The 72,089-nt window shown below is 38.9% G+C and overlaps 1 protein-coding gene across 4 annotated transcripts; it reads left to right on the forward strand.

Moving 5' to 3' along the window:
- The first annotated feature begins 6,045 nt into the window (after positions 1–6,045).
- SLC71A2 (solute carrier family 71 member 2) lies at positions 6,046–40,496 on the forward strand. Of its 4 annotated transcripts, XM_075078450.1 has the most exons (13): positions 6,233–6,305; positions 7,873–7,976; positions 18,470–18,565; positions 22,241–22,303; positions 24,620–24,747; positions 25,635–25,749; positions 27,640–27,858; positions 29,006–29,119; positions 29,691–29,762; positions 31,749–31,861; positions 32,774–32,871; positions 34,668–34,825; positions 38,854–40,496. In XM_075078450.1, the coding sequence occupies exons 3-13, from the start codon at positions 18,557–18,559 to the stop codon at positions 39,055–39,057; spliced, it is 1,293 nt and encodes a 430-aa protein (XP_074934551.1). In that variant the 5' UTR covers positions 6,233–6,305; positions 7,873–7,976; positions 18,470–18,556; the 3' UTR covers positions 39,058–40,496. The 4 variants fall into 4 exon arrangements, with proteins under 4 accessions (XP_074934549.1, XP_074934550.1, XP_074934552.1 ...); XM_075078448.1 differs by lacking the exon at positions 7,873–7,976 and having other exon boundaries at positions 6,046–6,305; XM_075078449.1 differs by lacking the exon at positions 7,873–7,976 and having other exon boundaries at positions 6,071–6,275.
- The last annotated feature ends 31,593 nt before the right edge of the window (positions 40,497–72,089 follow it).

The following is a 72,089-nucleotide window of genomic DNA, read 5'->3' on the forward strand; positions in this document are numbered from 1 at the left end:
GGAAGGTCTCCAGGGCTGTGGCAAAAGAATCTCTGCAGCACCCACCTTTTTTTGTGTGAAATTTGTTACAAAATGAAAAAAGTTTATAAATACCAATTTTCTGATTCAGTAACTTATTTCTCCTGAACCAATTTTCCTGAAGGCTAGTAAAGCTACTCTGGTACAACCCCTACAGGAAAATAATATGTGGCTATGGGATTCTTAATTCAGTATGGACCCAAACCACTGTGCAAACAGTTTATATATTTATGACTATTCTAGGCATGTACATGTCCATTATTTCACTATGTAAATTCTGAGTAGTGGTAACAGAGGTAAATTTTAGGAAACAAAACCAGATTTTGATCAACACATGATGATAAACTCCTTAATTTTCAATAACTCTACTAAATGCATGATCTAAAAAATAACTGCAAAAGACCAAAATCCCAGTGTATTCCAATATATGAGGGCCAAGTAATTTTTAGCTAATGCTAAGCTTCAAGCACAGAGAAGAAATAAAAATGGGAAGTATAAGCAGAAGCTGAATTTCTTATTCACGTGTCAAGGAACTGTAGCAACACAAACAAAAGTCCCATCAAAGGTGAATTATAGTGTAATGCAGATGTGCAGTTGGAAAACATCTAGCAAGCAGCAGGAAATTAACATAATATAACTTGGGATTGGATGATCTCCAGTGACCTCTTCTGTAATCTAGGTTCCACTTGCAAACGCTGTCTTTGAACAATGGGGGGAAAAACATATTCTGAACAAGTTCAGCAAGAATGTTTAGATATGAATTAATGAGCTCAATTACTTCACTTAAAGAATGTGGAAGAAAACAAATAGCCATGTATATTTATTATACCTGTTCTTATTGTTTCATACAGTAAATGACAGTACTTCTGAGAGGTCCCAAGCTAGAAATCTCTTTTGTTGAAAAACACTTAAAATATTAAGGATCAGTGAGCCAAAAGTGAAGTGAAAAACCCCTCTTCTGTTATTTTTCTCTTTTCCTTTATCCCATATACTACTCAGCTGTTGTATCTGTTGTTTTTAATTATACTGTAGTGACTACCTCTAAGTTCCATGTATTGTCAGAAATTGTAAATTTAGAGTTCTAAATTAGAACTCATACTATGGCTAGGGAAGGGAGATGGTAAATCACTTTTGAAAACAGAGTTTTGGTAAGTTTTAGATAATTTTTAAAAAGTTGCTTGATTTTCCAATACCTCTTACTGCTACTCACAACATTTGTTATCACTAGATTACTTTTAATTTCCCTGTGTTCCTGTCCCTGTCCAGATCCGCCTTTTTTTTTTCAGTTATTTTAAAAGCTATATTTAATTTCTTATCTTTTGTATTAAAAGTCATAGATAGAAGTGTTTTAGTACCAATCAAATTCAATTAACTTTATTAGAATGGGGATGACACTTGAGATTTCTATCATCATGCTTAAAGAGTAAAATTCAAAGGCATTATTAGAATTATTAATTAAACTGATACAGGAATGAAAGTGTGCTAAGCATAATAAAAAATATGGTACCAGAATATTAATATAAGTTTTTAAATAATCACAAATGAGGCAATGTCAAAAATTAATTTTGCCTATTGATCTCTAATTGTTTTCACTAGATTCATGTGTATGCAGTCTTCCTTTTAGTTATTTCTATGTTCACTTCATTCTCATTTGAGAAACTTTTTTTAAAACTGAGCAGTAAGAAGGACTAAGAACATAATTATTGCTTACATTCAATGTGACTATTTAGCATTTGCCTTCAGGAGAGTTTGAACCCAGGTATAGGGCATCCCTATGCCAACCAGTCTCCCTTTGCAAAAATGAATAACCAAATAAAACCTCTGTTCCAAACGGTTCATAGGTTACGGCACCAACAATAGTACTAATTCCAAATTAAGATGATTTGTGCCAGAGTTTTCTTCTGTAATTGCTATATGATAGCATATGAAATGGTACTGCAGTAGTGCTAGGGTCAGAGAAGAAAAAACAAACAAAAATGTAACAGATTTTCAGCCACTGAAATCTACAAACGGTGGCAACAGTGCCCCAAACACACCAATAATTTACTCAGATAAAGCCACAATAGCTTTTCTGAATGTAAAAATGGCCAAAAAATTTGCTGGTGAACTGAAGAGATAGAGTATATTCTAATTACATAGAATTATGTAATAAGAAGGAAATAAGAAGGAAAATATGCTTGTAGAAAATACTCTTCGTTTGAAATTATAACCCCATCTAGTGGGGCTACTTTTTAATAGCTGATAGGATTTGATCTGTTCCTTACTCTGACTTTAAGTACTTTGTGTTACTAAGGACCATTAAATAGAAGTCGGAGATTCCGATGTTTTGCCTACACCAGATTTCTCCTTAAAGTATACTATCTTTGGTACCATTATGATTACTTTATCAGTAACAAAGGGTTGATGTATGCAAGGAACTATCTACTGTATCATCTGGATGAGCTCTGAAAAAGCTTAGAGTAAGACTGTGCAAAAAACCCAAGCATCGAGTTTTATGAAATATAAGTGATTTTAGGTAGAAAAGTACAACATACAAGTAGTGTCTGCCAATGGTCCCTGGAGTACCCAGGCTGCATGGATTTCCTTCAAAGTTGTCTGTGCTCATAGGAAATTAATGAATTGCAACGGAGCCCAAGAGCATAAAAGGAAGTAATCTTGCTGCATTGAATGTTGGGGACAAGGCTATAATGAATTTGAGGAAACCAGTAATGAATTCTGGCAGTGTACACAGCTGAACTGCAGTAAGAGCACATTCTGCTGGTTTTGTTCCTCTTGCCTTTAATAACACAAAGAAATAGAAAAGATGGCTTGTCAGTTCTAAACTATTCTCACCAGGACTGTGATGTATGGAGTAAAGAGAGGGCGGAGGGTGTTTCTGGTCCATAATACCTATAGCCTACATCACTTCAACACACACCTAGACTGAATGGAGAAACTAGTGCAGAAACTAGGGCAACTGTCTACCCTGCAGAATGAGCTGGCCCACCTCTTGCACACACTATTGCTTAATTGACTGGAGCCTTCAAGTTGGTTTTATTGACAACACACCAAGTAAGAGCACCTTCATCAGCACCCTGCCAGGCAGAGCACTCTCACAAGCTGGAGGGATCACTTTCTCAAGCTCCGTGTACCTAGGCCCAATCAACACTACCTCCCGCATTCAAATGATTCTGTGTCTTTGGTATCGCTTTGATCAGTAATAATGGTTATTGGCATTGACATCCAAACTGCCATCAATTTTCTAGAGAGGATACACCCTGTGACCGAAATCGGGTGTTATACTTCCGTCAGACTGGCTGCTGGGTACGTGCAAAGTTGGTCAGGCAGCGCTATTGTGGATTATGTTTCAAACAGCTCAAGCAAAAAAAAAAACTTGTAAGACTGCCAAGACTTGAGCCTTAAAATAAAGGAGCAGATATGCAGAGCTACACCAAACTTCCACCTATCCTGATTCTGAGATGTTAGTGCATGCTTACGGCAAGAGTGGAAAACACAAGCAACAGCAGAGGGATCTTCCAATAAACCCACCCACCTTTGTGCAGCCAGCAGCTTAGGGACTTCCTATTGCCTAATGGCCCTTGAAGTAATTTTATTCCACAGATTTGTGTAAATGCCTCTTAAACCACTTGTACTTTTTAACCAAAATATCCTGTGGAAATGACTTCCATGATTTAATGACAATTTCCCTAGAAAAATGTGTCTTGTTGTTTTAAACTTGTTACTTGATCATTCAGTGGCCCCTCCCCCTGCATTATAAGAGAATATCCAGTAGCAGTAACAGACACCTTCTCCAGGCCAGCTGGGATTTTATAACTGCTGTCGTATCACTCCCTTCCCTCAGTTCTCTCACACACTGAAGCCACTCCGTGACTCTGCTCATCCTGGTCTCCATGTTCTACTTTTTTTTTTCTTAATTACTTCCTTTTTGAGACGGGGATGAGAACAGCATAGAGACTTCATGGATTCATGATATGTTGATGTAGTATTTTCAACTTTTTTCTCACCCAGTTATTTCCAAATATTTAAAAAAATTCTGTTTTCCCTTTTAACCACTTCTGAGCATTCAGAAAACTACCTATACAGTTTCTACTATCTTTTATAAGTGGAAATAGCCAATTCATTGACCTGTAAACCCAATGACTAACTAGAGTTTTCTTCCCCTAGACGACCTATCTTCATTCATCAACACTTTCAGCTGACATTTTAGCATTCACTCAAGTTCATTATGTTTTTTTACAACTCTTTATTGTTTTGGTCATGCTGAATAGCAATCTATAATAAACTTCATATCTTCATTATTAATCCCCCCTCCAGATAGTTTAAAAATATTGCTTAGGAGTATTTTAAAAAGTGTAGGGTACAGAATTGAAGGGAACCATACTGGTAACATCTCTTCATAAACTGAGTATTCATTCCTTCTTTTTGTTTCCAGTTATTTGGTTAACCAGTTCTTGGTAAACATTATATACCTAGCTCAGCACGTGAACAAAACTTCAAATTCTCTACAGGACAAGGAATGAACATCATAAAATTACTAGTAGCTCTCTAGTGAGCCTGAATCAACAGCCATTAAAGTTGATGCAAGACTTTATATCGGTTTATATATAGATTGGATTAAATACTTAAGTGGCACATGTAAATGTTTTAATGCTGAAAATTTCAAAATGCAATGATGATTTCAGGCAATACTTTTGACACAAACTTGACGTGGTAGCCAGAAACCTGCCTACCTACAAATGCTGATACATTAAGCTTATAAATGCATACCTTTCTAACTGAGGAAGCTGTTAGAATCAAAAAAATTCTCAGTATTTTGAAGCCTGTTAAAACACCCAAAACTGTAAAGGATGAAGTCCCTTGGTTTTCAAGTCAATGGAAAAATGGTGACATCTTCAAAAGAGCAAAAATATTACTGCATTTCATAGTGGTGACTACTTTTGAAGAAATGAAAGGTTTTGTAAGCACCACCGGATCAAAAAAGCTGAAAGAAAGCACAAAATTCTACACACAATTGACTTGGGCTGGCTCAGAAAAGTAACTTTAAAGAATATGTATTGATTTACTAGTCCCTAGATACTAAGAAAGATAATTTTGCTTATCTATTTAGTTCATGGTATGCAATGTTCCTTTTAAAATGGCAAAATATCTACTTTAAACAAAACAGCTTCTGAGAAAAGGTCGTACTGAGGAACGCTTTGAAGACAACACACACTACTTTGCTAAAAGAGAACACTTGTTAAACTGCTGTGGAACGTACCACAGAAGATCAGTTTCACAATTTGCTGTATTGAATAAGTATAGAGCTTGTTAGCTTGTTATACACTGACAAAAGAGATAGAGAAAACAGAAAATGCCATTTTAAATTACCGTTTATTATTCCAGCAAACTGAAAAGTTCTGATCCTGTCAACAGCTTGGCACTTAGTGGTGAACACCTGAGGTACCAGGAATAATTACTTGATCCCAGTAAGGTATCAAGACAGAAGGAAGCACCCACAGGATGAAAGCCTCTCAGTGCTGGCCACGCACATTTTGTGCTCTCTGGTGAAGAGCCTTCCCTCGAGGGGCAACTGGCCTGCTGAATTGATTTGTCATGGTCTCCAGGTAGCCCTCAACTCTTCTGTCAGCACTACGTTATCTCCAAATACTCTGTTTGTATATATGTGGTGAATGTGGAGGTAAGCAGTTCTACTTGTGATGATTTGCGATACTTATAGTAACCAGCCAGCGTCGTAGTGCCCGGGGGAGGGGAAACCGCGCTCGCCACCGCATCCCTCCGGCGACCAAGGGCCAGGGTGCTCGTCAAGGCTTCACGAAGCCGCACAGGTTTGCAAGAGACCGGCCCCCCTTCCCGGAGGGACGCTGGGAGCCGTCACCAGGCGCTCCCTCGCCCGTCAGCGGCCGTTAATAGCCGTTACCTTCCTCTCCGCGCGCTCCCCCTCCGAAAGGCGGCAGTGCCTCCGCCGAGGAGGAGGGGGCGGGCTCGCGCGGCCACGTGAGCCCGGCGGCGGCGCTCCGCCCAGGCGGCGCGGCGGGGGCGGGGACGGGGGCAGAGGCGGCGGGCCGCCCCCAGCCCCCTCCGCACCCGCGGCTGCTGCGGCCTGGCGTCTCCGGGAGGATGGTGGGACCGCGATGAGCCCCGAGCCGGAGCCGCCTCCAGCCCCGGCCCGGGAGGAGGCGGCGGCGGCGGCGGCGGCAGCGCCGCCGAGGGAGGGCGGCGGCGGCAGGCGGGGCGGCTGCATCATGCTGGTGAAGAGGGTCGGTCTAAAGGCGGGCGGCGGCGGCGCGGTGAGTGCGGGGCGGGGCTGGGGGCCGCGGGGCTGGGGGCCGCGGGGCGGCGGGCGGACGCCGCCGGCACCGGCGCCGCCGCCGTGCCGGCCGGGCCTGTGGCGGCCGGCGCCCGCCCCGCCTCGCCGCCCGTGAGGGGCCGGGTGACCCCTCCGCCACTCCGACTCTGGAAACTTAGTGGAAGTTGGGGTGCGGAGGGGTGCTGGACCGGCCCCGGGCCTCCCGCCGCCCGTCCCGGCCAGCCCCGGCTCTCTGGCAACCACGGGGCATTCGCTAGCTTATCCCGGGCAGAGGCGACACCTGTAAGCAGTTGGTTATAAATAAGTTTTCTTCTAAACGATATAAATCCAAGGTGCTTGAAAGTAAAGCTTAGTTTTCCTTCGGAGTTCTAGGAGGTGCCTGTCAGTGAATCGAAACCGTAGACTAGTCATGCAGTTTTAGTAACCTACTGCTCTTTCTCGCTTCCTACTACATGAAGCGTTAAGATGCCTTTGTGCAAATACAGTGAGTTGGAAAGGAGTGGTCTAAGTGCTCGTTTGAAACCAGCTCTCGTAAAGGTGTTAGTGTGGCAGTGGCGTGTAATTGCTTCCAAGCAGAAGCGCTTTTCGGGTGGCTTCAGCCTTTCCCTTTGTACATGCGTGCTCACAAGCAGCTGTAAAAACAGATCTGAGATGACACCTCCTGAGCTTTCTGCAGTGGGGGGGGACAGGTGACTTGTCGTCGGGCTGAGGTGTTATAACCCATCCTGTTCGGCTGGCAGTGAGCCCAGAGCATTAAGTGGGAGTAGAGGAACCCAGGGGAACCCGCAAGGTAACAAAACAGGTGATCCTGTCACTGGAAGGGGCACAGATACAAAACTAGGCAAAGTCTTGTCCTGATAAATGTCTTCTGACAAGTTGAAATCACATAAATTTTATTCGCCACCTGGCTTACTAGCTTATTAATACTTCTTTAGACTATATTAGTGTTTGGATGTTCCTGAATAACGTATTTAATATTAGTTTACTCACAAGATTATAAATGCTGAAAGCATTGCTTATACCAAAAGTTTTAAAACAATGTTAAGTTTGGGTTAGGGAGCCAACATATGCTATGTGTGTCACCTGCCTTCCCACAGATAAGCACCTCTGTATTGGAGAGAGGATAGTTCACTGTTCTATGTTAATGTGAAGTGAATGAACTTGGAATATCTTCAGCTGAGCATTAGTAGTGTAGTGTTAATGTGATATCATGGATAAAGCTCAAGAATGTAAAATAATCTTGAAACCATCTGTTTGATACCAGTGGGTTCTTTGTCTGTTACTTATACCTGGTGGAGGTGTTAAGGTACTTCTAATACGTGATTAACCCAGATTAAAAAACGTTTTTCTCTGGAATTAATCAGTCAAATAAGTTATTTTATGTAAGTTGATTCAGAAGCGACTGCTTCACGCTTCTTGTAATCGATCACTTCTATATTTGAGTCTCTCAGTTCTGTTTTAGAAGTGGTTATGCCTTCCAAAACACAGGTTGGGCTCCTTCAAGAAGTGCAACTGATATCTGTTCTGTGGTATATTTGCTGTTCCAGGTTTGCACACAGCAACTTCCATTTAGGACTTGCAGTAACACAGTCTGAAGTCAGAATAGGAAAGTAACTCCAGAAGAGGCCCATTACCTTTTTAGTTAAGAAATGTAAGTGTTCAATTTTATTAGCATGGATCGTGTCATTATATAGAAGAAAAGATTAATTTATTTAAATATAAGCAGAGGGTAGGAAATGGAGCGTATAGGTAACGCAATTTAAAAAAGAGCAAAAAACTTTCTCTAACTTTGAAGAAGAGTAAAACTCAAATGGAAGATAAATCCATAACTGACAAAGGTGCTAACCTGTTTTTTGTTAATGGATGGCATGTTTATTAAAGTTAGATTAAGGATTAAAATAATGCTTTTGATTACGTAAAATACGCTCTTTTATGAGTTTGAAAATTTGGCTTCTAAATGACATACATTTTTAATTTGTAAAATGATCTCAGGTTTTCCTGCCTTGGTGATTTTTTGCCCTCTCCCTCCCGGCTGTGTCCTTACGGGATTTTGTGTTCCTGTAGTGCATCTCCTACAAGACAGAAAGACATGGGGCTCTAGCCTTATCTTCTGTACATTAGTATAGCAGTAGTACAATTACACTTACATCAGCTTAGGGTCCACTTTACAATTCCTGACTGAACAGTCTGTTTCCTACTTTGTTATTGCAGCCTCTGCACCTCCCTGTGATTCTCATGTGCCTGTCATATTGCTAGAACTCTCTCTGCCTAGACTTTATTGAAAGAGCTTATTCAGACTAAAATATGAGGGGCCACATCACGGCTTTAGATGTAATTGCAGAGATCTCTTTGATATCAGTGTGAGTGCATCCCTGACATTTGAAAGTAGAAGCTTGCCCTTTGGGCTGCTGGCAAAGAAGTAAATACAGAAATGAAATTTTGGTGAGCTGCTTCTTTGGTCTGTGAAGGATATTTTAATTTTTATTCTGGTTCTCTTGTCACATCAGATCAGTAGACAAAGTGAAAAAGTACAACTAAGGCTGTCAGGTTGTGCAAGGCTTTCTCCCCTCGCCCATCTAGCTTGGGAGTAATAAGCTTCTGTTATTTTTAATTTATCTGTAACTAACTTCACCCTGTTGAACACATTGGCTTCACTAAATTGAAGGACTAAAATATAAATGCTGAAGAAATTACTTTTTACGAATTGAGTTACTGGCTCAAAACTAATAAGAACAATAGTATGTTTCAGTAAATTCCACTGGAATGAAATCAGTTTCCGTTGGCTTTATTACCCCGATTTCAGTGAGGTTCAGAAATTGAAGTAAATGGTGCCATGGACATTTTGTTATTGGTTATGCAATCTTGTTCCATCTGCATTATGAACACTGGTAATATAAAACTTAGCATGATGTTCAGAATATTCATACCACGTACTTCATTTCTATGAAATCTATTGTGAGTAAAATAATGTCATACTAAGGAAGATTTTTAGGAAAATATACTACTGTACTTTCTAAATGAAGTGCTCTTATGGGAGAAGTTCCCAAAAGGGGTATCTCAGGAGAAAACACACCAATGTACCACTTTGAGAATTAATTGTATGTTAATTTCCTGTTCTTGGACACTATAAAATGCCTCAGATATTCTGAAGCCGAAGACTTCTGTGTTTTTTTACAGACATAATAAAAGCATTCTGAAGGTTGAAACTGTACATCTTGGAAGTTTGTCAGCCTTTTTTCATGCAACTGTTTTACACAGCGAAGCACAACTAGTATATACCCAAAGAATTACAGGATTTTACCCTTACTGCTAGCATTTTTCTTTTTAGTTCTTCGTAAAAAATAACAGCATGGTGAAACTGAGGCAGCATGAAATGTTACGAGAATTTACTGAAACACCTTTCAGTCCAGTAAGCTGGTTTCTTAAATTTCTTGCTTGTAGGATTTAAATTGAGTAGCTAGCAATAAGCGTATTGTTCAAATTGGCAGTTTGGGTATTCAGTCCTTTGTGGAGCACTATTTTCTCCCCCACAAAAATTATTTTTCCTGTTAAATCTGGATAATTAGAGATAAACTGTGTTGTCTTCTCAAGGTTGCCCGTGTCACTCAATCTTCCCATCATGTTAAAATAACACTCAGTCTGAACTCTGAACCATTAGCAGGAGCGATTAGCTTCTGTCTTTAAAAACAAACTGCTTTTGCTTATATTCATGCTGAGAGGGCACTTTTGCTGTTCTCAGTTTGCTCTTACTGATCCTCCAGGTTCTGGCAATCTGGAAGGTTTTGTATCCAGGGAGATGCTAAGCTAGAGCAATAGAAACTGAATTGTATAAGATGACTTAATATTTTAGTACTGAAGATCCAAACTGAACCAGTCGGCAATGAGCTTGAGTAATACGCAACTATTTTTTTTTTATATATATGTATAAGGTATAGGCTATAACTATACTTATTAAAAAATTCTATACCTATGGGATATAACTACCCCACGGAGAAGCGTGTGACTTAGCTAAGCAGTCTGTGCCTTTTAGAGGAATTTCTGTGTGTCGTACATCTTTCTACATTTTAGGAAGAAAACATCAATATATAAATGAGCTTGCAAATTTGGTGTAGTGTAATATGCTGGTTATATATTATTTCTGTAAGAAGTAGTTTAATTAGATGATGTGGTACTGTCTAAGGCTGAGCTTTCAGAATGTGCAGGACATATGGTGATTGTTCTCTTTGATTCTCTTTCTACCCTTGATGGCCTCAGCCTCAAAGACTGAACCAGAAATGGTTTTCTCATGTCTTAGGCTCCTCAGAAGATTCCTGCTTCATAAGCTTGTCCAGTCTAAACTTAAACAGGAGTGGGTTTCAAGCAGGAAAAATGTGGCAAGAAATTTAGGACCCTGAGAGTAACTTGTGTGAAGAGCTATGCAATTTAAACTTGCTGCTTGGGTTCCACTTTTCTTATACTAAAATACAAGAAAATAAGTAGGCAGAGACAGTTGTTTTCTCCTCACACCCTTCATGTCACTCACAATTCAGTAAATCCCAGTTGTGTCCTTCTGCAGATGTTTTGACTACAGCTTGGAGGAACCTACTTCAGCATTCCTCCATTCCTTTGGCAGTGTTCTTTGTCCTTCTGTGGGCCTCTTTCACTTGTGTTTCTGTAAAATAGACTATTCAACAATGTGCATTGCTTAAAGCTTCTGAACAAAACAAGCAGTCATGGGATACGAGGGAGAATCTTTACGTACATCTAATAAAAATGGTAAGAACATCAGAAGCAGAGGGTTAGCAAGGCAGGCACATCACATGTTTATGCAGTAATATAATTATAATCTTTTTCCTAACATAGCATATCTTTGAATATGCTTTTGTAAACCACTGCTGAATGCACCTGTTTTCTCCAAGACCACATTCCTAAGTAGTAGTCATCCTGTACACTGAACTAAAATAGGGGTTTTCTTGGGTTTGCATTGGTTAAATTTATCTACATTAATTTTAATCTGCCATTTAATTTGTTTTACTGATTCCATCAACTTCTGACGTTCTTCACCATTGCCTTCTAAGTTTTCTAATCTGAATTGTGTTTTGTCATCAGTCACCTTTGTCACTTTGCTTTCACCTTTTTTTTACAACTCAGTTATGAATATATTGAAGTCACGGGCTCTAGGACAGCACTGGAATTTGGTAGCTCCCTTTGCTGTGAAAACAGATTGTTGGTTTTTTTTAATATTTATCCTGTTTCTTTTCTTTTTTACTTTTTAATTCCTGTGGAGAGTTTGCACCTTTTTCTCCTTGCTTTTGGAGCCTTTGCTGAGGGTCTTTGAGTACATTTACTTGAATTTTCAGAAGGCTTATTAACGTGATCTCCCTTATCCATACGTGTTCCTTTGAGAACTACAGCAGTTTTTTTAAGGCACAATTTCTCTTTACAAAAGTCTGTGCAGGTTTGTCCATTTTGAACAAATTTTGGTTCTGATACTCTCGACTTGTGGAATATGATTTAACCTAGCTTTTTCTTGAGAGAGTACATTGCGATCTTACTGACCAGATACAGATTTGCTTAAGGTATTCCTTCTGCAACTGAAATAGAGGCTTGGACAACGTATAAGCTGAATTAGTTATGATTTATATTCCAGGTCACAAGGCACATCTAAAATGCTAAGGGCTGTGCTGGTTGGAAAGTACTCTCACTTGTGTTTGGTGTATTTTTGCACTGCATAGAGGTTAGATGTCTTAGACTGGGTTCTGTACGCATAATCACTTGGTGGTTGCTTCATGTGACAAAGGCAGTCAAGGTCTTCAGGGTGCTGTTTGGCACTTGAGTGAATTCTTGCCAGTTCCAACAAATGGGGCATTTCTGGGGAACGTTTGGAATTAAGGTGGTTCCTAAATACTTCTGTTTGAAAATTAAAGGCACTAGAAAGAGGAAAGCAAGGTAAACATATAATATGCCTAGAGAGCTGCCTGGGCAATACCTGCAGAGAAAAGAGCACTCATACTGTAGTGAGATAGGTTGGTAGCATACTCTTTGTGCTAGAACAAGCTCAAATGATTTAATGGTGATATAGTGAAGCATACCACGAAGAGTTTGCACTTGAAATGGTTGAATGTTTGTGGGAAACTAAGAAAATAGCAGTGAAGATAAATGCGGAAAGGGAATGTGCTTTGTAATTTGGTATGAACTTCAAAGTTTGAATGATTCATACACGAAAGCACATTTCTCAAAGTGTTTTACTGATTTTGTTAAGTTCTTTGTTTTCTTGAAAACATGACAGCTGACAAAGTGGACTGCAGTGCAGGTAGTTGTGTAAAAAAATGTAGTAGTAAGTTTTTGTAGGGGAGAATGTTTCAGTAGATGCTTTTTTTAAAAGAAAGAATACTCTTCAAAGTAATGCGCTCGAATGTTGATTTACATGCTGTACAAGGACAGTGAGTGTTGTTTGCAAAGTTGCCTCTGTACTGAAGTGGAACAAGTAACTAGCAGGCTCTCCTGGTGGGAAAAAATTTCCTAGAGAAGTATGTGGAGGGAGAAAGGAAAGTTCCTGTGATTGCCTGTTCAGAAGTTCAGCTTGAGTTTTGTTATTATCTGCCTGAGAGATAACAGGATTATTTGACTGGAAAGGAACATCAGGGAGATCTCTTCCTCCTCATGGCAGGATCAGCTGTGAGGTCAGAGCAGGTTGCTCAGGGCTTTTCCAGTTGAGTATTGAAACCCTTCGAGGTCAGAGAACACGTGCCCGCTCTGTGGGCAATGAATGGGTTCTTTTGCTTCACCCTCATGGGGTGAAAAAAGCATGCTGTATTTATCCAATTGAGTTTTTCTTAGTCTGCCTAGCAGGACTATATGACCCTCATCCAAATGTGAAAAGTTTGAAGAGGCAACCTGGAGGTCTTCAGGATTTGAACAGCGAGAAGTGGTTTTGTTCTGAAATAAGCACATTAAGAGAAACAAAGTTAAGCATGTTTGAAAATGGATGTTAAGGTGTTTTTGCAGGCATTTGAACAATTTTAATCATTAAATTACAGATTTGAATTAAAAGATAAGTAGTTACCTAAAAATTGTGTTAATAAATGAATGCTGTCAATTTCAGCTTTGCTCTGAAGATCTGGTACTGCCTGTAAAATTGCGTCTTGCTGTGGAGTTATTTGAGGGTGAATTGCATTAGCGCTCTTTCAGAATGTCGGAGATAAGGTATTCCTTACTTACACTGTATTGCAGTTTTTCCCCTTTTCAATGAGCAATTCCTTGCCAGCTGGATTTATGATCTTGACATCTTCTCATGGATTTATTAATGTTCAACAGCTGTGTTCTGCTTTAAAAAAAAAAGTTAGTATTGCATCACAGTAGTTCTCCCTGTTGTCTTCAGATTAACTTTTGGGTTTATTCTTCCTCCAATAAAGGCAGCAGAAAATACGGTTATTTTAGAATTGGTATGGGCAAAAAGAAGCACAGAAGGAACAGAAGTGTAAAACTGGAGAAATAGTAGATATTTTGTTAGAACTTCTAGGACTTTAGATTCTATGAGGGCCTTAAACTTTTTAATTAAGCATTTGAGATTATGTAATGCTTTGCTTATTATTGATTATGCAAGTATAATAGCTTGACCAGCAGCTGCATTTGAAAGCAATCATAATGTTCATACATAGTTTCTCAGCCCACACACTGGGCTGTCATATAAAGAAGATCGGTGTGGATAGAAAATAAGCCCATAACAGATTTTAAGACTTTCCTGAGGGCACATAATTTTTGAAATTAACACTTTAAAATTTGGGGGTGGCAGATGATGAAAGCAACTTGTATGTTGACTGTATCTGGGCTATTTCTGAAATCCTATTTAAATCTTCTTAGCCTGAAAAAATTCAGTGGGTTGTCCCCATGTTGTCTAGTTCAAGAAGCCTAAAGGTCTTTGTGCTTCAAACTTATAATAATTTTTTGCATCTTCATCCCAGTTTCATTCCTTATGTAAATCGTATGCAGCTGCATTCTGTTACAAAGTATTTTCTCAATATAGAAGGGAGCCATGGCCAATACTTTTGGGGTAGCTTCATCTCAAAAGCAAATGTGAAGTGTTTTTAGAAAGCTCTCTGTTTTCAAAATGAGTAAAGAATTTTTGTTGCTTTTTTGTACAGGCTGTGTACATGATCAATCATAAACTGTCTTCTTTTCTTGAAAAAAAAATTGATGCATGACTAAAAATTGAAAGCTTTTGTGATAAGAGTTTTTAGGACATACAGAAAAGATGAGCATCTAGAAGTAACTATCTGCATTGGCACATTTGACAATGTCAGTGAATTTTCCTGTTAGAAGTGATTTTAGCTTCCCTGAACAGACATTTGCACGTGTTCTTGAATTAATGTAGACATTTAGAGCTCTAAAGAAATCTGAAAATCATCAGCTGCAGTCTATGTGGCTCATAGATTGATAGCTATCAGTATATCTGATGTGGAACACTTGACTACATTTTGACAGATGCATGTTCCTTTCAGGATTTAAATTCTACTTTTCCAGGTTATAGCTTGAATGCAAAAGGCTGTAGAGATTTCTGTTTTTTTCGTAGTTCAGTGCAACTATCTGTAAGCTACGTGGTAGGGCCAAAAATGATTTGCAGGTTATTTTAATCTCCAGGAAATATTCATTTAGGCTCAGTACAGCCTTTCTTTCACACCATTTTCTTTCACAGAAGTTTTAAAATCAGTTCTGAGGAAAAAACCTGCATGTCTTTTTGATTATGTACGTACATCATAGTTTTGGTAAGCAACGTAGATCTCAGATCAAATCTGCATGTAATAAAAACATTATTACAAAACCAAAACACTCCAAGACTTCATTTTTAGTGGCATTGGAACTGTTTGCTGAATGCAGACCAGAGGTTTATGGTCCAACATCATGCTTAGTGATACAGAGGTGGGGCTGAATTACAGTAGAGGCAGGAAAAAGGCTGAGGAGTCCCTTACCTGCTCTACTGTAAAATTTGCCTTTTCCAGAGGAAGCTGCTGTGAAAGGGATCTTGAGACTTCAATGTAATCTGTGCTAACGTGATAGTCTGACATACATCTTGGCAAAAAGATGTATAACATCTTAAAATTATTATCCTATTATATTATGTAGAAGTACTTGCAGACTTCTTATATGAGGAAGATTTTTTCCCCCTCATCATCTTTGGAATCTTTCCTATTTAGGGATTAAAAATTGCACGATAATGTACAGAAAATGTTAGTACTGCTTAAGTTATCAGCCTCCTAGAGATAATCTTTGATATATGGCTTCACTAAGGGCAGATCGTGCTTCACAAACCTGGTGGCCTTCTATGACAAGGTGACTTTCCTCGTTGATATGGGGCAGGCAGTGGACATTGTCTACCTGGACTTCTCCAAGGCCTTTGATACGGTCACCCACAGCCTCCTCCTGGAGAAATAAATGCATTATGGCCTAGACAAGTGGTCTGTGCAGCGACTGGGGAACTGGCTGACAGGCTGCACCCAAAGGGTGGTGGTAAATAGCTCCTTTTCCAAGTGCCAACCTTTCACAGGTGGAAGCCCCCAGGGATCGCTATTGGGCCCAATGTTATTCAACATCTTTATAAGTGATATGGATAATTGCATCAAGTGTAGCCTGATGAAGTTTGCTGATGACACCAAGTTGAGTGCGGAAGTAGACACTGCAGAAGGGAGAGCTGCTCTGCAGGCAGATGTGGCTAGGCTGGAAGAGCGGACCAACAAGAACCTTATGAAGTTCAATAAGGACAAGTATAAGGTCTTGCACCTGGGAAAACATAATCCAGGAGTGCAGCACAGACTAGGATCCACCTGGCTGGAGAGCAGCTCTGTGGAAAGGGACCTGGGGGTCCTGGTGGACAGAAAGCTCAACATGAGCAAACAGTGTGCTGCTGCGGCCAAGAAGGTCAACAGGATGCTGGGCTGCATCAAAAAGGGCATCACCAGCAGAGATAAAGAAGTCATTATCCCTTCTGCTCAGCGCTTGTCAGTACTGCGCTGAGTACACCTGGAGTACTGTGTACATTTCTGGTCCCCCCAATACAAAAAAGATGTGTACAGGCTGGAAGGGGTCCAGAGAAGGGCCACCAAGATGATCAAAAAGGACTTGGAAGCCTGCCATACGAGGATAGGCTGGGAGAACTGGGTTTGTTCAGCCTTGAGAAAAGAAGGCTCAGAGGGGTTCTCATCACCATATGCCCATACTTAAGGGGTAGCTACAAAGAAGATGGAGACTCCCTTTTTACACGGAGTCACATGAAGAGGACGAGGGGGAATGGACACAAGTTGCTCTTGGGGAGATTTCGATTGGACACGAGATGGAAGTTTTTCACAGTGAGGACAGTCAACCATTGGAATAATCTCCCCGGGGAGGCAGTTGACTCAGCCATGTTGGACACTTTTAAGACAGGGTGCTGGGCCATCTTGTTTAGACTGTGCTCTTCCTAGAAAGGTTGGACTAGATGATCCCTGAGGTCCCTTCCAATGTGTGATTCTGTGTGATTCTGTGTGATTCTGTGTGATTCTGTGTGATTCTGTGTGATTCTGTGTGATTCTGTGTGATTCTGTGTGATTCTGTGTGATTCTGTGTGATTCTGTGTGATTCTGTGTGAGATTCTCTGATATGATGTAATTTCCCAGGAGGAAGAGAACTGTTTTCTTCAAATCCGCAAGCTTTGAAGCAAGCTGCAATGTAGAAAATAATCTGAATATTATTAGCTAGAAAAAAAATGCTGTCTGGGTTACTTCTAGCTTGCTGCTACAGGTTTTGATAAACTGTGATAGATTTAAAAATTGGTCGAGATCTGGGCACTTAAACTGTCCAGGTAGTAGGGATTTCTTTAAAAATCTTTACTATAGGCTGTTAGCTTAAATGAGTCTTGTAATGCAAATGTTTTCTCAGCCTACAATTCTTACTCATCTAGATGAAAGGTACTGAGCAAGGGAGAAACACCAAATGCATCTCTGCTCTACCTTCCTCGTAAAATTTTTTTGGGTTCAGTGGGGGACCCTGAGGTTTGTGTTCTCCTTACTCTCCACCTGCTGAAATGACTCAGTCTAGTTGATACTTGTCACTTGATGATGTCTCTTCAGTTAAATCTTGCACTACTAAATTGTGCAATGTGCAAGAGAGTGTGCTTTTATATTTTGGGTAGACCTCAGGTCTACCTGAAGTACTCTATCTGGTACCTGTGGGTACCAGATGAGAGCACTGTACCACTCTTTTCTAAGAATTGCCAATCCTGTGGCAGTGTAATGGCTTTAGATTGGCTAGAGACACAAAAACAATCTTCTACAGGGCAAGTGTTAGGGAAAGGGAAAAAGTAATTTTAGAATCCCAAAACTTTGTAAAAGTTACTATGGCAAGGGACACACAGAGGTGAAAGCAAGCAGCAGTTCTGATTAAATCTGCTTTACCCAAGGGTTCTGCCTGGTTTGTCTGAACAGATTCCAGATCTCTTGTCTGGAATCCAGTCCTTGGCTTTTGAATGGCCATGGTTTCCCAGCATCATGAGCACTTCCATAGTTTGCTGATTCTTCCTGGGATTACTTGTTGACCAGTAGAATAGCTCCTGGGTCTCTAGTCTATGGACAAACCTAAGCATGAAATCAGTTGGTCAGCAGTCAACAGAAGGCAGTTGTACAGATGGCATAAGCTGCCCCTTCTTTTTTCATACGTTGGCAATTTCAAATACAAAAATCGGTGCTGTTTGGATTATGTACATCGTCACAGTTTTGTTGTAATGGTGATGCGATCCTCATAAAGCAGATATGTTTTGTTGTCACTTGTGGAGGTAGCAGGGAGAGTTACAGCATCTGTGGCACTGCTGTGGAGGGGTTGTGAATAGTGCTCAAGGGGGTGGAAACCTAAAGGTACCCTGGACATGAGAACAGTACAGGGCAGCGTCAGGAATAGGGAAAATAGTTCTCATCAGTCAGCAAGAGTCTGAGGGAACAAACTTTCTGAAGTTCCCAGAAGATCTTTAGTTGTTTTGTAATAACTTTTCTCCACCCTTGTTTGGTTTATTATTGTTCCCAAGGGTTTGGTAGTAGGTCATCCTGAAATATGGTTATGCTCAAAATATGCTTGTAAGAGATGTTTGCACAGGTAATGAACTGAATGTGTGCAACCACTGCATCTGTTTTTCTCTTTTAGCAACACGGTATTGGTCGGCCAAGTGTATACCATGCGGTGGTGGTCATATTCCTAGAATTCTTTGCCTGGGGCCTCTTGACAACTCCAATGCTAACGGTAAGTATCACTGATTTGCCATTGTCTTGGCAGTAATGGTGAAAGTTAATTCGATAATTCCTAGGGATGGGGATTTTAATTTGTTTTATACTTCCTGCTTATCTCATTAACTGAGTTCCAGGAGTCTTAACATTCAACACTGCCCAATATTAGTATAGTACAGCTGTGATCTGGACTACTGAAAGACTACAAGGTAGTGAAAAATAAACTAGCTGTTTATTTATGTATGTATTTATTTATTTATTATTAGTGTACAAAACGCTGTACTACTCTTTAACTTCTGTTTGCTTTCTAGAGTAACATTGGTTTAGTGTATTGATGAAAGTCTCTCTGGAAATTCTGGCTTTTTTTAGGACTTCATAGTTGAATTCATCTTCCAGTCTAACAGTTGAATAAATTGCATCCCACAGTAATCTTTGTACACCATTGTGGGCTGGCTGTTTTGCCAGGATGTAACTTGAAGTGAAATATAAAGGCTTTCATGTAAGAAATGGATAAGTATTTAATCTGTTTGGCATGCAGTTACTTTCCAGATGAATAGATAATTTGAGTGTTTGGTAATAGGATACAAAGCCTTTCTGAAGACGTGGGTCTTACTCATTGAAATCAGGCCTGCCTGAGAGAAGTCATCAAAAGCCTGTTAGTCCAGTTCTTCATCAGATAATATCTGAGAGCACTTTGACTACGTGATGAGCAAGGTTTTGTGAGATTGAAGGACCTTGGAGTTAATTATTTGCCTTCCCCAAACTACAAAAAAAAAAATATCATTTCAATAACTCTTGAAAGGTGTTTGTCTAACCTTCCTAAAGACAATCACTGATCTTCTTAATATAGCTTAATAGTAAAAAAAGTCTATGTAAACATTTAACAGATTTCCACAAAGCAGATGTCTCACTAAATTACCATCCTGTCATGCTGTCTTGCCAGTGTCAAAATATGGGGAAGCTAACTGGGTGGTCTTTCTTGATTCCTTATTTATTTTCCTTTCCTTTTTTTCTTAACCAAAATTGTCAACTTCAAGTTGCCCAAGCTTGACACTTCCCATTTAAAAGGATAATGTGCAAATAGAAATTCTTACGCAGTTTTAAAAAAAACCAACCCAACACTCTAATAGAACTGTATGTTAGGTGGGTTCTTCAATAGTGCCTCAGTAGTGTATTCCAACTGAAATAGTTCCATACGAATTTTTCCTGTTAGTCACGTGCAGCTGGAATGTTAATTCTTAAAATTAGTATTTATTGTTGTACTGTGTCTAATGGGAATGTTATGAAATGCTTCTAATGCAAAGCTAAATTCTTACTTTGACTAAAGTATGTGGATTCAGTACAGTTGTGGTCTTGAATGTCTTATGTTTTGAATGTTATGTTCCTCTCTTACATGGTCTTGAATACTTAGGAGGCTGTTGCATTGAAAACTTAATTTAAAAAATTGAGTTTCATATAATGCGGTAACTTACTTTACACAGGTGTAAATGACTTCTGTGTTCTTGGGGGGTAGTCATCTCTATTAGTAATCAGTTTTGCACACACTGAAAGGCTGCTGTTTGATTTAAGTAATTTCAAATCTGGTTTGATACTTTGCAGCCTTCTGCCTTGTAACGTACTTGTGGTAACTTATCTTGGCCTGCTGATCAGCCAGCAGTAATAGCAGCAATGTTTAGCCTTTGAACTGCCGTCTCTGCCCACTTGTGCTCAAGCAGGTTTGTCTGGTAGGAAGGGCAGAACTGGAAATGTCTGGCCTGTTGATCAAAGCTCATGATCACTGAAATTTTTTTCTGGTTGTGTCATGATTCTCCATGTCATTGTCAACATTCAGTCAGCTTAAGATGTTGTGTTGTGTATGATCAAAATAAACTATATGTACGTATTCTATGATAGCTGAGGTTAATCTAAACAATGAACTTTAAATTCTTTTTCACTTCTTTTGACATCTGTCAGCAAAGTTGTAGCGTTTGTTTCATGACACTACACTTAGAAGAGATTGAAAGTGTTTATAAAGCACACAAAGGCTGTTTTACTCACAGACTACCAAAAGTTTATGCTTGTTACTCTTATTTATGGACTTGTAAGCCAGTAAATCACTATAAACGATATTAATAACTGGATGACATATTCTGTCTTCAATAGAATATTTTTTTGAATATGTGTTTCTGTCAGTAGAGCTTGAGTAAAGCAGTTCTCTCTACCAGTTTGTCAACTTGTGTTTCTCTTGTCTAAAAAATAATAGAAATTAATCTTCAGAGCTTGAACCAGTATCAGCAAGGGTTGCCTCTCAGGAAAAACAGTGGAAAACACTTCACAGAAATATAATTAGATTTGACTCTGTGACCTTCCTGCTTGTGGTTTGGGTGGTGTTGGTGGTGGTGGTGGTGGTGGTGGTGTTGCTGGTGTTGCTGGTGTTGCTGGTGGTGTTGCTGGTGGTGTTGCTGGTGGTGTTGCTGGTGGTGTTGCTGGTGGTGTTGCTGGTGGTGTTGGTGGTGGTGTTGCTGGTGGTGGTGGTGTTGCTGCTGGTGGTGGTGTTGCTGCTGGTGGTGGTGTTGCTGCTGGTGGTGGTGTTGCTGCTGGTGGTGGTGTTGCTGCTGTTGTTTTCACTTTGAACACATCTACTTTCTAGATCTCTAATTTGAACCCTGACTTTTTTCCTCCATTTGTATTGTTAGATTAGTGGTCAAACAGGTGCAAAACTATGCTAAATATATAAACAGACGATGAGACCAGAAGGAAAAAGGGCTGTAAATAAGCAGAATTATCTGACTAGTAGTTAAGATGGGAACAACATTGTTATTAAACTTACGATTTAAGAATCTCAGTCATCCTTGAAAAATGATGCTGATATTTTTCATTTACACTAAAGTATTGTTTCTTCAGGCTAGTTGCTTTCTCAATATGCATATAAATATTTTTTGTAGTTTTTGGCACTCATCTATAGATGAAAACAGCAAATGAATTTGAAGTGTGTGTGCATACATGCTTTGATCATTGCAATAACTCCTAATCAACACAGTAGCACCTGTGAGGCCTTTTAACTGTCTGGCATATTTATGGTAAATCTGTTTAGTATAGATTAACATGCTTGCCCTTGAATTAAGACTGCTGGCAAAGCACCTTGAATGAATTCATAGCTGTACTTAAAGGATACATGAAGCACTCAGAACTGTTGCTAGTATTTATGAGCAGCTACTTGTTCATCAGAAGTGTTCTTAACTGACTATTGAATGTCTGCAGTATATTCAGAAACAGTCTGCACAGTGCCTTTTTGGGCAGTTGTGAATATAGTGCTTTTTTTTTCTTGACAGAGTAAGTTAGCTGAATCTCATTTTCACTCCTGATTAGTAACAATGAATGAGTCGGCCTTTTGAAGGAATTCTCTACCTCAAAAAGTCTGTGATTTGTACCACATGGAGATGCTTTTTGCTTGCACAGATCCCTTTTCTGAGCAAAGTATCCCAAACCAAACTATCTCTGTGGTACAGTGTCATCTGTGCCAACAGAGGAATTTATACCAATAAATTGATATTAAACCTTGTCATTAAGACAAATAAGAGCATAATTCTGGGATAAGATACTTCTTAACATGTCCCAATGAAGCTATCCTGTTTTACAAATCAAATTTAAACCTTGAATCAACTTTCTCCTGTCTCTCCTGATTCAAAGAATGCTTTTTTTTCCTTGTCAGGTCTTACATGAAACATTTTCCCATCATACATTTTTAATGAATGGTCTTATTCAAGGTGTTAAGGTAAGATTATTTTTTTAAAAAAAACCTCTGACCTAAATATTCTGTTTGCTCCTGTATTGTAATTTGTCTCTCCTGCATTCTCCATAAGAGCATCCAAAACACTGAGAAGGTAATTAGTTTTTTAAGCCATTTTTTTTATTGTAATGGTTGTGTCCTTGGGCTCAGTTCAAGTTTTACTTGCTAAATGGTAGCTTCTTGAAACAAGTGAAATATTTCTCAGAAGTTTAAATTCTTCTAATTTGCATAGGTACCAGTTGTGGCTACTGTAATCTTGGTAAGGAACCTTCTGAGAATGGAGCTAATTTTTTAATGTGTGCTTCCTAATGTTAGATGATATATATCAGAAGCAGATTAATGCAGCCATTGTGATATCATTGAGATAAAAAAATGAAGCACTTAAACACTGTGATTTTGTCCAAGATGTGGTACAAAAGATAATTTTCAGCAGGGCTGTTTGTTTCGTTGTTCCTCCACCCCCACCCCTCTGTTTTATTTTTTTTTTTAGCAGTTTTTGGGTGTTCTGTGATGGTCAAGATACTCAGGGCATCTTACATCTTTCTTATACCACTGCATTCACTCAGTGGTCATACTGGATCATTGCCACAAAAAAAGCTTGCAAAATTTCTCTTGCGTAACTAAAACTTAAGTCTCTTCTTTGCTGTCTTACTAACAGACTTCAAAGCACTTAGTGTAATTTAGGACTAAGTTAATTTATAGCACCCATAAATTACTTAGCTTTGAATACTGTAACAGATCTAAAGCATTGTTTATAGTCGTAAGAACATGACATCTTTACGATGGATTTGCTGCCTGGTATCTTTCATGGTGGACTGGCAGAACACCATGCACTAGCGATGTCGTGATGTCTCAAACTGAAAGAGGAAGTTAACTCTGTATTGTTCCCTTAAAAAAAAACAGAGTTCATGTTGTTCTTGGTGTTTATTTGCAGCTCTGTTCATTCACAGTGCAGTGAAACAATGCATATCACTTGAAAGTAGTGAATAGAGGATTCCCCATATATTTGCTACAAAGCATATCTGTAGAAAAATGCATTAATATCATGGTGTTAAATGTATGCATTGCTCTAACAGGTATAATAAATGGCAGGGGAGCATAGACCAGAGTGAGCTTGGACTTCAGTGTCCAATATTTTGTTTAAAGCGCTGTTTACGAAACATCAAAAGTGTTTTGGATGACAGCAGAACATGTTAGTTCATGTTCTACTGAAATCGGACTCTAAGGATCAAAAACATTAATTTCAACTGAGTAAGGCATCTAACTTGCCTAGGATCCAGTGGTCTGGCTTTGTAGCTTTTGCTCTAAGTTTACGTACTGAAATTATCAGAATCAGAGTTGTTTATTGGGATTTGGCAGAATAGCGATTTAGTACAGTAGTCTGTATGCATATGTTAAACTTGAAGGTGACAATATTTGACCAGATGTTAGCTAAAGTTAGCTGGACTAGACTTTGGGTGTATTGAGGTGCTTACAGAATCATGTATTTATTAGTGCTTGGATTTATCGCAGAGTTGGATTGATACAAGAACAGTATACTAGTTATTAGGAAAATGAATCTGCTCTGGAGGCTTTGCAGTTAACAAACATGGGAAAGGTTGTGCTTATTTTAATTCTTCTGTGTAATACAGAGCAGATTTGAGGCCTAGATTCTACGACTTTGTGAAATGCTGAAAAATCTAGTATTTGATGCTTAGTCAATTTTTCCCATGACAACTGTACCCCTAAATCTGACTTTTGCCACTGGATTACCATTATGGTGCTCCCCTGTCTCAGGTTGTCAAGCCTGCCTAAATAGTCCTCATAGTTCTTGAAATGTACAAATGCCATGTACGTGATAAATACGTAGAATAAAGCACTTAGTGGTCTGTTTAATTTGTTTCAGAGAACAGTTAGGTTACCGAAAACCCTCCCTTAGGACAGTCCAAATTAGAGGGGAATTTGGGTTTGGAATCTAGCACTAAGTCTTGTGATAGAGGCTACAAAGGTGTCCTAGATTGTAGTTTTTGGAGATTAAGAAGCTTTTGCAGTCCGTTGTACTTCTCCATTGAATCAAATTGGTCCTGAAAAAATGTATGGCTTAAAAAATTTTTTTTTAATGCACTCAGGTTTAATAGATTTTAAACGTAAAACATAAGAATCACAGAAAAGTAGACTGTAGAAGAAATTGTGTACAATTTCAGTTATCTACTGTTTTGTGTTTAAAATCAAATTGGAATTGTAGTCCTTTTTTATATTGTGGTAAAAGTGAAACTTGGAAATGCAAATATAGACATAGTAATTGTTTTTCTTCTGTCACAGGGTTTTTTGTCCTTTCTCAGCGCTCCGCTAATAGGTGCCCTATCAGATGCTTGGGGAAGAAAATATTTTCTTCTTCTTACAGTTTTCTTCACCTGTGCCCCAATTCCATTAATGAGAATAAGTCCATGGTAAGTGGTAAAGGCTGCAGTAGTGAGCTTGTCAGTGCAGTAGAAATTCAGTCAAAGGAGCAATTTGGGGAAGTGAAAGAGGGACAACAAGACAAGAGGAAGGACACTTTCCTTTGAAGCTGTCGTTGCAATATTCTGAAGCTTTTCTCTTTAAGAGGTGTTAAAACTGTATCTTAAAAGTAGAAATTATGGAATGTGATTTAGTTACGGTATTTACACAAGTATAACAGTAATTGAAATTATTTGGTAGCCCTGTCTAACTCAGGTTTAATCTCAGCTGTTAATTTTTTCCCCTGAGGACTGACAATGCTGTAGTAGTAAACATATTTGTAAAGCTAAATGGACCTTAGAAATTACTGACCACAAAAATACCATAACTGCTGCAGAAGAGATCTTTTAACTCTATGATTAGGCAACTCTGACATATTAACTGAGTGCAATTGACTTAGTTCCAGTGTCGTTTACATTCATTGTGAAACTTGGGAGGATTACAGAAGACCTTTGTGTACACTGAATGCTTTTAGCTTCCGAAGCATTTTATATGATAATTTATTCCTTAACTGGTTGAGAAACTGAGTTCTAAGATAGTTCCTTTTTCATAACTTAAACTTGCTTCAGCTTCGAGAGTGTGAAAATGTATAGGCATTGTGTCCTGAAGGGGCCAATTCTTCTTTTAGGGTGATGTAAAGTAAACAGTAGAATATTAAAAATTAAGGTGTTGTTTTCCAATATTTAAGTGAGGCTGCACCATCATTCATCTCCAGTAAAGCTCTTTGTTAGTTCTTGAGGAACACTTCTCATGGCTTAAATACAAACTTACTTGATTAGTAAGAGAGAAGCAGGAGGTCTTAGCTTAAACTTTCTAATTGTTGCTTTTAAATCATTAGGTGGTACTTCGCTATGATTTCGGTATCTGGAATCTTTTCTGTTACCTTTTCTGTAATATTTGCCTATGTAGCTGATGTAACACAAGAACATGAAAGAATTACAGCCTATGGACTGGTAAGATATGCGAAACTTGAAAGAAAAGGTCAGATTATGACCTTTATATTGAACTTCTTGTATTTTGATCTATAGATTGTTTCCTGATTAATATAATGAGCTTGACAGAGAAAGGAATGAACCATTCATCAAGGCACTGTGTTAGAGTTTGGAAAATCTAATTTAGACTTTTTACTGCTGCACAGACTGCTCTGTGCTCATAGGAACAGGACAAGAATTTGACAACTTTACCTGTGAAGAGGTAACAAAACGTGTTTTAAATTTTGCAGGCAGAACAAGAAATATTGTTAAAGGCGACGCAAGTTATTTAATACTTGATCTGATGATATGTTTCCACCAGCTGTAAATTGCGCTTTTAAATTATGTGATTTCTTTTTAATATGGAGTGTCTTTTTCTGTAGTCAAAACAGGCAGGAAGGGTAAAAATGCATAATGAAGTATTTTTAGTAACTTAGTCATGACCTTTCTTAATTGGCAAGAGAAGAGGAAAGTAGTTCAGTTAGTACCAAGTAACTTGTACAGTAATAATATAATTCCTGCCTAGTTTGCTTTCCTGAATATCTATATTGGCTTAGGTGTTGGAGGCCCACTGATAGATGATGCCCTTAGCCTTTGAATGTCACTTATCCCTTCATCCTCTGTGCATCTGTTTTCACTATACAGATTTTCATGGACTTGATTTTGGCTGACTGTACTTTACTTTGAGCTGTTAAGGTTTCCTATATTTTCAGTCTTAGGGATGTATGATTCCTCAGCTATTGACTTAAGAGTTAAGAAAATAAAGGACTTGGTTCTCTTGAACTAAACTTGTATTTTTGTAGCAGAGCACAAAACAGGTTTAAAAGTTCTGGAATTCCCACTTCATTTCTCCTGTCTATAAAAAGGGCTGTAAGTATATTTGGAGAATATATTTGCCTGCCTTCAAATGTTTTTTTCTTAACAGAAACCGTTTGATCTAAAATTCTACAAGATGATAGATGAAGGTGCAGTTGTTTTGATGAAGTCTGCATCTCTTTCTGATCAGTTTGTTATACCTTTCCTTAGGATGTTTTTTCTAGCTTGATGCAAAGCTAAATTTCTAGCTTGTGTTCTCTCTTATTCTATAAATATATATAAAAAGATATTATATAATTTATATAATATATAAATATTATAAATATTAGATACGCAGAGTGTTTTTATTTTGGGGACCGGAAAAGAGTAGTAATTAAGAAAAAACAAAACAACAAACCCAAACAAAATAGCTTTATTTCTAAACATTTTCTAATGATTTGTATAGAGAAATTTAACCATAACACTTGATTTTTTTCATCATGTTCCACTGTATACCAATACAGTAAGTGATCTGTTAGTAGCTGCATGTCGCTACAACATAGTATGAAGTGATACTGTTGTTGTCACAGCTAATGATTTCGTAGTTCACTGTGCTATCCAGTGGTAGCTATGCATTTAAAATGCAAACTGTTAACAAAGGCATTATGTATTACTGTATGTATTACCCAGAGTGCTGAGGCTCAGGCTCATTTAGGCAGACACTTAAATGTGTTGACCACTTTTTCAGTGAAATCTCATCAAATCCCTAACTGGAAAACAAAAGCCATTTTAGCCTATTTGAAAGTAAGAGCTGTTTTACTTTCAGCCTAACTCACTCTTGGACTGCAAATACTGTCTTGTATGGTGTGCTGTGGAGGAGGTTGGAGAAACTTTATTTGGACCCATGTTTACTGTCATAAGTGATTGTTTTTTAAAATTTAAATTTTAACTGGTGATTTTCTTTTTTAAAAAAACCACACTGCTGGGGAGGGGTGATGGTGTTGAACAAGTTACTTCATTTTTCTGCAGGGGCAGAATAACCACTTCAACAAGTTTGTAAACTGTTCTTGTGCATAGGTATCTGCCACCTTTGCAGCAAGTTTGGTAACTAGCCCTGCCATTGGAGCATACCTGTCTGCCAGCTATGGAGATAATCTTGTTGTACTAGTGGCCACATTGGTAGCTGTTGTGGACATCTGCTTCATCCTGCTAGCTGTACCAGAATCTCTGCCAGAAAAAATGAGGCCTGCTTCACGGGGAGCTTCTATATCTTGGGAACAAGCAGACCCTTTTGCAGTAAGATGCACTTCAATAAGTAATTAATAAATAATTGATGATTAAATATTAATAGTAATTAATTGCATTATATAAGCTTGAGAAGTTTTTAATCTTATTGGTGTCTTGACTATCCAGTATACCATAATGTCTCTTCTCTGCTCTTGCACAAAAAGACCTAGCTACTTTTAAAACCCCAAACCAAACTATGAATTAAATGCTTCTTGAATTGGAACCAATGTTTGGTTTGAAATCCAAAGGGAAAATACTTTACTCTTCTAACTTACTCTGTTTTGTAAGAAATGCTGAATTCTTACAGTGCTACAGACCCCAAAGCCTGATAATTGCAAGACTTTTCCATAATCATTTTATGCTTTGTACTTTTGGTTGGCAATCTCTTTCCCCACTCTTGAATTCCACTTTTGGTTGTATGTGATTTCTTTTTAATAGACAATGGATCTATTAAGCCTGATTTTTCTGTGGGCATACATAGGAAGGGTTAAAACATATAATGCAGCCTTTCTAGAAACTTTTTCACTTATTCTTACTTACTTAGCTAATTTGTCTTTGTGTTATACCTTGATGTCTTAAGAGAGGAAAGAGTGATTGTTCTTTATGAGATGCATCTTGCTGGGAACTGGTTGTGAACATTGAGAGATGAGTGACATGCTTGAAAGACTGTAGTTAAAGTGTTTGTTTTCCACAATTTATTTGTTACTCAAACTGATTCATATTACGGGACAAGAAGTGTAAGAAATACACAACAAAAATACTGTCATAATTTGGGAAGAAAAACAGTTGTAACAAGGCCGTACTAATTGCTAGCATTTTTGGAACAGATTTTTATGGAGATCAATTAGAAGATATTATGCATTTTTCTAAATATTACATGATGCTGTTTTTAGTGAATACTTGTAATTTGGCACTGATCAGTAGCTTCAAAAATCAAATGGAAACTTTGCAGAAGAATCAGATACCACAAACCGTACATAATGGAATTGTTTCTAGCTTAATGTTCAGCTTAACTGTTTCCATGTGTGATTTTTTTTTTTGACTCATAGGCGTGAGTAAATTGGATTTTTAAAAAGCGAATCCACTTTCTGCTTTCTTTATGCTTTCATTAAACTCTGTATAAACGTTGCAATACTTGTGTATCCTTGTTTTACAGTCTCTGAAGAAGGTTAGAAAAGATTCTACAGTTCTCCCGATCTGCATTACAGTGTTTTTTTCCTATCTGCCTGAGGCTGGCCAGTATTCTAGCTTCTTTCTCTACTTGAGACAGGTAAGTGTTAGTGTCTTCACCTCTTATTAAGAATGTTTAATTAAGTATTCCCTAAGAGTTGCTTCTTTTTGAAGACTTTGCTCAGAAAACTGCTTTCTGGCAAAATACAGCTTCAAAAAATAAAGGCAGAGTAATTTGCTAAGCCAAGGACCAAGTAACACTTGATGCATAACTGAATAACTCCTGATGCATAAACCCTGCCATAGCTTAAGCATGTGTTCATAAAGTTAAGCAGACCTTTGTTCCCATTCACTGCAGCAGTTTATATGTCTCAAGTTGGGATCTTGCCTGTTGAAAAGCTATTGTGTCTGTGGGAGGGGATAGAGAATTACAATTTCCAGATACATGACTTCCTGTCTCCTTTTCTTTAAGGCCTGTTTTCTTTTTTTTTCTCACGTGGATTTCTTGGCAAGCAGTCAAGTTAAGGATTATTTTTGAAAGTGGACACTTCCTATATGGATTTAGATTATAAGCAGGGATCAGTGTTTTCTTTTAAGAAGATATCTCTTTGCTAGTGATTGTCCTGGATTGTGTTTGGCATTTGTTTGATGTATTTTCTGCTTGTCTTCAGATTATAGGTTTTGGATCTGCTAGCATTGCGGCATTTATAGCTGTGGTAGGCATTCTGTCTATAATAGCTCAGGTAAGCTTTATTCTTCTTAGTGTTTTATTAAACAGTACAAACTGAATGCCAGGGTGCACACTTCTTACTGTTAAGCTTGTCTATAAACTTCTTACATGCTCTAAAATGCCAACGTATCTTGCATTCACTAAAGGTTATATTCATAACTAGTCTGTGTAAATGTCTTGCTTTAAATCTGCTTTCCTGGACCTGGGCATCAGAAAATGAAGCTAAAATTTGATAAGCGTGGATCACCAAATTTACTGGAACTCTGGCTTTAAATGATTACAATTATGTAGGAAATCGGTTACTTAATGCAAGGCCTTCTGAAAGGGAAACATATTATTTATTTTAAGAAAAAGCCATGCTACTTGCACCTATTCAGTTGGTTTATGCTATTGAACTTGCGTACTGACAGTGCAGGTATTGACACGGTCTGTTCAGGGTTACTTAGGCTCGGCGTGGAGGCTGAGGAACTGTGAGGGCTTGGTATATTGCTTTCATACCTCTTAATTGGCAACAGTGAGCTGGTTTTTGGACAGGTCCTTTATACCTTTTAGGAATCAAACCTTTTATGATGTGATTGTTGGTGTCTTTATGGGTACGGTTTGTCTTCCTGTTGTGGTAATGGGAAGAAGAATGGCACGGAGAATGTGCTGGAACCTTGTTGCCAGCTTTAGCAGAGTGGAGGTCTTACTGTTTTGATGTAAACAACACATTCTTCAGTGTTTACCAGTTTTACTGGTGTTGTGTCCTTCATTATTAATACAAGTCATTATTTTAATCCTTGCTCTGGGGATTGTTCTGATACTTTTATGTGCACTTATATTTGCCAATCATGCTTTATTCAGACCAGTATTTTTGCCAAAAATCTCTAAAATGCCTGCCCTTCTGTTCATAATTTTCAGTGTTAAAATGAGTGAACTCTGCACTGGTTTTTGAACTCTTTCAAGAGTGCAGCTTATTGAAGAAAACTTTGCTTCATAAGTACTGATTTATGTTGGCATGTGAATATCTCCAGAAAGAACTCATCACATGTAGATAGAATTACTGTATTTTTGCTAATTAGCTTTCAAACTAGCTTTGTCTAAGAATGAGAGACAAGAAAACAAGTGTAAGATCTACATGAGAGAGGAAGTAAACTCTACTCTGCAATCCTTCTGGTTCCTTTTGCCTAGCTTTTTACTGTGGCATTGCTGAGTTTCTCATGTTAAATAAAAACATGTGCACTGTTAACTGAGTGAAGTTGTCCATATGGACTTTCCCTTACTAGGAACAGTCAGTCTGCTTCTTGCCCTGAGTGTATTGCTGTTTTATCTGAATTGGGACCTCCTTCCCTGTCAGCAATAACACCACTAACAGAAGACAAACAGTGGTCTTCCTTTAGGATTAGTTGCCATATGCAAATAAAAGGGTTGTATGAGTCATGTAGAGAGTCAGCAGAAAATGTATTAAAGATGCCTAGGAATTGGGCTTGGCCAAATTTCAGTGCATGTGGTAAAGTTGGAAAAGTAGCAGGGTTTACCTGTGGGTTTTAATTGTAAATTTGTAGTAATTCACCTGACCTAAAGAGATAATTTTTTTTTTGAGCTAACAGTCTTTTTTTCTCTCCAGTATTTGTAGATACTTGTAAATTCAACCCATATTCAGCCTGCACTATCTTAACTTTGTACCAGCATTTATTGTGGAACTCTCTAGCCTGTAATGAAACAAAATTGTAGAACTAGAAACGAACGCCTGTTTACAGCAAAAGCAGACACTGAGGTGTAATGTCTACAGAGGAGGCAATGTATGTCCTGAAGTAGAAACTCTTTAAGAAAGTCTGTACATCAAATATTTGTAAACTAGTCTGCATTTTGGACTTAATACAGGGGAAGTAAGAGCATGAATAGTGTGAATTTCCTCAGCAGTTGAAAGGTCTTCTCAATTACTTTGTGTAGAAGCAGAAATTACTTTAGCAATCTGGCTTTTTAAAATAACTTTTAGATGAACCAATTTCTCTTGCAGACTGTATTTCTCAGTATCCTGATGAGGTCGATAGGGAACAAAAACACAGTTCTCCTTGGCCTTGGCTTCCAGATCCTTCAGTTGGCTTGGTATGGTTTTGGATCTCAGTCTTGGTAAGGACGCATTTTCATAGTTATATCTACATAGGTTATGGAACTGAAAATGTTTTTCCAAGAAATTCTACCTTTAATTCTGTTTTCCTGAGTATTTAAATGTTCTGTGAATTAAGCATTCTCATTTGCGCTACACTGCCAAAGTTCGGTCTGTATTTTGCACAGGTAGGAATGATAGAACATTTCCAGATATATTGTGTAAGCCGCAGACTAACAGCCCTTTAGAAAAAAGGAGTCTTGCACTGTTTTGTCCACTGGCTTCTATGTTTACAAATGTAGTTAAAACTTCTTTTTAAGCTCACAACCTAGTAAGCGGTATGTTCTCTCCAGTAATTCCACTAAATCCATTCTATCAATCAGTTACTGGACCTCTACTTTTTTTAACATGTCATTTTCGTACTATATTTGGTCTTGGAAACTATCTAGAGCTCCTTTTGTTGGAAAAACTGACTGTAAGTAAAGTGAACTAGAACCATAAGCTGGACCAGCTTTTTCTTTAGAGTTTGTCCCACTGTCAGTGAAGAATGCTTGTTCTTTATCAGAGTACTTCCCAGTGAGTTATACAAGTTAGAGAACTGCCTCACGGGGACTTGCTGTGAAATTGTTCCCTTGTACAGCCTTTGGAGAGTGAAAGCCCGTGCATCACTTCACTCCTACTCTCTTCTTTTCCTCTGCTGTAATAGCTGGTGTAAAATCAAATGTGCTTCTGTTCCAACAAGCTCAGGGTAATTTGTGGGAGGGCAGCAGGAAGAAGGCCCTGACCAGGTAACTTCCAGTCTTTAGGTATTTTAATAAGAGTAATTCTGAAAGGCTATTAAGCCCTTGAGGGTAGCCTTGTGGCCCTTCCTGGGGAAGTGGGGAGTAATTACATGGGCAATCTCATTTTTAATTTAAATTACATATTTAACACAGGATGATGTGGGCAGCAGGAGCTGTAGCAGCAATGTCAAGCATTACGTTCCCAGCAATCAGTGCTCTGGTTTCACGAAATGCAGAGTCAGATCAACAAGGTGAGTATTGACTGAATTTCTGTTTTAGCATCATACTGGTTTCTTGGATGACTCTTCTGTCTAGAAAGCAGAATACTTGCCTGTGTGTACTTTTGAAATATGCTGATAAGTAAGGAGTTTCTTTGGTAGTAGCTGCGGAAGCCTGCTAACCTATGCAGAGAGGAAGGAGGTACACAAATTTGTCAGATTTGTATTGCAAAATGCATAGTTTCTGTCTGACCCGCTACTTCTCTTCTAGCTTCCTGTAAAAGCACTACCAAAGCAACAAAAACAGATGGGGTAACTTTCATGTTTTTTCCTTCCTCTCTTTTTATTAAAGGTAATAATCTCTAAGTAGATAGCGAGGGTTAATGTAACAATACTATCTCTTTAATAGAAACAAACTCACATTTTACCAAATTAAAATAAGCCTATACCAGAAGCTCTATTCTGTGTGGAAAAGTTGGCCCCATTTGCCAATAGAAAAGGAAATTTAAGTAAATAGTTGATCTGAGAGCAGAGAAATATTGATTGATTTTGATGTGAAGGGGAATGAATAAACAATCAGAAATAACTCTTCATTTAAAATGAAGTGAGGGAAGGAGTCATTACAAAATAATACATTGGTGTGTAATAACTGAATTTACTGTTCTCTTTAAAAAAATCCTGTACATATAAGTATCAGTCCTGCTTTAATGTACAATCTGAAGTTAGATAAGTGCAGTTAATATGGGAGGCACAAAGGCGGTGCAGTTCTAGGGGGCAGATTTCTATTGAGTTTGAAAGGTGCAAAAGACACTATTTTCCATGGCTCTTTATCATTCCCCTTTCTTCCATTTTTGTTTCTAATACAGACATTTTAAAGAGATTTAAAAGACTTGTTTTCTATTTATGCCACGAAATGACTAGTTTAAGTTGACAGAAGTCACTGATCTTTCATTTTACATAGGGGAAACTACTGTTAATAGCTCAGGCATAAAGTAGTTTCTAGAGTGAAGTTTTGCCACCTAGTGGCACAAAGATTTTAAGCTTACATGTCAACCTATAAAGAAAAAACACAGCTTTCTTTTTGGAATGTTTTCTTTCCTTCCATTTTACAACTTACTGCCTTGAGAAGGAAGGGGATACACAGACTACTAATAGTGTAAAAATGGTGTTCTGTAGCATCTTCATCTGTAAGATCGTCAAAAAGCTTTTTATACTGTTGTCACAATCACTGAACGAAGTTGAAACAGAAATACACCTGTAGAAGTTTGATTAATCAAGCTTTTCAAATAATCTAATGCAAAACTGCAACCAATCTAGTATTGTGAATTTACTGCAGTACTGCTGAATTTACTGCCCCAAATAAGTCAGTTGGTACTTAAATAAATCCTGGTTTTAGACTGGTAAAGGGAAGAAATCTGTTACAGTTGGTGCATATTTTGCCAACAACAACCCTTAACACACAGATATATTGCTCTAAATTTCACTTGAAAATAAATAATCTCTGTTTTCTTCGTTGTAGGCTTTGGGTGAGGGTGGAAGAACTAATTAAAAAAATTAGACTTGCACATAAATTTAGTCACTCATACTGAAAATTCATATCACTTCCAGTAGCATGCAAGTACAGTGACAGAACTATGGTCATGCAGAGCATTATTTTAATCCAGCAAAGTTGTCTTCAGTGTATTTCTTAAGATCTTGGTATGTAGAAATAATTGAGACATGCTATTTTGGAACAGCCGTTAGAATACGCTCAGAGCTGTTGGCTCTGTGTATTTTATTCTTTATTTAAAAAAAAAATTCTACTTTCTTTTTCATTTCTTCTTCATTAGGAGTTGTCCAAGGAATAATAACTGGAATAAGAGGTCTGTGCAATGGCCTGGGACCAGCACTGTATGGCTTTATTTTCTTTCTCTTTCATGTGGAGCTAAATGAATTGCCACCTGATCAGACTTCTGGAAAAAAAGCAATGCAAGATCCCAGTGATGAAGTAGGTTTAAAATTTGGTGTGAAGTTTGCTGTGTAGAACTCATAAGGGCTAAAAATGTGTCATTTTTGGTTGATTTATAATCTTGATGTGTAATTCTTGAACTACTTAATTGTAGTCACTTGTCAGCTTTATTGAAATAGTAAGATAGCTCATAATTTGAACTTGACACTAAATATTTAGAGTTACAGTAGTATCAGCTTTTGTTTTAGTTTTCTAATAGAATCAGTTAACTTTTTTGATGTAAATCTACTCAGCACAGGTGTAATTGTGAATTACAGTGAAACATCAAATTTTGACAACAGATGATTTTTGCTAACTCAGTAAATTGTAAAAAGTTTATCTTTGAACATCACAGCAGTAGGTTAATTATGTGTACAGTAATTCAGTATACAGTAGAGATACTTTTTTTTTCTTCAATGGCAGTAACAATGCTGTTTTCACCTTTTCTTACCTGTATGAAACTTGTCAGGGAGGGGAGAAATCGATCCTATCCAACATTTCTTTGAACTCCCTTCAGTCTCTTCTTGTATCCCTTCCATCTTTGTTTCAGGTCTGCATTTTTGTCTGCTTTGTTGTTTTCTATTTGCCTTCCAAAACATCAAATATATGCTTAGCAGAGCTTGGAGAATCTTGTGGACCTTTTTTTCTTTTTGACTTGATTGCTCTGACGTCTTCAGCTTTTATTCATTGCTTTTTCAAAATACTAAGGATGGACTTTTCAGAGAGCTGATGATCTCTTAGCTTGTCATTAAGCTGATTAAGAAAATAGATAAGCTAAATATGTAAGTAACTGGTGCTGTTACTGTGGAAACAACTGTTCGTTGTTCATCCCCGTTTGTGCATATTTCCATTGTATTAACTGTAATCAGTGCTTGAACATATTTGCTCACAGCTGTACCTATGGTGAGGTGCGACATAATTTGCTCAAGCAAACTGAATGGAGTTTTAGAGTAAGGGGGCAGATACACTCTTTTAGTTCTACAAAAAGGGAACTACAGTAAAATAGGGGAAGCCTTTATAATCATGATTTCAGGTTTTCAAGATCTTTGTCATGCTTCCATTAGTTAAAATTTCGCTCTTGAACTCTGTTTTTTAAAGCATCGAATCACATGAACCTTTCTTGGGGTCAGGGAGCATGTTGGCTTTTTGACCTTGTACACACATTTCTGTTACAAGTAATTTCAGTATATTCCGTTACATTAAGAATATTCATGTTTAGGTTTGGGTTTTGTTTTTTTTTTTTTTTTTTTTTTTTTTGAAGTAGCCCAGATATATTACAGTGGAGCAACTGACTGTTCCAGTAAGCTATAAATGAGTCAAAACTTCTGTTGTGGAATTTTCTAAAGCTTATGGTAGAAGAAAGTCCTGCTTAAATTAAGCTTCATTCTTGAAGCTTAATGTATGAGCTTCCTTAAAAAATAATGATTTTTCTAAGCTGTAAGTGTAAATTAAACAATTGTTTGACGTGCTTGTTTTGTTGAAAACCTACTTAATAAATAGGCATTTTTTAGTAAGCAGTACAGCAAAATCAGTAAGTATTTGCATGTAACTAAGATTGCTTTTTAGTCTAATTTCTTTGGGACAGCTCTTATGTTTAATTATGTATGTGCTCATAAGCTTTGTTAAATGTCTGTAATTACGTATTTCCCTGTTAGTAGTTACCAGGCATCTAACACAAAACTATCGTTCAGGAAAATAACAAATTTTTTTCCTACTAATTCTTATGCTCAAGTCTAATACAACAGTGGGAAAGAACTCCACAATTTAAATATTATATAGCTTTAAAAATTGATCTCAGTAAAACGAGTGGAAGTGAACACCAAGGTATGCACCAAGTTAAACAAGGAAATTAGCAAATGTGTACAAGCCTGGCTTGCAACACTGGTACTAGTACCTTGGATTTGCAAGGTGCAAGTGCAAGCTACCTGTGTTGATTTTTGTTCAGTGTTTTAAATCAATAGCTGGGAGTTGCTTTACAGATCTACGTAGTTTGAAAAGTGTTTATTTTATTGAATGCTAATAAATGTTCACTAAGAGCATTTTAATAGCAAGTTTAAATGGTCAAGTACCTTGTCTTAAAAAGTTACTGGATGTCTGTGGAACTGCAGTTAACTGATATAACGTTTTAGGCTGCGACAGCATTGTTAATTTTTCAGGTTTTTTTCTGACACTTAAGCTTGGATTCTACCCCTGCTTGTCAAAGGCAGTGAGTACAGAAACTTAACTAAGAATGTACTCTTACTGTGCTGGACCTTCATCAAACCCAGCGTGCTACTGAGATGAATTTGTTTCCTTTGTTTCCACTACTGTAATACTAGGTGTTACTGCAACTAGAGGAAATAGGTTTTTAAGCTGTTACCAGAAATAGGTTATTTATATAGGCTTTCTTAAAATTATTAATATAAAGAATAAATTTGTGTCACTTTTGACATGTGTTCCTTTGAGAGACAGCTGTCTTATCCCATTTTTAAAAAATTAACTAATCAAAGCTGATTATTGTTATTGTACCTTTCAGATATAAAGTCTTCTGAGTTGACTGATGGACAGAGTGCTAAAACAAATTGCTAGATATAATGGTTCTGTAAACCTTCATATTGAAACAGCGGTGACAGGAAAGTCTGGATGCAAATTTCAGTTATTTAACATGTAGAGTAAATGGAGGAGAATACATCTTAGTGGTCATTTCTGGTGGTTTTTAAACAGCTCAAACTTATTTTTTTAGTTTTTTTTTGGCTTGTGTTTATTAATTTCTGTTACTCTAGGGGACTTAAGAATAGGATTTTACTGAGTATCACTTTTTTTTTTTCTCATGGAAGTGGGAGAGCTGCAGTGTTACCACAGGCCACACTTGTGATTCTCTGCTGTCAGAAAAGAGAGTGAGGTTGCATCATTGAAATTATCTACAGGGAGCCCTTACAGCAAACAGTGCAGTCATAGGCTGTTTTTGGAGAGTAATAATAACACTTGGCAATGCAATGAGTAAGGACCAGTTTTCAAAACTTCTTGCTCTCTTCAGTGAAACTGCAATAGTGGAATATTCAAACACTGCTCAGATAAATCAGCTGTTGCGCTACAAATTAGGCCACTGCTTATAACAAGAGTTGAAGCAAGGGAAATATCCTGTAACTGTATGCTTAATTTCAGCTACTTTCCCACTGCATATCAGAATAACTTCTGGCATTTTATTCGGTAGAAAGAAAAGTACACTGGATTGACAAGCTTCATCTTCTGTCTTTTATTTGGTTTTGATTGAGAAAAATACAGAAAAGTTGTTTAGGATTTTAAAACAATTGCTGGACTGCTGGCACTTCTGAGTTTTGTCATCAAATTTAGACGATTTAAAATTAGTCTTATAACTTCTCTGGTGCTTGTTTTAATTGTGGTTGTGAAACGTGGGTAAATTGTATTTAAAATTTAAAAATACACTGCTTAGAAGCAAGAGAGAATAACTCCAAACACCAGGTTATCATACATGGCAGCACCCTGCCTCTGCAGTAAGAATGGTATGTCCTGCGTGCCCTGCTGTTACTTTTCTCACTCATGTACTACTTTTTGGGGACGTTTGTTTATTCGGTGAATCTGATTCTGAAGTATGTCAGCCATGGAAGCAAGTGGAAAAAGTGAAGTTAAGTTAAAGACTTACTGAGCATTTGTACTTCTGGGTGTTGAAACCTTATCCTATTAATCTTCAGAGGAGTCTTGCTGATTTAACAGGCATGTTGCCTAAAGAAAAAGAAATGACAAAGAAGCATCAGTGAATGTCTTTCTCATCTGCTACCAATCCTATTGTCAGTTACTAATTTTGTGCATGTTTCTGTTTTTTTAGATCAGTGTGCAGGTTGGGTGAGGAATCCTTAGGGATTGTAGATGCAGAAAATGCATGCTGCATTGCCATATGAACTTGTTTGCATAAACTTTATAGTCACTGTAAATATCCTCCAATATCTCCTGCCTTAATGGTATTGTTCTTAATGCAGAAGTCAATGTCTAAAACTTCCTGAATTTTTGATATGCTTGTTTACACACAGAGAGCAATTGTTCCTGGTCCACCCTTCCTGGTTGGAGCATGCATTGTTCTTCTGGCTTTTCTAGTCGCCTTATTTATTCCTGAGCACAGCAAAGCCAGCAGTACCAGAAAACACAGCAACAGCATCAGCAGTACTCTGAGTAACAACCTAGACCAAAGCAGTGAAGAGGACATTGAACCATTGCTGCAGGATAGCAGTGTATGAAGGCTAACTTCGGAGGAGACTGTGGAACAAATTCATGTGCTGAATTGTGGCTGTGGAAGCTTGGTGGGATGTACAGACCATCTGGCCTCTGAAAGGAAGGCAGCTGTGTACACGGGAAGCTCACATGCTGTGTGATACTTGAGGTTGATACCATACTTGGAGGAAGGTTTGTTTATCATGGCAGGTCATGACTAGCTGTGATTCTACCCAATATTGGACAGCAAATGCTATGTCACATCCTGGTACTGGGAAGAAACCCGAATATACAGACATAATGGATTTTTTTTTATATAGTTTGAATGTTCAGTTCCCAAAGTTGTACGCAAAATAATCAGGTCTGAGGCAGAACAGTGTCTGCCACTATTGTTAAAGGTTATTTTGCATTTCTTATGCCTTTTGTCTGCATGTATGCCACATGTAGTCCTCACAATGTGAGAGGGACAAACCTATATAGTTCTGGTATCTGAAATAGTGTTTATCAGTAAAAGTAATTAACTTTCCTAAAGACACGTTCTCAAATATTATTTAGGAACGAGAGGTCCAGTAGTTACCAGAAAGCAGTAATGAAACTGAGGTGACTTCTGAGGGTGTATGATCACACGTGACAGTCATTACCCACAAATGAAGGTCTTACTGAAGTCTTAAACCCACATTCCAGAACAGTGAGTTCTGAGCAGTTAAAGCAAATCCAGATGGCACCTGACAGCACTGGTCACATTAAGGTTTTGCTGATAAAAAACAGAATTTTAATGATAAAACAAAGTGTCACAAAAATGGACACTCCTGACTTCTGAGGCAGAAAAACCAGTGGGTGCCAAAGTAGTTTACATCATGAAATATGTATATTTATTGCATTTTGTCACTTTATCTACCATATGAAATAATCTTTCCTATTAATTCTTTTCACCCTTGCCTTAACTGCTACTTAGTGTTCATTTATTAATCATATTTAGCCTTCATATCACTGTCTTATCTGCTGAAACTCATGGATATATTAATATCAAATTTCCTTTCTAAAAGATGCTTTAAAGGAGTTATGAATGGCTACAGATGTTCTAATTTTTAGAGACATTTTAAGAAAAATACACAGATTTATATGTATTTTGCTGCAGTGTAAATGGACCATTAAACCCAACTTTAATGAAGTACTCCTATGAATGTTTTATATGTATGCAATATATGTAGATATTTGTAAGGAGTTTTAATTTTTCCAGATGGGGTGCTGTGTAAATCATGTATTTATAAATGTAATGAGGGAACTGACAGATATACAGTTTTTTAAAAGGATTGTGTATTGACTGCGCAAATTTTAAAAATATATATTTTGAAACATGTTCCACATTGAGCAGAGATAACAAACCTTTTGTACTATGCGGTTTGGTTTTTAAGTTAATAAGCTTCCTAATGCATAATAAATCTGCATCTTAAGCTTTCTAGGATTCATGTGTAAGTGTGTTCTTCCAAGTTCACTATGGTGCCTTCCCTGCTTCAGCACAGAAGGAGTTTAATTCTGATGCTGGGTTAAAGTACCTGAATTCCTGTCATACTCCTGTGTTGTGTCCGTGTCATCAAGCATGGTAAAAAGCGTGCTTTGCTCAGAAGTCCATTTGGTGTCTGACGTGGTGTTCACTGGGGTAGAGGAGTGGAAGGGAGTCAGTTTAAAAAAAGAAAGTAATTGCTGATCTGAACAGTACTGCAGAATTAAGATGCTTTTTCTGATGAGGGTTAGGTGTTTCTTCTGCTTTGAATTACCTGGAATTCAAGCCTGGCTATTTTATTTTTGCTGCAGGCCAGACTGCAGTCAAGAAGGTTTTGCATGATCCCAATGTAGAATGTCTTAAACTTTGTGTGGAACTTAAGATATCGTACAGTATATTAGTGTTAAAAGTAGGAGGTGTCAAATTTATTGCTGCTAATAGTATCCCAGCAATGGATCAAATTTGAATGTTTAAAGCAGAAACTCAGAATCACAGAATGGTTGGGGTTGGAAGGGACCTTTAAAGATCATGGGCCCAGGGACATCCTTCACTAGAACAGGTTGCTCAAAGCCCTGTCCAACCTGACCTGGAACACTGCGAGGGATGGGGCATCCACGGCTTCTCTGGGCAACCTGTTCCAGTGTCTCACCACCCTCATCGTAAAAAAATATTCTTCCTTAAGGTTTTCCATTTAAAACTTGCCCCTTTCCTGTCACTGCAGGCCCTGGTAAAAAGTCTCTCTCTGAGTTTCTTACAAGCCCCCTTCATATTGAAGGGTTCTCTCCAGAGCCGCCTTTTCTCCAGGCTGAACAACCTCAGCTCTCTCAGCCTGTGCTCATAGGAGACTGGTTCCAGCCCCCTGACCATTTTCGTGGCCCTCCGGGACCCGCACCAGCAGGTCCATGTCTTTCATGTGCTGAGGACTCCAGAGCTTGATGCAAAAACATTTTGACCATGCACCCATACTTTATAAATTATATACATGTACTGCTGTACTAATAAAGTATGTTGTCGAAAATAAAAAAATGAAAAAAGATGAGACATAGATTAAGCAATTTAAAAATACTAGTGATACAAAATACCTTTTTGCTCTCACTAGAAAATTAATAATTCCCAGTAAGTGATGCTCTTCAATATGCTTAACAATTTTTTAAAATCCTGATTTAACACTCTGTTACAGAGATTAAAAGGACTGGCTCCAAATTCAATTTGTTTTGAGACTGGGTTTTAATGGCTGTTGTTGCTGAAAAAGGTACCACACAAAGATACACAGATCCAAACGGAGGAAATGCATGGCTGGCTATGCTTACTAAATGGTGATGCTCATTTTTTTCAATCTCCTCCACAAATTTTGCAGAGGCGTTTGTTAAAATTCAGCCAGTAAGTTTCAGTGTTCCCTGATGTCAATCAGGTGTTCCTGCAAGCTAACTGGAACGTCTTGAATTTTTGTGTTTTTTCGCAGATGGATTGAAAACCCACTAAAACTTTTCACTTAGAAGATTTTTAAACAGGTTAGAAAATCATTTCCAAGTTTAAGTGTACAGTTATGAGAGTTTTTATAGGTGGCACCTTTGCACTGCTTTTTGCAACAAAGTCAGGTGATGATGGAAACATTTCCAAGCTTCTGTTTTCAAAATGCTCTCTCCATGCAATGAGTTTCTTTAAAAGGCCAGTTATTTTCTCACTTGTTAAAACATCACCTTTACCTTGAAGAGATATTAAGTGTTCTTATTTTTCTAAAATATCAGCTTAGGTAGCATAGTACCGACAGGCCCTTTTCATCACAGAAAAGGTCAGCAGATTTGGAACACTTGCTTGTCGTTCTGTGGGAAAAATGTGTACTCATCTTTAATTCTGACAACTCTTAAGCACTTTGCCACGAGATAACCAGTGAACCTGTGGTACAAAAGACTTTCAGGGTCACTCCCCATCTCTTCCCAAAGTATTTCAAGGATTCTAGTATTGAAAGGTCTTGTTTTTATAACATTAACTATACTGGTGACATCTTCTAGCACTTTGTGTGCTTCTGGCTTCAACTTACTTGCTGCACTAGCTTGCCCATGGGTGATTCAGTGCATGAATTTCACTGTTGCTGTAACCTTATCCTGGGATCCTTTTTTTATTCCAGCCAAAGCAACCACTACCTCACAGGTTACACTTGTACAGTTTTTCTACAGATCATTGTTCTTATTAAGGAAACTAACTACTCTTGAGAATACGTCTTCTCTGGTGCATCTTGTCTTCAGTGACTCTCAAAAAAGTTGTTCTTCACGTATTTTGTCATTTAAAAAAATCTATCAAATACCATAAACTGAGAATGCTTAGGAACACCTGCACTTTCATCCAACTATACAAGAAACCTCCCGCGTGCCATAACTTGTTCTAATACTTGTTTCTTCAAACCTTCAGCAGTGTTTGCTATGAAATTTTGTGACGTACTGGATTATCACAATACTTCAAACATCACTGAAAAAACTTGTGAAGGTTTGTCTTCGTGTGTGGATGGTTAATTTTTAAATGCCCTGCTAATCCTGATGGCTTCATACTGAGATTAGCTAACACCTAAAGGCACAATATACACTTACGCTGATGTTCATTGTTAGCAGTATAGGATGTAAATTTCTATTTCAAATAGTCATCTTGATAGTTTTGAATTTTTTTGGCCAACTTTTTGTCAAATCTGATTAGATTGCATTGATACTACCGTGCAATGTCGTTGACAAAGGGCTCGTACTGGAAGCAGATGTGTCAGCTCTGCAACTTTCTTGTTTGTTTTGCTTGTATTATTAGTATTGATTTCAATCTGCAAGGTATTTTTTAGAAATCTTTTTAAACCACTTGGTCATTTTGTGAGGGTTAGTTTTGTTACAACTACATAGTATAATCCATAGATCCACTTAACTGGGCACATGTAAACTGCAGTATGTCACAACACACTCAAAGTGAACAAATGGGTAAGGGTGCCACTGTCAATACCCCTCTGCGTTGTGAAGCACCTATTCTTCCCCAAGGATACTTCGTGTATCTTCGTGATACTGCCTACGTGATGCGTCACTATCTGACATACAGATGACGTGAGGGTGCCAGTGTCAAGATATACTAAGCATTAGTAAAGCTTGATTTCTGTCTTAGTTTTTAAGACAAAAAATAAACAGAAGTTCTAATATTTTCATCCTGCATCCCAGTGGATTGCCATGCACACCCCTGGGGTGTTCACCCCCCTGGCTGGGAGACCATTACTCCAGAGCATGTTTTATTGTAGTGTAAGAACAAGGAATAATAGTAAGACAGCGCCTCACTTCCTCAGGTAATGGGCATGCTTCTTCAGGATAGCTGCTGGTCTTCGTTTTGAGCTGTGTTTCCCTTATCCAGAGAAAGTTCTAGTTGTTCTGGTGCAACATATCTTTCTTTTCAGGAGAAATTAAACATGGTCTTGTCCCCACAAAAATATGGGAAGGGAGGAGGGAAGGGAGATGAAAGATCTGGAAAACTATGTTTAGGATGCTTGTTTCCTTCTGCCTCTGTGCAGAGATTTTGCGCTGCTGTGTAAATGCATTTATCACAAAAATATGATGTTACTGTACGTTGATTATAACATACTGGGAGATTGCGATAAAACCTTGATCTACAGTTTAGATTGTTTAAAAAAGAGTATTAACCAATATGATATATATACTGGCTTTGGAGTGTCTTTTAACAAGAAAAGAATTAGATTTATAAAGTTGTTTGAAAAATCTCCTGGTCAGACTTTCCTGTTAATGTGGTCCAAAAGCATTCACTTACAGGATCTTCCAAGCTTGACTGGCCAAGTGCAGACACTTCTTAGTCAACCTGAAAATGTCTGGGAACCAGAATGAAAAGACAAGCAGAATACCCTAGTTTTTATATGATTGAGGAAAATAAACATGATTTCTAGTCCTCTGTTTATTTGTGTGCTGTCTCATGTGTTGCATTTTGGGAGCTTGGTGGTGAGGAGGTTGATATAAGTAGAAGTAAAGGTTTGAATCCCATATGTTTAAACAACTGTATTAAAAGAGTTTTTTATTTTCCTGACAATTTCTCTTGAATAGGTGTTGCAGAACACAAGGTACCATTTGTCTTCTTTCATTGCTTCAAAAGAAGAGTCTTGCTCCGTTCTCTGAAAGAACGCTTTGCAGTAAGAGGACGGAAGATGTTGCACAAGGTTCAAGATAGGTTCCGCCTAGCGCTGCTAGCGTGTTAATTAATATTAACAAACGTGTTAATATCCTTCCTTAAGTTGAAGGTGATTGCTGGATCAGTTGCTGGATGCCTGAAAAGTATAGAGTTGGGTGATGTAAATGCAGTTGTCTGAATTAGGTGCTAACAATTTTGAAGTCAGAATATTTTTTATAACGCTTGGCTTTGTTTGGCAGGAAACAATGGCCACTTGTGATTGCATACCCAAATTAGAATTTAGGCTTATATATTTCAGAAAGTTTCTTGTCCCTGAAGTGTCCCTTAATTGCTGCCTTATGTATTCCTTAATGCTTATGTATCACTATAATTGTGTAAGAAACAGGCTGTAAAGGAAACTCTCCTGCTAGCTCTGCTCCATCTGAATGAAGGCAAAAATCTGCTTAGATGAACCTTATTTAGTGATGATGCAACAAAAACTGACAGTGGACAACAGGCAAGCAACATCAGCCATGTCAAACGATGTTTCTACACAGGTGGGAAGTGTTGGTGTTCTGGAAAACTTTGCTGTAGCTGTATTATTTTGCCCAGAAAAATCTGTCTTACAGGCAGATCTTGTCTCACAGGAAACTGTTTTTCTTTCCCTTCTCCTCCTCCCAGTTCTGATAAAGAGTATTTTTAAGAATATTTTCATGCTTTTCAGCAAAACACTGCAGTATTTTCTGAAAATGCTGAGTTCTCTTTTGCTAGACATACACAGTCATATAGGGAGGTGTCTGCTGTGTGGTGTGCAGATACCACTTCTGACAAGTTGATGACTTTTCTCAGAGCAGTGATTCAAACATCCCTGTGAAAAACAGTGAAGGAAAAAAAAACATGACAAAATTGTTCTAGTAACAGACAGAAGTGTTAATTGCTGAAGAAAAAAATTAAACATACAGGTCTAAGCATCCTTCCACATTGCTTAAAGCTCCAAAGCATTTTTTTCTTGCAGTGTTACTTCTTTATGCCTGCACGATATCTGAATCTTATTTAGTAATCATTGGCTGCATCTATAACTGGCTTATAAGTAGCTGCAACTTCTGTAGGCTTGCCCTCTAACATGTATACTTTGTGCTCGTGCTTAAATGCTTTGGGAGTTCTAATTCAATGCAGCTAGTGATCCCAGAAGGTTTTAAACATGCATTTACATTTAAGTGCTTGCAGAGTACTTTAAATACAACATTTAAAGAAGTGTACAAAGGTGTACTTCTTATATTTTTGTCAACACTGAGAGAGAAAGAAAACTGAAAAGGAAGATTGAGGAATATAAATTCTCACTAGACTATGCCACGTAAAGCCAATTTCATTCTGCAGATCCTTGTCAGGCACACATTTTAACATCTGAGAGAGGTTGTAGGCCTCTGTGCAGTCCTTAGAGGAAAAAGCTGTTTGCAGAGCTGCTAATTTGCAATCTTAACTGAGTGGTTAAGGATTTAATGTGCTTGGGCAACGGTTTTCCGTTTTTGCTCAAGAAGCAAGCTTTCCCTGCCAATGAGTTAGCTTGCATTTTTCAAACAAGAGGGCATGTTGGGGCAAATACCTTAGGAAATATGGAGCACTGAAAGCTCCTAATGATTATGGAACCAAGTAATCAAAAATAAATTAATATTTTTTATTTTTAATACAAATCCTATGAAAACAGAAGATATAGCAAGATCAAGAGTTCAGGTTTTAATGTTTCAGAATAATTCTGAAATTATTTATCTGTATATGAAATACATCAGCAACACCACAGCTGCCCTTCCTGAAGGTGAAAGAAAAAAAACCCAATGTGATAAAGGTCAGACTGTCAGGCAGCATATTATGAGCAAAACACTTTCCTTGGGTAGAGCCTCACCAAGAGTGGGCTGGTGCCACCTTGACATTACAGCATCTGTCAAAAGGAAAAACAACTCATGACTCTAGGCAATAACTGAAGGTAGTAAAAACAACCCATTTGCCCTATTTCTCCCGTCTCTAGGGGGGGGAAAACGTCAAGCTACCATGTAGCAATAATATTAAAAAGTTCTGCACAGGTGCCTCAAGCAGCTGGCTGAGGTCTTGGTCTTTTATTTTATTAGGAAATACACAAGGGTAAAAGCTTATCTCTAAGTTTGCGGAAGGAGCCCAGGGCAAATATCTTTGAATTTATTTGCTTCTATTCAGTGTTGAATGTAGTTATATTTGGAAAAGGGACTATAACAATGGAACAGGAAAAATTCCATATGTGCCTTTTAGGTAGTTTTTAAAAATTTCACTGTTTAAATTGGATGTTTATTTTTCCTTAATTGCAAAGATTCCAAACTCAACCTGAGATTTTCACCTTCTGCTGTTATATTTCTAACACATCACCAGAAATTCTGAGCCACGTAAGTTGTGGGGTAAGTGTAATACAAGTGCATTTGAGATAGCACGGGGTTACTGAAGAGAGAGAAGGAAAGAAAGCAGCTTGACTTCCTTAACCAATGGAGTTTTCAAACCTGATAAAAATCTCATGAAGTGAGCAAGCTTTATCTGGAGGTTGATACAATAAGGATTAGTACTTGTTGCAAGAAGGTTTTGTGAAAACCATTTAGATAAAAAAATGCTCTACTTGTAGTAAAACCTAGCTTTGAAATGAAATATTTTTGACATCCCATTGATCGATGTCTTTGGCCAAGGTTATATCTGAAAAATATCTAGATTTTTAAAAATTAATCCTATGAATCAAAGCTAGTAGGAAAACCTGCACACCAAACTTGATCTCTGAAAACTGAAAAACTTGACTTTCAAAGGAAAGAATTCAACCCCACCTCACAGCGCCATATTCCTGTGATACCCTGGGTCCCACAATCTTTTCCAGTATTCATTCATCCCCTCAGAAGAAAACTTAGATCTTCAGGTACCTTGTCCTTTAAAGCTGGGAGAGTCCAGCTGCTGCAGTCTCAGGTGTCCCTTTTACAACTGATTCCAGTAGGGTACAATTCTTTAACTCCAGTGCTGTAAAAATATCTTTTGTTTATTTGTTCATGCTCTAATATTTTTTTTTTCCCTGAGATGACAATTCTTTTCTGACCATGTGGCTTCTGAGAAGATTTCTAGTAGTTGGTACATGACGGTGTTTAGCAGCAAATAACCGTGCTTGAATCAGAGCGTTCAGACGCTTATTGTCAGAGGAACACTAGTTTAATGCTTTCTTGTGTCCTTTTTGTCCTGCATAAAAAAGATCTGGAAGTCTAAGGAAAGGGTCACGCAGCAGTGCTATTTAGAGCATTGTATGTGCTGATCGCTTGATCCTTGACTACACTGTTTCGTTGCTAGAAAAGGTTCAGATGATTAATCCCATTGACAGCAGGGACTGGAAGTGCCTGACACTGCTAGTTGTAGCTTTCTTGAAAGCATAGTTTTAGTAGTAAAAATATAAGGAAATATTGACTTTTGTTGGTGCATTGTTAGTCTTCATATCACGGTCTCAGGTGTGCTTTAAGGTGTTTGGTGTCTTTGTAAAAAGTGAGCCACTTTATTCCTAAGTAGAATTAGTCATAGGAGAAAGTCTTAGCTGAGGAAGTGGTGCATCCACCCACAAAACCCAGCATGTTGTCTGAGTTGGAAAGTACCTTAAAGCACTGAGTTTCAAAGGCTTGGGTAACACATCACAAATGCTTCTTGGGATGTTAGTCTGAGACCTTCTTGTCAGCCCTTTTAGAAAATACAATGCCTGTATTATGACAAAAAACCATTGAACTATCTAAAATAATTATATCTGGTGTCACTTTTCAACTCATAGGACCTGAAAGAGCTTTACCAACGGGATGCAAACTCTTTCTAATACTAGACAAGACAGCCCCCAGTAAATGACACTGAGGGAGTGGAGAGTCCTTGTTGTGTTGATCTCTTTGAAAGTGCCAGTTGTGAAATCTCAGGTCAGTTTCATTAATGCATTCTGTTGATGAACTAAAAATCCTCACCTACACATGCACAACGCAATATAGTCTCTGTCGTTCACGTCTTACAAAAGTTTTAGTAAGTTTGAATAGTTGTCTTCTGTCTGCTTGCGTACATATTAGTCTGGATTTCATTAAACTGAAAAAAAAATCTTTTTTTTTTTTCAAAAATGATCACCCTTTGTGCAATGGAAATGTATTTGCCAAAGCAGATGATGGAAAGTAGAACATATTTCCGTTTTAAAATTAAATGGGGCAAATAGCAGGATACCTTTGGCAAGTGTCAGCCGTTAACGTTAAATGACCTTGTGATTGAAAGTTGCCAGACATAGGACGAGCCACACCTCTATAGGGTGAGATGGCTAAAATACTGAAAAATAAATGGAAGCAAACTAAGAGAATTGATCTAAAAGAACATATAGAGATTTGTACCAAAAAATATTAAGACTGGTATGACTAAACTGTGATCAGAATAGTGTGTTAAAGCCTTTGAAAGAGCCAAACAAGGGTATGGTATATGTTAATTGCTACAGAACTTTTTACATAGTTTCTTTCATATGACTTGGTAGCAAGAAAGAAATCCCTGAATTATTAATGCTGTCAAGGTGAGAGGTCTGGAGCTGTAAAACGACCATATAGGAAAAAAAAAGAATCACAGGTCTCAGGTATTTTGCTCGAGGTTTATGAGGAGTGAGACAAGTTACAGAAGTGAAAGACCCCAAGCAGTGTCCACATTGAAGGATTATAAAAAGCATGTCCCCCAGTCAGTGTGTCATCATCACCCAAAAATAAATCGAGACATGTGAGAGTCGAATAGACAGTGTTGCTTGTCCTCCACATCATGCCCAAGCGATCCTGACCAGACTGCTTAGTCACGTGCCTTGGTGTTGGTTAGCATGCAATTGCGTGCACAGTGTATCTCAGATAATTTTGTTAAGTGAAATCACCCTCCTCTTCTGTAACATCTTGCATTGAATTTTGCCACACTAACTTGCCACAAATAGAGGAGTGAGTTAAAAGCCCTGCCGTGACTGACAACATTTCAGTAGAGTGTGTGGTGGCTGGAGAGTGCTTTGCTCTGTGTCCGTAAGAGAGAGTGGTGCCACCAAGCTGGAAGGCTGTCAGAGGATAATTTCTTTGGTGGCAATGCTAGTTCTGAAATGGGTTTTTAGTGTCCATTATCTCAGGCATATGAGCTAACTGTGGAACTGCATCACAGAAAAATCAGGAATGCTGCTCTCTGTGCGGAAGTGAAGCCTAGATCAAGAAAAGCTCCAAGAACAAAAAAAAGAAAGGAAGTGTATGTGTGTGTACCAACAGCAGTTATTATAAGGAGGAAAACAAGTTCCTGATCAGGTATTGGATTATGTGGGACAAAGAGTGAAATCTGGAAGCTGAGATCAATGAGCCTTTGGCACTGAGAAGTTTTTATGCTGTAGAGGGTGAAGGCTGTGGAGGGGCTTATATAAAACATTGTAAAACTTGTCCAGTGCGGGCACAGCAGAGTGGGACAGCACAGAGGTGACAAATGTGCTAGTCTTTGTAGAGTCATGGACAGCACTGGAGCGGTGTGACTGTCAGCCTGAAAGCACTCCTCCGCAAGCTGCTTGTAGCTGCACAAATTAGTAACTACCAAGTTAGAAAAGGGTTGCCAACATCTTTTAGAAAGCAAACAAAACCATAAACTTCCTGTAATAGAAAAAAGGGAGAAGAAAACATGAGTCATACAGCTAGATCGCAGCAAGGCTGAGGCCACCATGTCTGACCCAAGAGAGGAGCTGGAGCTACCGAGCGTCCTTGGGCTGGAGGAGAATGTATGTGGGGCACCCATGCAAGTGCCTGAAAACTTAACTTAAAAATAGGTACTTCACAGCAGCTGGATACTTTTGCAAATAATTAAGGAGAATCTGAGAACTACAGTGAGATGAGCTCCATGGTTCTCTGATGGTTAACAAAATCTAAGTCATCCCTGGGCACTTGTGGGGATGGCAATGGCCCATCTAAAATTACCAACTCCCCTGCTTGATAGCAAGTCTGCTTATGCCTTGGGAGGCTTACAGATGCACTTCACAGTACCTGACACTGCTATGGTTAATTAAATAATCTGTTGACGAACAATGTTTTTGTGTGTTTGAAGATCTATATTCTGTTAGACATGACTAAACGTAACAGGAGCTTGGCTTTGTGTTTTTTACTTACAGTAGATAGAACTTTTTGTTATATCTACACTAGGAGATCATTTGGCACTATATAAGGGGATCAGTAGTTGGAGGCTGGTCCTGGACTTCTGATTCTGTTTACAGTGGTGGTTCATGGGATTTACTCTGAATTACACCTAGCTTGGTGCCCTGGGCCAAAAGTCTCCATCACACATGTGGTCTGGAGATAGCTAAAGCCAAAAAGTTTAAGGGCTTACTGGATGTTCTTGTAACAGGGAGACCTGGTACAAGGCCGAAGGAATCTGTTCAGTGCACAGAAAAAACACTCTGAGAAAAGAGACTGTTAAGTAGAGGGAGTTAGGGGAAGTGCTTCAAAACTGCTCTGAACCGTCACTAGCGCAGATGCAGCCTGAAGGGAACCAATTTTCCTTTGCCTACTTTAATCGCTCTCGCAGGGTAAAAGGTAAAATCTGCTTTCTCTCCCCTTTTTAAAGGCATGTCCTAAATTAGGACTTCCATCACAGGCAGTGGATAATTTTAAAGGATTCTGAGTTTAGGACAAATACTCTGTCCTCAGTAGTAGCTCTGTGCCTTTATTGACAGATCTGTTCCTCTAGGGATACTCTTCATACGAATTTTAGTGTTAGCACCATTTTCCAGACAACTGTGGACTTGGCCCTCAGACTCTGTCTCAGTTGGCACCTTGTACTTATCCCAGCTCTCAGAATCATTTGCAAAGATGCCTGCTATGCTTGTATTTATCCATGCTCAGTAGTCCTGCTGAAGTCAGAATAAAATTAAACGGGTATGTAAATCTTTGCAGAATGGTGTCCTGAGGCTGGAAGGACCTTAAACAGATTGTTTTTCAGGATACGTTGGCCCGGTCTTCTACAGGCAAAACCAGAATGATCCTGCCGGCGCTCTCTGCCAATATGAGCTTGGTGTATTCCCACTCTGAGCCGGCTGTGCCCCATAACCACAGCTAGCTCAGAAACGAAGTCCATGCAATAAATCTGGCTGCAAGGCAAGGTGAATTAACACAACATTTTTGCAAGCTGATGGTAGCTCCCAGTCTCGGTTGATCAGAGTGTGAACAGAGCGAGTTTAAAACCGCTTGCGAATTGTGGTGTAGATATACGCTTTAGCTTACTGGGACAGTATTAATCGCAATGATGCCTTAATAAGAACTGTTTGGTGATAACTATTTATAGGATCATCGGCTTGCCTTTAATGTTTTGTGTTAGTTGTAATTTTTTATATAATTTCCTACAAATTCCATTTTTCTTATGTTAATCTATAGGAAAGCTCTGCTTCCAAAATATATCTTCGGGTCTATGACCTTTACATCCTGACACACAAATGCTGACTGACTTAAGTTTTACAAAGGCAGCATAGCCAGTGAAACTATCTATAGAAACAGATTTAGGCATATATGTTTTTGCAGGACATGACATTTACCTTAGGATCCATTCTTTCCATTCCTTTCCTCTCTCTTACCATGTATTTTGCATTACTTGGTGTTTACGTTTCTTTATTTCCTGCTTCACAGAACAGCCTGTTTGAAGCCGGACCTGACATTACAGAGAGAATTCGGAAAGATGCATCAGTAATACTGTAAGTGTAATTATTATAAATGCATGCCTCATGATAAATGCATGCTCCTGCATTTTCCTGGCCCCTTTAGTATCCATTTCATGTTTGTTTTGCTGATGTCTGTGCCTTTGTCAGAGTTCACTTTTAATTGATAAATAGTATTTATCAGCAACAATCATAATAAAAAATCATATTATTATCTAGGTGTCAGAATATATAGCTCAGAGATGGCACAGACAGTAAAATGAAACAACATTAATTAAGCTATAATACAGTTTCCTGCACTGTGGGAATCAGTGCTATTATGATCTTAAAATATCCATGTGCTCCTGAATTGGAAAACTAAACATAAATGCAGGACTAACATATTCATGAACTAAATGTTACCTTCATGCAGGTTTTTAGGTTCTGATAGCTAAACGACTGAAATATGTTTGTGATTTATTTGTCATCGTCTTAAACTACAACTATAAAAGGGTTTATTACATTTCAAAAATATTAAAACTGTGCTAGAATTGAGTTATTGTGCTCTGAAGTCAAGTGACCACTAGCTGGCAATGTTATACAGCTCTTCTTGTTGCAGATTCATTGCATAATATATCATGGTTTGACTCAAGACCTTTAATTTTAAAAATAGAAAAAGAAATTGGATTTCAGTGGGGCTGGGCACTGCTGAATATTTCACCGCAAAGGCTCCAGTGTAGATTAGCAAGAAAATAGGAAGGACAGTGGACAGAAATAGTTTCTAAAGTAATAACCTTTGCTTATAGGATTTCTTTTGTTTCTGCAGTTCCGTGTGTTTAGTTTTAACTTTGATCTTAAATGTCTTTTACTTACCTCAAACCATCCAGTGTGTTGAAAATGAAGCTTATATAATAATTTAATCTGCCAATAGCCTAGACTATACTAGCAGCTCTGTGAAACTCCAGTGTAGGTGTCCTTCATTGCACTTATTTCAAGTATCTTTCCCTCACCTTCAAACGTCTTAAAACTGTATCCCTTCCTGCTTATCCACTATTGTTTGTTTTCTATTCCATCATGTCATGTCTTCTTCAATATCCAACCAAAGGAGACAAACGCCGAAGTTCAGGGCAATGGGGATGGGTACCAATGGCAGCACAAGATGACTACATTTCTATCCTCATGCACCAGGTACTCCAATTCCCATTATTCACTGTACTCTTTTATTGCTACCAGGTCTCTTACTTGCAAGTAGGTGGAAACTCATGCTTGTATGAAACTTTGTGGTCAGAGTCTATTATTTCTTAATATGAAGAAAAATATAAAAGAGAATGAAATGCTGAGTCAAATGAGTTTAAAAAACTGCTTGCAGTATTTTATACTGTAAAGTAAAATGTTTTATTCTGGGAAAGACCTTTATGGGGAACAAAAAAATGGGTATAACCCTTCTTTTAATTCTAAAGAGATTCTGGAAAAGAAATCATGCTCAAGACTGAAAACGTTTTATCTACAGTTATTACACGAAGTGTCTTGAGATTCTTATACCTGTAAGATTTTTGGAATCAGGTTGATTCCATTTGTTCACTTAGTGAATAGGCTTGTGTACACTCATTTCTCAGTGTTCCCTTCACTTTCTTTAGTCAATGCTTTGTCTGGTCCCTTCAGGAATAAGCTGGAGAAGAACAAGGCCCTGGTAGAGGGAAAACTATTACAAGGAAAAGAAGAAAATATGACTGTAAATCATTTAAATAGAGGCATTTAGGAGGCAGACATAGTGAGAGCAGATATCTTGAACTCAGCTTCAGCATGGTAAGGGATCAGCACAGAAAGCCAATCATATTCTTTGCTGGTCCAAGGTGGTAGTTGAGTACCCTGTAAATGCAGTGGGAAATCTGGGCCACAGTGGCTGAGGTCAGCTACTAAAGGGCTCCTTGATGCGTGAAGAATCATCTGCTTTGAGAAAACTTTGGAGTGAATGGATATGTGAACAGCACAACTGTAGCTTACATGTAGCACTCTTTTATCTAAAAATAAAGTGGCTTACGGCCAGCTGTTTGCCTAGTGGAGTTTGGCTGTGATTGGGATGCAGGCAAAAGGGTGGGAGTTTTTGGTATGTAATTACCTACTTCCATATCTCTTAGGTTTTCGCACTATTGATATCTGCCAGCTACTCTTTAATATGAAAGCTCTTTTGATCATGTACCCTGCTTTGCTGTTCTTTTATCTGAAACATGCTTTCTCTCTTGGGAGAAACTGTTCACTTTAGAAAGGTTAATGAAATGTTTACTTCAGGAAACTGTTTAGTCAGTAGATGTCTTTCTGTGCTGGATAAATTTTCAGATGGTGTTCACTGGTCAACAAAGGGAGCAAGCTGGACCTCAAATCATGGGAAAACTACCCTTGTTTTTCTTCATAAATGTTCATTAAAGAGGGATGTTTTATAGTGCAGTGATAGAAAAGCTTGCTTACTAATGAAATATAATTCTATTTGTAATATTGAAAATGGGCTTACTTTATAGAAATTACAAAGATTATTCTGACACCAAGACACCTGAGGGAAAAACCTTCTCCATTTCTCAGATGCTGGCATTGTCTTCCATTTTTTTTCTGAGTGTGTCTAAGAAGATCTATACTAATGATCTCTAACAGTAGCAACACTGAAAATTGAGATGCATCCTCCAGGTTTTCTGAAGTTAAAAAAAAAATCTGTTTTCATAGAACAGGCCACAAACAAATCAAGCCTAAACCACACCTTGCTAAATCACACTCTTAAAATGATGCACTAGGCAAAAGTTGGTGTTACGGGTTAGAGGAGTTTTATATCATCAGAAAATGGCAAACCTATTCTTCCTTTGTTACCTATATGCTAACATGTGTCTTCTAATCGGCTTCTCTTCAGATCACCGCAGCTGCAAAGAAAATAACTAACTGTAGATTAGTATGTTGCATTTCTATTTTGACTCCCCTGCCATCTCCCTAAGGCAGCACCTTCTCTGACTGGAGCTAATCAAGACAGAGGTTATTAATAAATGTGGTTTTGATGTGTTACTGAAAGAATTCAGTGTTTGCCAGACTAAGCTTAGCAGGGATGATGTGCTCATTTTTGTCAAAAAGCTGGACCAGTGGGCACAACTAGGTAGGTGGAATTATGGCAAAAAAATCTTGATTGATATTACATTTATTTGTAATAAATGTCTAATACTGTTTTGACACCAACTGTACTGCTCCACTCTTCTGTGGATGTCCATCAGGATTTCTATAAAAAAACAAAGGATGGAACTGTGGTAGTGGGGGTCTTTTTAATTTGTCCAAGAATTTGTGGAGAATTTTTTATCTGAAAACTATCAAAATCACAGAGAGAAGTTGTCCTCTATAGCTGCCATTCTCAAAGGAACCCACACTATCAGTCTGGTTCTATTTCCAAAATATTTTTTGATTCAGTCAGTTTTCTTTATTAACTGGGTTGTTTATTATTATTATTATTATTCAGTTCATTTTAAGGATTGTCTTGGAAAGGCCAGTGAATGGTAGAATAAAAAAAAGGCAGTCCATTTCTGTGTAAAGCTCTAACTCTTTTTGTCTTGCTTACTGCAACAAGAATTTAAATGGATGCAAAAATTATGTTGAATACTAGCTTGCTGGACTTTAATGTGTTGTGCAGCTATATGACTTGATGTAAGACTCTTTTCTGACAGGAACCATGCCATTTGTAAATTTGCTTTATTGAGATACAAACCTCATCAGTGGGCAGGGGTTATATAATCAAACTGGTTCAAATGTACGAAATTAAGTCGTGGTTGTCATTTCTGTGAAATATAATTTCTTCAGATGGTCTTGTCATTTCCATACTCTGCTTGACTGCACCTGATCACTTTCTGAGTAGATTTTACTAACATAAAATCTTATTTAAAAATTTTCCTTTTCATCTCCTCTGCGTTTAAACTGTTTGCTGCACCTGGCAAAGAGATAAGATTTTTCTTCTTCTTTCTGTTTTGAATGTGAAAATGTGACAATTAGAAAGTGTAATTTTCTTGGCTTTAGGTAGAAAAGTTACCAGCTATTAAATTACTGGAATTTTTTTAATGATGTTGTTGGAAATGACTACCTAGTTTCTATTTTATTTATTTTTGATCTGTTCACCATCTCATATTACATAATATTTCTTTCATGCTTGTGCATTTCTAAGGAATATTTTGTGTTTCTCACTTGCAGCTAAGCACTCTGTGCAGTGTGACAGTTTTTTCATTATTCTATACAATGCATCAGACTATCTTGTAAAGGCCAAGAGTCATATCATGTTAATGATAGAGGTGTTTTGAGAATAGTTGATTCATTCTTTCCTTAGTAAGACTATTTCCACAAAAACCAAGTCTCCAAAGAACCTGTTCCATTTTTAACATTTTTTTTTTGCCTATTATCTTTTCACTATTATCTATGAGACTTGAAAATGAACAAGTTATGAGATAATTAGAGTGTAAAACATAATTTTAATACTACCTGTGTAATACAGTTCATCCTGATTCTGCATCAGATTAGTACTGACACCTTTGATTGTATTCCTCTAATTATTTGAAGTAAAATAGAGAATGTATCAGGGGTTTATCAGTAGAAAAGCAGAAAATATGTTACTTCTGTATTTGGCTCTAAAGCAGCTTTTCTCAGAATCTTGGATCATTTTTAACTGTCCAAATTTCAAGACAGTACTTGATAAGTCTGAGAAGACTCAGAAAGGAGTCAAAAGTGTGAGGAGTTTCCTGTAGGATGAGAGACTCCACGAAAAATTTGGCTTATCAAAAAGAAAGGGAAGGAGTTATGATTTACAGGCATCTGAGACAGGACAGACATCTGCTAATAAATACGTGACAAGCAGAAACTGAAGGTATAAAAGAAGACCCGAAGTTTGGAAGTTGAAACTAGATGAATTTGGATTTCAAATAAAGACTGTCACCAACGGCAATAAAGTACTGGAACAATGTATTTGGTGGCACAGTAGATTTTCTGTTCAGTTTGTTTGTGATTTAGGTTTTTTTGATACTCTTTAATTCAAGCAAGAACTTAGTTTCATGGCCTGTGCTGTGATGTTGGAGGTTGGAACACAGCAGTACCTTTTCGGTAGTTCCTTCTGCCTTTCTACTCTAAAATTTTTAATGACAAAAATCCTTACTCCACTCCTCAGAGACAGGATTTAATATGCCATTATCTTCTGAATTTTTTTTGCTAGAATACTGCCTATTTAGTGTTAAATTTTAAAGGGCTGATATTGATTGCACTTTCACAAACACACTTCGACATCATATGATATACAGAATAAAGAAAAAAGCCTATATTCTGCGCTGTGTGGGGACAGGATGTATTTTACTGAGCTGTGTAAACTTTTTTTTGCAGCTTAATTAGAAATTCTGTGTCAGCAGATTGAGAGGGTAGAGCACAAACTGTAGGAACCCAGGAGAACTTATTTCATTATTAAACTAAGGGTCAGGTTTTTCAGCACCTTTGCTAACCTCACCTCTGAGTTATGAACGATGAATGAACACAGGCCTGCAGTGTGAAGGAACAAGCTTTCTTGAAACTGCGTCCACCTAATGTTTGGGAAACAGTGGAAGCACCTGGCAAAATATTTTCTCTTAGGTAACTATTCGGCTTGACTGATGGGTCCTAGTGAGTCCTAGTGAGAGACTGTGGCAGCTGCTGAGCAGAGGAGTTTTCCCTCTGTGTCCTTCCCCAAGGGTAGAAAATTGCTGAATCCATAAGATCCATCGCACTGATTGAAGTCTAGTCCCTGGGCTGGATTCTGTGACAAAGCCATCCTATTTTAGGGGCTGATATCCTTGTGTGACACAAAACCATAGTTAATAAAACATCAGATTATTCATAGTTTTTCCATTGTGAGAAGCAAAATCTGAAGATCTGGACTTCCTCACAGCCCTGAGGTAAAGTTCTGAAAGAACAAGGGGTGGGGAGAGGTCTCAAGATGTTTTCACATAGGTAGGGTAAAGATGCAATTCTACATTGTAATAACAAGAAAGGCAAAAACCCCTTTATCTCTGTCTGGAAATCTGGACTTTGGAAGCAATGGTTTTGAAGATGTGGAAGGGCTCTGATTGTTTCAGATTTATTATTGCTTGCATCTATTGCTTGCATCTATCTATTGCTTAAATTTTTTTTGCTGATTTACTGAAGTGATCAGAAGTAATTTCATTTATGACTGAAAGCAGTCCATTGTTGTTTCTTCTAAAATAGATATTTCTTTTTTTGTTTTGTATTTTCCTTGTGCTATTAGTCTGCCAAGAATTTTCTGTAATTATTTAAAGGTTATTACATGTAGAAATTTAATTTTCAGAAGCACTTATTTGAAATTAATACTCTTTCTGTGGAATTCAATGGTGAAGGCACCATTGATTTATTTGGGAGCAACTGGGGAGATATTCTGTACTTTTAATAATCCCAATTAAGTTTGTAATTGGGAAACGCTGGGACATGTGAAATTGGTGGTTACAAAATACCTGGTACTCTTGATGACCTGTTTTTGAAAGCTTGTTCTTTACTGTGCCTGGAAAAATGCAGGCATGCATGCAGAGTTGAAATCATATACAAGAGGTCATATCTATTTGCCTAATTACTTACTTAAGTGTAAATTTTGTGCAAACAATGTTTTATTGAACTCTTAAGCTCTAAGAGTCATTAACTCCAGTGAAAGTATGACTATTTTAGGACTTTCATCTGTCAGTGAACATCTTTAACTGTTCCAGAAGAAAGTTTTATATTGTCCCTGCTAGCAGAAGAAATGTACTACAATGAGACCGAGGTGGAATGGAATACTATTAATATTATAATTATGAATATGGATTCTCTGATTTGCATTGTAAAAGTAGTAATTGTTTTGCCTTTGGTCTTGTCTTAGATATTTTTGGTAGTTAGAGGGAAAATTAATTCTTTATCTGAAATGCACTATTTTTTGACATTTCTAGAGGAAGATAGCTTTAAAAACTGCCACAGTCACTACATTCACCCTTCACGAGATTTCAGTGAAATCAGGGATTAATTTGGGCTTTGTGATGTACATTTAATGCAAAATACAGAGAATAGCATATGCCTTTGTCCCCAGTAATTTTCTTTTTTAGATAGGGAGAAATATCTTTTTCTCTCTTTCAGTGAAGAAAGATTTTCTGTTGACTTTTGAACTCTCAGAATCACAGGGTCACAGAATGGTAGGGGAAGGAAGAGATTTCTGGAGATCATCTCATCCAACTGCCCTGCTTGAACAGGGACACCTACAGCGGGGTGCACAGGAACATGTCCAGGCAGGTTTTGAATGTCCCGGGAGAGGAGACTCCACAGCCTCCCCGGGCAGCCTGTTCCACTGCTCTGTCACCCTCGCAGTAAAGAAGTTTTTCCTCATCTTTAGCTGGAACTTCCTGTGTTCCAACTTGAGCCCCTTGCCCTGTCATTGGGCACCACTGAAAAGAGTCCAGTCCCATCTTCTTGACACCCACCCTCCAGGTATTTGTAAGTATTGATGAGATCGCCCCTCAGTTTTCTCTTCTCCAGGCTGAACAAACTCAGGTGTCTCAGCCTTTCCTCATAAGGGAGGTGCTCCAGTCCCCTGATCATCTTGGTAGCTCTCCACTGGACTTACTCGAGCTGTTCCCCATCCGTCTTAAACTGGGGGGGGCCAAAACTGGACACAGTACTGCAAACGTGGTCTCACTAGGGTGGAGTAGAGGGAGGGGATAACCTCCCTCGGCCTGCTGGCCACACTCCTTTTAATGCAGCCCAGGATACTCTTGGCCTTCTTGACCACAAGGGCACAGTGCTGGCCCAGGGTCAGCTTGCTGCCCACCAACACTCCCAGGTCCTTCTCAACAGATCTGCTTTTCAGCAGGTCAATCCCTAACCTGTACTGGTGCATGGCGTTGCTCCTCCCCAGGGGCAGGACCTTGCACTTGCTCTTAATGAATTTCATGAGCTTCCCCTTGGCCCAGCTCTCCAGCCTGTCCGGGTCTCGCTGGATGGCAGCACAGCCTTCTGGCGTATCAGCCACTCCTCCCAGCTTGGTATCATCAGCAAACTTGCTGAGGGTGTGCTCTATCCATTCATCCAGGTCTTTGATGAATATATTGAACAGGACTGGACCCAGCACAGACCCCTCGGGAACACCACTAATTACGGGCCTCCAACCAGACGCTGCCCCATTGATCATGACCCTCTGAGCTCTGTTGTTCAGCCAGTTCTCGATCCACCTCACTGTCCTCTCATCTGACCCGCACTTCCTAAGCTTGTCTGTGAGGACCTTATGGGAAACGGTGTTGAAAGCTTTCCAAAAGTTGAGGGAAACAACATCCACTGCTCTGCCTGCATCAGCCCAGCCACTCCTGCCATCATAGAATGCTATCAGGTTGATCAGGCATGATCTTCCGTTGGTGAATCCACGTGGACTACTTCTGATAACCTTCTTTTCCTCTACATGCCTGGAGATGACCTCCAGAATGAACTGTTCCATCACCTTTCTGGGAGTGGAGCTGAAGCTGACTGGGCTAGTGTTTCCTGGGTCCTTCTTCTTGCCTTTTTTGAAGACTGGAGTGACAATGGCTGCCCTCCAGTCCTCAGGCACCTCTCCTGTCCTCCATGACCTTTCAAAGACGATGGAGAGTGGGTTAGTGACAGCATCTGCCAGCTCCCTCAGCACTCGTGGGTGCACCCCATTGGGGCCCATGGATCTGTGGGGATCTAGTTTGCCTAGGTGATCTCTGACCCAATTGTCCTCAACCAAGGGGAAGTCCGGCTTTGTCCAGATTTTCTCTCTCTCTCTCTTCTGGGAGCTGGGATGCCTTATGGCCAGCCTTAGTAGTGGAGACTGAAGCAAAGAAGGCATTCAGTAAAGAGGCCTTCTCTGTATCCTGTGTCACCAGGGCACCCACCTCATTCAGCAGTGGGCCCACAGTTTCCCCAGTCTTTCTTATATTACTAGTGTACTTGAAGAAGCCCTTCTTGTTACCCTTGACACCCCTTGACAGAATTAGTTCCAAGTGGGCCCTGGCCCTCTTTTGGCCGTTGCATCTCTGCATACCCTGACAATGTTCCTGTACTCTTGCCAAGTGGCCAGTCCCTTTTTCCACATACTGTGAACCTCCTTCTTCCATTTGAGTTTTTCTAGAAACTCTTTGCTCATCCATGCAGGTCTCCTAGCTCCTTTGCTTGACCTCTTCCTCCTAGGGATGTGTTGACCTTGAGCTTGGAGGAAGTAGTACTTGAATATTGACCAGATCTCTTGGACCCCCCAGCCTTCTAGAGCCCAAACCTGCATTCCTCCAAGCAGGTCACTGAAGAGGCCAAAGTTGGATCTCTCAAAGTCCAAGGCTGTAATCCTATTTGTCGCCCTGCTTCTACCATGTGGGATCCTGAACTCCACCATCTTGCGGTGACTGCAGCCAAGGCTACCCCCCAGCTCTCACATCCTCAACAAGACCTTCCTTGTTTGCTAGTATAAGGCCAAGCAGCACATCTTGCCTCCTCCACCTCCTGTTTCAAAAAGTTATCCTCGATGCTCTGCAGGAACCTCCTGGATTGTGCATGCCTCGCCATGCTGTTTTTCCAGCAAATATCAGGGTGGTCGAAGTCCCCCCTGAGGACCAGGATCTGTGATTGTGAGGCTATTTCCAGCAGTCTGTAGAAGACTTCATCAACTACCTCTTCCTGATCAGGTGATCTGTAGCAAATGCCCACATCAGCGGCACCCGTATTTGCCTGCCCCTCAACTTGTTCTTCCTCCACCCCTAGGCAGAGCTTGATACATTCCCATTGCTCCCTCACATAAAGAGCAACTCTCCCACTTTGCCTTGTTGGCCTGTCTTTCCTGAAAAGCCTGTAGCCATCCATGATGGCATTCCAGTCATGTGAGCTATCCCACCATGTCTCTGTAATTGCAATCAGCTCGTGGCCCAGCGGCTGCACACAGATCTCTGGTTCCTCCCGTTTATTGCCCGTGCTGCATCCAATGGTGTACAGGTACTTCAGAGGGGTACTTGAGCACGCAGGTTTCCCTGGAGGGGTGCATGAGGACCCACTACAGCCATGCACACCCTTGTGTTGGTTGGTCTTCTGATTGTCGTCTTATGAGGCAGCTAAGTCACCTTTGTCACTGCTCTGTTTGGCTTGCTGTATTTTCCCATTGGATATCATGACATTATCATTGCCACTTTGGCCCCCACCCCCGAGTCCCTCAGTTTAAAGCCCGCCTCACCAAGTTGGCCTGATTGTTGCCAGATTCTCTCACCCCTTCTGGACAGATGGAGTCCATCCCTCCTTAGCAGGCTATGGTTGCTGAGGAATGTCCCATTGTCATAAAAGTGAAAACCCTCACGTTGGCACCAGCCATGTAGCCTACAGTTGATTTGCATTATTTGCCTTTTTCTCGTTTCCCGTTTTCTCCAGCGGGTTAGATGGAGGTGAAGATGACTTGGGCACCATATTTTTCACTTCCTTCCCAATGGCTTTATAGTCTTCCTTGGTTCTGCCCATGCTCTGGCTTGAAGTGTCATTTGTGCCCACCTGGAGGAGTAACAGTGGATAGTAATCTGCGACCTTGACAAGTTGTGGCAGCCTCTCAGCAATGTCTTGGTTCTTAGCGCCCAAAATGGAGCAAACCTCTTGTGACTCTGTCAGGTCAGCAGATGGGCACCTCAGTGCCTTTTAACAGAGAGTCATGCACTATGAGCACTCGTCTCTTCTTTTTATGGTATCTACTCTGTGCTTCTGGTACAGCTGCACATTACAGACCTTGCTCTGAGTGTCTGCAGCCACTAAAGCTTCAAATCTGTTGTTGGTAGTGATGGTGGAGTGTGGCGACTGAAGTGGAGCCCTGGTTTTGAGGGTCATCAGGGACCAAGGTGCCTTGTTCAGTGGTGTCCTCTACAGGAATGTGGTTCCTAAACCACCTATCTCTGCCTCAGCTCTTCTAATACTGCGCAGCCTTCTAACTGTCTGTTGCAACTCAGCCACCTGGGGCAACAGATCATCAACCTGTGCACACTTGTGCAGGTACTTACCTTTACATCAGGAGAAGGGTTTGGGCACTTGTTGCAACCTACCATCTGTACTGAAGCTTACCAGTTCCATCTGGGTGGATGTATCAGACATCTCTGGGGCTTTCTTCATGGGACCACTAGTTTTAGCTCTGAGGCAAGTGCCCACCGTCCTGGCAGAGACCTAGAGGACTTCCCTCGGCTGTGAGCCTACAAGTGGCATGCAGCACCCTCCCTGCCCACCCTGCCCTGTGTGCCCATCCTGGTCACCATGTTCCTGGCTGCTCATGCTCCCTGGGGCCATTTAAATCTCCCATGGTTGCTCATGGTCATGCCGAGGCTGCGTCAGCCTCGTCATGGGCCTCTTTGCTTTTCCTTGGGCTTCCCTGTCTCCAGGAACCCTCTTGTCAGTCCCAGTCTAGTGCCCAGCCATGGAACTTACTGTTGCTGCTGCTGCATTCATTGCCAACTGCACTTCTAGAAACTGTGATTAATAATCTACAGGGTTGATTTTCTGGTAACATTGTCATGACATTTATGAGCGCTTGTTGTCAACCGTTAGGATCACAGAAGCTGCAAAATAGTTTGGTTTCTTTTTGCCTACATTGAGATCTGCTTTGTTCAACCTGAGCATCATCAAAGATTAGAAAACCCAATTATTCCTTGAGCTTTTCTCCTCAACCTGAGATCTTTGAAAGAACATGAGGCAAGCTGGCTGAAAAGACAATAAAATGGAAGGAAATTTTCTCATGTCTCTAATAATAAAAACTGAATTTATCATAGTTATTATTTTGGAGGAGTATGTTTTCATAAAATCATAAAATAACTAGCCACTGAAACATGTGTGAAATATTTTCTCCATCTGGTTTTCAAATTAGAATTTCTCTATAAGCTGTTCTTTGTATATTAACTCGACTGCACAATGATACAAGGCAGAGAAAATCATTCTTGTTTCCTGCATGTACTGGAAAAAATGGTAATTTGACTGACAGTAAGAATGACACTGGGATTTTTGAAATTTTTTCCATGTCCAAGCAGACTCTCTTCCAAAGTAACCAACACACCATAAATAGTCATTTGCAGAAGTGTTAATTGTACTTCTTTACTGCCTGTTTTATTCTTGAGCAAGAGAAAATACACCTGTGAATAAATCTCACACCAAACCATCAATCTGCGCAGTCGTTCCCAGACTGCAGACTGTCTTTTGCATTCATCACTTTGTGTCTGATTTCTACAGGAATAGCTTTTACTGTAGGTGTGAGAAACATCAAAACTAGTGTGTTTTCCTATTCTGCTTTGAGTGAACTTAATGGTATTTTTATTTTTCTGAGAACATACACAAATCTAGGAGGAGATTTTCTTATTTGTTCAGAGGATGAGAATCCTGGCTTCATAGCAACTTAAGCCAAAAGTGAATTTTGATTAGTGTGCTCTTTCTGACAGAAAGGACTTGGAGCTGGTTTGGGAAGTGATTAGGAAAAACCTTCCATTTTGGGCTTCCTGTAGCTACTCCATCGCAACTGGAGAATGGGAGACCAAATGTTTTCTTCACTGACTGTAGGTGGCCAGCTTCCCCAGCTGCATCCCAGCATTGCCCTCCAGGGCCACAGCGGCAGCCAGATCACCTTTGCAAAGCAGGGAGGCCATGACTGTTTATCTGTCTGGAGAGACCTGCTCCAAGCAGCTCTTGACTTTGTAGAAAGAGCCTGCTCTGTTATCTGTAACATGTGGATGAGTCCTTTACATAAATTCAAGTTCTGGCAGGTAAGGAAGAACTTAATGGAAATGGTCAGCTTTTTTCTGTCACCAGAAAGAGAAATAGGAGATCAGTGTTAATTCTTAAGGCCCCTATTAGTTACTAGTTAGAAAATCTAAGTGATTTCTAATTAGTATTTTATCTTTAATCATAAGGAAATACAAAATTTTGATTTTTTCTTTCCTTGGGAATTTCCTGAGGCACACTGTTGAGGCATACTTCCCTTTATTTGGAAATACCATTGGTTCTTATGGGTCTCACATCAACCACTGTGGAAGATTTTCAACCTGATATCCTAGAACTGGGTTTTGATGAGACCATAACAATCATGCATTCAGGAATAGATATCTTTGGTAAGGGAATAGAGGAGAGTCCTTCCCAGAGGTCTCTTCCATATTTCTTTATCTCTTTAAGAAGAAGCAATCAGGATACCTAAGTATGTCTGCAAAGGAGAAAAACCTCCACATTTTTGACCCCACCTTTTAAGTGGAAAATAGAGAAGGTGGAATTGCTTTAAAGGAATCAGTCTCTCTTGTTCCTTCAGTATTTTCACTTCATGTCAAGTCTTGCTCCCATCATGCATCTTTGTGAGGCACAGCTTAATTGGAGTGCTAGTTTGTTAGGAGTATGTTTTTGACAAAATGCATTTTCATAGGACTGTACTGGGTGTGACTAAACTTCCAGAAAGAAAGTTCAGTCTTCTGGGTGTAGTTTCCTATCAAAATGACAAAAAAGAAAGAGGTAAAGGTACTTACTTCATATACAGAGTTCAAGTTCAAATCTCACCTCAGTTAAACATCTGTAGAAAATGGAATGCCTCTAACAAGAAGATATTAAAAGATACTTACTCCAGGATAGACAACATGTGAGAGAATGGGAAAGCCAAACTTGAATGGGAGTCTGATTCCTAAGGGCCACCTGATTGCTCTAACTGCTGGGATGTGGGCTGTTCTAGTTTGCTTTTTAAGAAAAGGTTTGAAATCATATCCCTGCTGGACAGAGCAGAAAAACTTTTGAAATCTCACAGTTTGGGGTGGGCAGATGGATGCTTCTCAGGGAAATATTTTCCCAGAAATCCGGTATTTTTGGAATTTAGAAAGAAGGGTCTATTGCCAGTATAAGAAATTAACAACCTTTTATCACACTATAAATCACAAATAGCAGTGTACTTGGAGGAACTGAAGCATTTGAACACCTCTCTTCACTGAGAGAGACCGTTAGAAACCTACAGAACAACTGCAGATGTAGCCTGCCATTCTTTAGTGTTTTGTAAGTGAAGCAGTGCTCTTCATTCTGCAGGCACAGTAAGTTTCAAACCAGTTCTCTGTTTCCATCATTTGATGCATGAATGTTAGTGATCTGTTAGGGATCTTCTGCTCAAGCCTTCTTCTGGGACTTGACTCTTTCTGGCCATTAGATTACCAAGGTATCTGATTACCCACCCAAGTCTTTGGTATGCACCTCATTCAGCTATTTTGCTCAGATATCGTTCTGTTCCTCTTCGTATTATTGTACACAGAAAAAATCCATTAAGCAGCTGACAGCTGCATCTCTTCCACCTCTTCTCACTGTGTTCAGCTCTCACCTTCGGTTTTATCTAGCTCAGTTTTTATTTCTTGTTCTTTGCTGAAGCTTAGCAGAAATGTGTACTGCAGAATATGTTGATGCAGTCCAGTCCAAAAACGACTTTTCTTGTACTCAGTACCCATGAATTGAGGTCACAGTTTATTAGTCTTTCACCTGTGGAACAGAGTTTGTGGCTGCAGCGCACAGTACTTATTACTGACAGGTGGGATCAGAACTGCTTCTGGAGTGGTTCCTATTCTTCTACATCTGGAGCTGTGATAGTGCATAGAAAACTAATACAGAGTTAATACAGCCTTAAAAGCTTATAAATTCAATTATTTTTTGTAACTTGAGTGTTTGGAGTTACGTACTCTCTGGGGTTTGTACTGTCAGCCAAAGTTATGCACATACAAATAATGTATTTACTTTCTGCATATAAAATCATGTGTACGCACCAGTTTGGCAATCTGGAGTGGTTGAAGTTGAGCAGGATTTTCTTGAATAATTCAGATTATTTTATTTCCAGTGAATTCACAACTATCATTCCTTGGGAGACTTGCCAGACTCAAAGGAAATATGAAATACTCTATAAACTCTGGTTTTGGGATGAAGCATCGAAAGGGCTAACTCATCAGTGTGAAAGCAATTGAAAACAATAAATACTGCGAGTTCTCTAGCCAATATAAAACAATAAAGACAAATGCTGTAGACTGATTCTAGAAATCATGCCAAACCAATTTTTTTTTCTCTAAGGCTGAAACACTTTCATACTGCCCCATAGAATGTTTATAATCTTTTACAAAACCCAGACAGTAAATATTTTTTCTTTCCTACTTCATAAAATCTTGAAATCTGGGATCTTAGCCATTTTACTCTGAGATAAAACCTTGGCCTTCTAACATTCTTTTTTTCCTGCAGAGAGACAGAGGGAAAGATATCTGCAAGAGAGCACTCGTGTAACATACGAGAAAACCAGGTGTTATTCTGCTCTTCCTGACTGAGGCCAGGAATTCATACCCTGTACTGCCAAACCCAGGTAGATGGTCTGACCAGCTGCCTGTTCTGGACTCATGTGCTCCTGCTTTGATTACCCAATCCATCTTGGACCTGGGAGGTATTTCCCAGTCAGTTCTGGTCTGCAACCTCCATTTGTATTTCCAGATTAAAAAACAGCTAAAAAGATTCCCAAGCAGCTCCATGTTTGACTGTGATGCTGTTTCAGCAAAGAACTTAACATGTGTGCAAAATTTAAACCTGAGCAGGCCTGGAGTTTTACAGTCCACGCGGAATGTTCTACTGTCATGTATAATGCAGGTACTGCAGAATGTATTGTATATACTTCACAAAAAATTTAGTTTAGTCTATATTGTAAACAATTTAGAAACTCGGAGCACCTGGTTTGGTGGTGCTCTGGCAGGAACCGTGCTAGAGAAGCACATGCAGGAAAGAAGGGGTAAGCAGTGCCAGGGGACTTGACAGGAGGGGTCAACTTTTCTCATATAATCACAACACAAGTTATAATCGAAACCCCTGCTGAACATTGGGTTGCTTTCCTTTAGCACAGAATTTGTGCTCATTGTGTGAAAAATACGATAATTACACTTTGGGTTTGGAGACTTCAGCTACCAAAGTTTAATTTTGTAATTTGTTAGCTGGCACGTTAAGGGAGTAATGACCAGTTTGTCATTACGATAGCAACTGGGTTTAGTACTGTAATGGGGGAGCTGGCTGCCAGGGGGTGGGCAGAGGCGCGCAGAGCTGCCCAGTTAGTGGCCTGCCATCACCATCTGAGGACTGGGCAGGTGCTGGATGTATGGCATGGGTTGTTGCCCCTGACCATGCTGCTGCTGGCAGTAATTTTTTTTTTCTTAAATTTGGAAGGCTTGGGGTTTAAAACAGGATAAAAAGTCAGATTTACTCAGCTCTTGGTTTGTTTTGTTCCTGGTGCCCCTAGTTCAATGTTACAAGAAAGGAAATTAAAATGTTTGGTGACTATGCTGTTATGCTTAAATAACCTTACAGAAGGAAAATGTTCTCTGCTGGGTTTCTCACACTAGTGAAAGCTGTCATAGAATACCTCCATAGAGGGGTGTTAGCTGCCTAGCTCTTCTCCATACTATGGAAACCAAGTTTTGGTTTATTAGATATTGCAACAAGCTCCCTTGACAGGATAGTAATTCTTTTCTTGGGATGGTTTGTCAAAACAGGTCTTGCAGACAAGTTTGGCCCATCCAAATTAAGTGCTCGTGTCAACAATGACAGCTGTGCTGATGCAGTGACTATATATGCCAGGGATGACATTGGCCTTTCAACTCTGTCAAGCCTGCTTGTTGACTTAAAGAAAAAAATTCAGACAGGGGCTGGAAAATTTGCTATGGGAGGAGAATAAATTCTAAATTAATGTGGCTGTGAATAAAATCTAAGCAGAGTCTCTCTGTTAGAGCAGAAGAGAAAGATGAAAACCAGTGTGAGAAAGATTCCAAACCTTTCTATTTTAGATGCTAAATAGAATGTAGAAAGTTTTACTCTCCTCATATTTGTTTGCCAAAATGCCTCTCTTCTAAAAGTGATTTGAACATTGCAGACATGGGAAAAGATAATCAGGTGCAAAGTGAGATCTGCAATCTGAGATCCTTCTTATGCAGATATTTTTTGTGTATTTAAGGCAGGCCAGATATATGGGAGAAGATATTGAAATAAATAAAAGCAAAGAACAATTCTACTCTAAAAAGTGACAGTAACCAGTATTTCTTATTTCTCCCTAATTTCCATATCTAACGCTTTCAATTTACAAGTAAAAAGATGTGGATTTGTTTTCCTCCAGGACAGCAGTACATATTTATCCTGGATACCAAGTTAGTTTCTTTGTACCCCACCCATCACTGCCACTTATACCCTGCAAATAATATAGGTAACATTCTCTGCATTAGACCTCAGTTATTGCATTGTAGCTGTGGTCTTCAATATGCTCTTTATGGCGCATGTTCAGCATGCAAGTAAAAGTCACTGGAATTAGTAATGCTCAGAGAGGAATGAGTGCCAATGCATATAGCTGGGCTGGCTCTGTGGGACCTGGTGAAATGAAATGCTTGTTGCCAAAGTCAGTACATGCGACCAGATCCAGTAATATGTCATGCTGAAACACATATTTTACATAGCATAATTTGCTGTTTTTTCCAACCTATTCACCAATACCTGAAATGCAGATTAAATGTGCTCCGGGAGACTTTTCTTTTTTTTTTTCCCGTTTTCTTTTAACTTTTAGTTTGACTTTCCTAGCCAGCTCCTGAAGGCTTACACCCTAAATTATCAATTTTTCAGAGTTTGTCTGTCTTTGTGCAACTTTGCTGCCAGGTAGAGGCCTGGTGGATACAATCACTCATTTACTTCCTGCTTTTTATGCCCAGCTGGTGCTGGCAGAGTGTTGGTAAGCTGCTATCTGAACTCTTTATGTTACGCAAAGGAGTGGTGTTTAACAGCTGAACTTCTGCTGCGCTGTTTCTTGTTTGAGAGCCTTGTGCTTACTGCAGGGAGAGGTTGAACAAAGGCATTTAAACTGTTTGCATGTTTCTTCATGTTCTCATTTTCTGCCTCAAATATTTCTTCTTGCCAAGTGCCCTTCTCAGTAATTGCTTCCAAACCCTGGAGTGCAGCTCCTCAGACCTGATTTGTTATCCCCATAGCCAGCTGACAAATTTTCTTGCAATGATACAGTCCCCATTCCTTCTCCCACAAACAATTTACCTTTTGCACCCAGGAAAAATGGCTTGGGTCAGAAAATTCACATATCTCAAATTTTTGTAATGCAATGTAGATTTCTTTTTTCTTGGAACTATTGGGGTTTTTTTGTGAACACGGTATGTGAAATGGGGTCACTACTATATAATCTCTGTTTCTCAAATGGAATACAATTTGTCATTGAAGGGTTTGCATACAATTCCTCACTCTGTTTTTCTAGGCAAGCTGGACTTAAACTATTATCAGGACAAAAATGGGAAAGCCTTTGAGTCTTTACAGTTATGAAATTCCTACTCTGATCTGCAAGCAGGTGTATGCCTGAATCCACAATTTGCAGTTTTAACTAAGCAATTTGGACAGTAGCCTCACATGAAATTTGCTCATTTCTACCTTGAACTCATTATGATATAAACTGAAATGTACTTCTCCACAGGATGTTGCTTAAAAGCCTGATTCTAAATGTGCACATCATCACAGAGGATTTGCAATCACCAATGTTGCACAATATTTTGCGTATGAACAGCTATATAAATTAAATTATCATCTTTATTAAATTTGGATTAAAGGTTAATTACAGCTATTTTAGAAATACTAAATGCAGCTGCTTGATTTGGGCAGAACTACACAAAAATACTTTCTGCTGTGATATCTACCCTTCCTTGCTTTGATTTTAGATCAAATTCTTAAATACTGTACTGAAAGATATTTGACATACAAATATTTTCCAATGAAAAATGCTCAGGAATTAAATGAATTATTTAAAGTGTTCTGACACTAATATGAAGATCATTCAGTCTTTATACGTTATTTAGACACAATTCCCAATCTCTGGGCAATCCCTCTTCAGTACTGCAGAGTATTCCAGCAGCTTGTGTATGTCTTTGTGATTGTCAGGCTTAGTTTGAATAGTAACTGGCTTCTCTAGCAAAGCCTGGAGAGTTTGTTGCCAAAGCAGACCATTCACTAGATCCAGCAATCTGAGCAAAAAGCTGTCTTAGCTAAGCAATAGATAATGCCAAGGAAGGGAATAAAACTGTGATTCCTGTTCTCCACAGATAATTAGATAGTTAAGCCTAAAATAGAAAGAAACATCTAATGCTGCTCAGCTGTAAACCCTGTCCTGAAGACGGGGTCAATCCTATGTAATGAGAAAAAACAAAATACAAAGATCCTCTCCATTAAACTAATAGCGAGGACATTCAATGGGTTATAGTCTAAAATGTGTTTATTGTCTGAATTGGAGAAGAGACCTTAGCCAACTCATTGAATTAGGTACTTCAGGCTTGTGTTTTTCCTCCTGTGAAATTATTTAATTTCCTATGAATATTTTATGGAGCAGGGGTTTACACTAGCTGGGTGGGTGCTGTAACAACTGGTTTCTCTCTTCTATTTCTTCCTACCACTCATCCTGACAATATCTCATTAGCTATATGAAGTGGAATGGCCTCAGTTGGAGAAACAGAGGAACAGTAATTCCATGGTATTGTGCAATTCGGGCACTGTCCAAGGGTGTGGAAAATTTATACAAGATCCTGATCCGAATCAGGTGGAGTGGAGGATCAGATCTGTGCTCTGATCTACTAGATATCCCAGAGAGCCCTTCCTTCCAAAAAGTCCTGCCAGTCACTGCCTTTTGCACGAGATTTAATTCAGTTTCAATG

The sequence above is a fragment of the Phalacrocorax aristotelis genome, chromosome Z (genome assembly GCF_949628215.1).
Source record: "Phalacrocorax aristotelis chromosome Z, bGulAri2.1, whole genome shotgun sequence".
NCBI lineage: Eukaryota > Metazoa > Chordata > Aves > Suliformes > Phalacrocoracidae > Phalacrocorax > Phalacrocorax aristotelis.

Excerpts from the sequence above, each read along its gene's own strand:
- SLC71A2 (XM_075078448.1), top strand. The coding sequence starts at position 6,150 with ATGAGCCCCGAGCCGGAGCCGCCTCCAGCCCCGGCCCGGGAGGAGGCG. Across the intron at positions 31,862-32,773 it reads GGTTTTGGATCTCAGTCTTG|GATGATGTGGGCAGCAGGAG; the intron begins GTAAGGACGCAT and ends TATTTAACACAG. Across the intron at positions 32,872-34,667 it reads TGCAGAGTCAGATCAACAAG|GAGTTGTCCAAGGAATAATA; the intron begins GTGAGTATTGAC and ends CTTCTTCATTAG.